Source organism: Salmo salar, chromosome ssa15, assembly GCF_905237065.1.
Source record: "Salmo salar chromosome ssa15, Ssal_v3.1, whole genome shotgun sequence".
NCBI lineage: Eukaryota > Metazoa > Chordata > Actinopteri > Salmoniformes > Salmonidae > Salmo > Salmo salar.
The window spans coordinates 81,095,177-81,167,265 of record NC_059456.1 but is presented as its reverse complement, the minus strand read 5'-3'; the positions used below and the strand labels follow the sequence as shown (position 1 = coordinate 81,167,265).

General features: G+C 42.2%; 1 protein-coding gene across 6 annotated transcripts; it reads left to right on the top strand.

The window, feature by feature from the left end:
- The first annotated feature begins 14,931 nt into the window (after positions 1-14,931).
- LOC106571997 (guanine nucleotide-binding protein G(I)/G(S)/G(T) subunit beta-1) lies at positions 14,932-67,665 on the top strand. 6 transcript variants are annotated; one of them, XM_014145674.2, is made up of 11 exons: positions 14,932-15,336; positions 48,534-48,640; positions 50,156-50,194; positions 50,644-50,750; positions 59,537-59,600; positions 59,847-60,009; positions 60,455-60,521; positions 60,751-60,952; positions 61,395-61,611; positions 62,854-62,969; positions 65,937-67,665. In XM_014145674.2, exons 2-10 carry the CDS (start codon positions 48,584-48,586, stop codon positions 62,958-62,960), a joined length of 1,023 nt encoding a protein of 340 aa, XP_014001149.1. In that variant the 5' UTR covers positions 14,932-15,336; positions 48,534-48,583; the 3' UTR covers positions 62,961-62,969; positions 65,937-67,665. The 6 variants fall into 6 exon arrangements, with proteins under 6 accessions (XP_014001149.1, XP_014001152.1, XP_014001153.1 ...); XM_014145677.2 differs by lacking the exon at positions 65,937-67,665 and adding an exon at positions 64,270-65,024; XM_014145675.2 differs by lacking the exon at positions 14,932-15,336 and adding an exon at positions 46,473-46,747.
- The last annotated feature ends 4,424 nt before the right edge of the window (positions 67,666-72,089 follow it).

Here is a 72,089-nt window from a genome sequence, read left to right as displayed (position 1 = left end):
CAAGCATCATGAAACTTCTAACACAAATTCATTTGACTTGGTGAAAATCATTTTTTGGGATTTAACTTGCTTATCACTTTTTCCATGTGGTTTCTTCCTTTACAGATTCCATGAAATGATGACCTCTTCCTAAATATTTGATCAAATTATACATTTTCTTTAAGGTTTCCTACAAATAAGGGTGGCTCAACTTACCTCACTCTCCCCTAGGTGCAACATAAGACAAAATAATTGCAAGTGTTTGGTGTCTCCAAGTGACCACACACCTCTCCAAAGTGTGCACAGTTCTTAAGTCATTTCAATGCAATTGTATGACTCAAAGAAGAGTCTTCAACTATATGATGATTTTTTTTAACTCTCCTAGCTATGCCATTGATGAACTAGAGCAAGAACACTGTTTGAAACTCAATGCTGCATCCCCACCATCACACAATTACTGTTGTTGTTTATGCAATCCAAAAACAGCCCATTGTAAATCGCAATCTGGTCAGGTGGGCATCATTTGAAAGTTTGTTCTATTGCCAACATGACTAGATAAATAAAGGTACGAGTGTAAAAGGTTACTAGTCTTGGATTCTTTCTCTCCCATCTCCTAATGGCCAGGGACACAGAACTACAGCGGTCTGAGTGTGTTCAATGTGATGCCCACAGAGGGCGCCATCACCCCAGGAAAGAGCCAGGACATCACTGTGACCTTCCTGTCAGACCACGAGAGCCTCCACTACTTGGTCAGACTGGCGGTGGAGCTCATGAACAAGGTGCCACAGAATCAAATCATCTAGCTCTCATTAAGACACACTGTGTCTGAAATGGCTCCCTATTAATTCCATATATAGTGCAATACTTTTCACCATAAGGCTTTGATCAAAATAAATAGGGAATATGGTGCCAATTTGGACACAACCAACACCTCCGCTTATTTTTTTTAATGTTTATAGTGCGCTGTTCAAATTAAACTTTATTTAAATCCCCCATCACCAACCCAGTGGCAGTCCTAAGAGATGATGCAGTCAGTGAGAGCGAGGCCTAAAAAGTACAGGCAATCTAACTTTACTGGGCCACTCATCTCCTCCCTTTAGGACAGCAGCAGTGCTAGGCCACAGTGCTCACGTACGCACACGCACAGCTGAATATAGAGCATGTTTTCAGTATGAACCAGTTTCCTGATAAAGGCTGTTATATTTGGTTGGCAATAAATGGGAAGGTCTTTAATGCAGGAGTTCAGTATAACTATGAAATTATTTACTGACGCAGGATGTTTCAGATGTAATCACTATCTCAGACTGTAAAGATACATTGACCCCTTTTCTGTCACTATGGATTGTATAAACAGAGCATGGGCTGCTCTAACACCCTGCCGCTCCTTCTCTCAGAGAACAGTGTGTGTCATGGTGCTGAAGGGTGCTGCTCGCTCTCACACTATTTACCTGTGTGGAGGAGACCCGCTGGCAGTGCCCACTGATGCCCTCCAACCTCCGGGGATTCTGAGCCAACAAATAAGTGAGTCTCTCTCTCTCTCTCGTCACTGTGAATCTGTTTAGCCTGTTCTCTTCTCCCTGTGTAGTAAACTGGGAGAAGCCCCCCCTGCCTGTGCTGCTCCTCACCCTCAGAGGGGTCTACAGAGAGGGGGCCGTGACCCCAGCGGTCTGAGAGCTGGATGTGGGCGGCATCCGCTCCACATCCCGTGGTGAAGAAGGTAGGCTAACGCAAATGGTCACAATAATACTTATACTAATGCTGAATCAAAATGTAAAGACAAGGTAGTTGACTTCTTCTGGAGACAACATCTTCATCCTCATCTTGAGATGAGACATGGCCAGGTTCACTGCTAGCTTCGCTGGTTACAGCAGCCTTACAAGCAGGTTGAAATCTGGTTGAAATAACATCATTACAAACAGGTTAAAATCTGGTTATAATAACATCAATACAAACAGCTTCAAATCTGGTTATAATAACATCAATACAAACAGCTTCAAATCTGCTTATAATAACATCATTAGGATGAGTACAGATTCATATGGAGATCCTAACATTGGAAAGAATAGGACCTCAGCCAAAGTGTGCACCACTCCCCCTTATTCACTCTCTCTCATGGATTAAAAAACAGTGGATTCTTGTGAGCATGGACTAGGGAGTTAGTTTCTACCATATTTCTTACAAAACTCCCATGCTTTGTATTCCATGAGATAGTGTGCAGTTACTCACCCTTCGGACCACATGACTACAACACGTCTTCCCCTCCCTCTCTTCTCTACTTCTGTGTTCACCTAACCTATGTTGTGACCTTTGCCCTCTACCATCCATGTGAAGAATGTGGAGTTCAGCTTGGAGCCGACCAGGGGCACGATGGATGCCGACCACGGACGCACCTGCACAATCTCTGTGATCTGGTCTCCCCCTAGTGGCCTTAAGACGCGACTGCCATCTAAAAGCCTCATCATGAATGCACCGTATTCATGGGGTTGAGCTTTGGGTTCAATTCAGTTCAAGTCATAAAAACAAACTAAATTATCCCAAGAGGAAAATGTGGTTGAAAGTTAATCAATTCATGAGTTGAATTGCCATTCATCTCCAGAATGGACAGATCTAGAATGGTGTGTGTCCGGTACTTTAAGTGTTTCTCAAGGTGGGCATATTTTTGTTCTAGCCCAGCCGCACTACCACACCAGGTTCAACATATGAACTCATCACCAAGCCCTTGATTAGTTGAATCAGGTGTGGTAATGTAAACGACCTCACGCTGCTTGCTTAGCGAGTACCACTTCCTCCTGATTCGGCTCATGCCTTGCTAGCAAACGTGAACGCCCTCCTGAAGTGTCGCTGGTGCAAGTAGGGAGACTTAAGGCTGAGGATTACGTTTCACACATCCCAATGTGCTACATTAGCTCTGGATTATAACAAAAATGTGCACACCCTAGTAGTCACACAGGAATGGATTGAAAATTACTGCTCTGTTGTGCAGCATGGGGAACATTGTCTATTACTAGGCAAGTCAGTTAAGAACAAATTCTTATTTTTAATGATGGCCTAGGAACAGTGGGTTAACTGCCTTCAGGGGCAGAACAACTGCTTTTTACCTTTTCAGCTCGGGGAATCGATCTTGCAACCTTTCGGTTACTAGTCTAACACTCTAACCACCAGGCTACCTGCCACCCCTAGTTTCCAGACACAGCAAGCTGTCAAGGTATTTGCCCCAGGCCCCACACAGTTGACTTTCTCTCCATGTGGAATCACAACACGTTTTCTTTTAACTTCCATTTTAAAGTTCTAGTTGCTGGGGGTTCGTTTGAATTTACAAAATGCTCCATTATTAAATTAAATAATAGTTTTGCTCCACAAAGTAATCCAACAATGTGTACGCCGCCATCTTGTCAATTTCAAATCTTCTCTCATTGATTGAGACAGGTGGGTGTGCCGCAAAGTGCCGCATGTCATGACACACCTTTCACAATCAATGAGAAGATTTTAAATAGACAAGATGGTGGCGTACACATTGTTGGATTACGTCATGGAGCAAAACATTTAATAACACACCATTTTCTAAATTGAAACGAACCCCCTGCAACTAGACATGGAAGTTTAGAAGAAATGTTTTCTTCCAAGTCAGGAATTTAGAAAGTATTGCCAAGTAAAGGTTGGTCAAAAATGTTCTGTGCTACGCTTAACATCAGTAACATCTATCAGCCAGCTGGAACGGTAATAATGGCCTGACTAGCTGATATTTTTAAGAGCTGGGCAGGTCTGGGCAAGAGCAGAACATGATCCTTTCAGATAGATACACGCAGAAATGTCCAAATAAAAATATTAACTAAAATGAGCTCTGTTAGGTTGTTAAAGCAAAATTATGTAATCTGTCGTGGATTATCTGAATCTGATTACCCCACGACTAGTGACGTGCTGGTAGCAGCTTCAGAGGGATGCTACTTAACTCGTCCAGATTATAGGAAAAACACTCGCCCTCTGGATCTGGCACCATACAACATTTTCTGGAAGAACATTCAGGAGAGGTGTCAGTGCTGCTGTGGGGTTGGGTTCAGAACCACAGAGAAGAGCAAGAGAGAAGGGCGATTCCACGCCAGCGTGGTCCAAAAATACTTTTGGTATTGTTCTGCCAATTCCAACATACAAATGTAATTGGAGGAAGGATGTTTACATGCTTTTTATATTACCATTTTTTTTTTTTTTATCATGAAGGTGACAATTTTAGGCCCTTTTTGGAGCTATACATGCCTCCTGTAAGACCCTATGTATCATGACACAAGGCAAGACCCAGATGCAGACACAGGAGGCAGATGGTTGGAGTGTTACAATATTTATTAATCCAATAGGGGAAGGCAAGAATGGTTGTGGACAGGCAAAAGGGTCAAAACCAGTTCAGAGTTCTAAAGGTACCAAAGGGCAGGCCAAATCAAGGTCAGGCCAGGCAGGATGATCAGGCAGGCGGGAAAGAAGTCCAGAGTCAGGCAGGGGTCAAAACCAGGAGGACTATCAAAAAGAGAATAGCAAAAGGAGTATTGGGGGGGGGGGGTGAAACGAGGACAGGTGAAACTGATCAGGGTGTGACACTATGATCTGTGAACCGTATGATACAGACAATATCTTGGTGTCATTATACTCCTTATATTGTTCTCTAAAATATGGAGTATGTCTACATTCTGAAATATAATATTTCACAAATGTATTCAATAAACATTAATCATTCAGAGGCTATCCCCATCAAAATCCGCCAGTTTAAGCTAGAGAGTTTTTTTTTTTTTTTGCATGGGCTGAATCTCAAACCACCACATCTACTTAGGTTGGCCTTATTGTTACTAGTATTTATTTTGGGGAAAAATATAGGCCTGTTTTTTTGGGAGAGGGAAAGGCGGTCTAAAATTAAATAAAATGATCTGTGTGACATTGCTACATAGCTTACAAGGATAGACCATTACATTTAAAAATGTAAACTGTTTCATGACAGTTTTTAGGAGTGCGCTCCATTAAAAAAGGACGCACCGGTAGCCTACAAGTTGGCCAAATGATGAGTAGACATTGGACGGGAAGCGCCGCAAAATAGCCTCAATTAGCCTTGTTACTTTAGCTGGCTATAGCTGGCTACTGTCGCTAGCTAACTTCTATGGCCGCAACAAGTTTGTCTAACTAGGGCAAGACGGTTTGGCTACTTTCTCTCTCTCCCTCTGTGTGTTGCACAGACTGTCACACACACCGGCCATTGCTCTTCTCATGCTCCTCCCCCACCCTTCTGCTGAAACTAGTAGAACACAGTGCAATTGTAAATCAAACATGTATTAGCACATGTATTTTGACTATCCGGATATCTGAAAAAAATATTGTGATATTATTCAAATACTGAAATCATTTCAAATGCCCATCCCTAGAATACTAATATTTTTAATGTTGAATAAAATAATGTGAATCATATTTCAGAATGTAGACATACTCCATATTTTAGAGCAGACTATAAGGAGTATAATGACACCAAGATGTCTGTATCATGTACAGTTCACGGATCATAGGGTCTTACAGGAGGCATGTAAGCTCTAAAAAGATCTGAAATGGCCACTTTCATCATGATTTTCAAAAGAAATGGCTTGTGATACGAATGTAAAAAGCGTGTCAAACATGCTTCTTCCCAATTGCCAGCAGCATACCACCCTGCATCCCACTGCTGGCTTGCTTCTGAAGCTAAGCATGGTTGGTCCTGGTCAGTTCCTGGATGGGAGACCAGATGCTGCTGGAAGTGGTGTTGGAGGGCCAGTAGGAAGCACTCTTTCCTCTGGTCTAAAAAATATCCCAATACCCAAGGGCAGTGATTGGGGACACTGCCCTGTGTAGGGTGCTGTCTTTCGGATGTGACTTTAAATGGGTGTCCTGACTCTGAGGTCATTAAAGATCCCATTGCACTTATTGTAAGTGTAGGGGTGCTAACCCTGGTGTCCTGGCTAAATTCCCAATCTGGCCCTCATATCATCCCCAGCTTACAATTGGCTCATTCATCCCCTCCTCTCCCCTGAAACTATTCCCCAGGTTGTTGCTGTAAATGAGAATATGTTCTCAGTCAACTTACCTGGTAAAAAGAAATTGGGAGAATTGCCAATCTGCGTAACCAAAAATATTTTCTGTCCACGCTGGTGTGGAATCGCCCAGGAGGCAGATCACTTACCTGTCCAGTGTGGCCTGGTACTTCTGCAGGAGAAAGGAGAACATTTTTAAACAGCAGTATAATGAAAGACAAATCAAAATAAATACACACAGTGCCTTCAGGAAGTATTCACACCCCTTGACCTTTTCCACATTTTGTTGTGTTACAGCCTGAATTTTAAATGGATTACATTTAGGTTGTGTATCACTTATCTACACACAGTACACTATAATGTCAAAGTGGAATTATGTGTTTAGAAATTTGTACTAATTAATTAAAAATGAAAAGCTGAAATGTCTTGAGTCAATAAGTATTCAACCCTTTGGTTATGGCAAGCCTAAATAATTTCAGGAGTAAAAATGTGCATAACAAGTCAGATAATAAGTTGCATGAACTAACTTGTGTGCAAAAACGGTGTTTAACAATACTTTTTTAATGACTACACAGTCTCTGTACCCAACACATACAATTATCTGTAAGGTCCTTCAGTCGATCAGTTAATTTCATGCACAGATTCAACCACAAAGACCAGGGAGGTTTTCCAATGCTTCGCAAAGAAAGGCACCTATTGGTAGATGGGTAAAAAAGCTTAATAGCAGACATTGAATATCCCTTTGAGCATGGTGAAGATATTAATTACACTTTGGATGGTGTATCAATACACCCAGTCAGTACAAAGATACAGGAGTCCTTCCTAACTCAGTTGCTGGAGAAGGAGGAAATCGCTCCGGGATTTTACCATGAGGCCAATGGTGATTTTAAACCAATTACAGAGTTAAATGGCTGTGATAGGTTAAACCTGAGGATGGATCAACAACGTTGTAGTTAAGCCATAATAGGACTGAGTGAAAAGAAGGAAGCCTGTACAGAATAAAAATATTCCAAAACATCCATCCTGTTTGTAATAAGGCACTAAAGTAATATTGCAAAAAAAAATTGGTAAATAAATCAACTTTCTGAATACAAAGCATTATGTTTGGGGCAAATCCAACACATCACGGAGTGCCACTCAAGCATTTTCAAGCATGGTGGTGGCTGCATCATGTTATAGGGATGCTTGGTATCGACTAGGACTAGGGATTTTTTAGTGATAAAAATAAAGAGGAATATAGCTAAGCAAAGGCAAAGTCCTAGAGGAAAACCTGGTTCAGACTGCTTTCCAACAGACACTGGGAGACAAATCCACCTTTCAGCAGAACAATAACCTAAAACGCAAGGCCAAATATACACTGGAGTTACTTACCAAGACGACATTAAATGTCGTGGCCTAGTTACAGTTTACATAAATCGGCTTGAAAATCTATGGCAAGACTTGAAAATGGCTATCTAACAATGATGAAAAACCAACTTGATAAATCTTGAAGAATGTTTAAAATTTTTAGTCATTTAGCAGACACTCTTATCCAGAGCGACTTACAGTAGTGAATGCATACATTTGATTTTCATTTCATGCATTTTTTGTTTTTTTTGTACTGGCCCCCCGTGGGAATCGAACCCAAAACCCTGGCGTTGTACACACCATGCTGGCGTTGCAAACACCATGCTCTACCAACTGAGCCACAGGGAAGGCCTGTTCAATCCAGGTTGGCAATGCTTTTATTAAGACACTACTCTTACGGTACTTTGATATGCTCTGCTGCTTTATCAAAGGGCTTTCTTACTGCATCCAAGAACCTCAACTTCTGCTTTAAGAGCTCCTGCGCAGTCTTGACTTCTTCCTGAAATTTAACAGCATAATGAAAAGAAGTTGAGGGGCACAGTAGTAGTGTGGATGGATACTTTACTGTCGAGGACCACTTTGGAAACAAGTGTTTTAATTAATGCGTTGAAGTGCCATCCTCTAGGGATCCAATGTACATTTCCTTGCATTATTCCCACCCCCAAAAATGTATTAAATTCAACAAGAACAAAAAAATTCACAAAAATAATATGCATACAAATATGTATTTTTGGTGCTATATTTGTTTGATTTACAATTACACAGAACCAAGAAAATACAAAACTTACAGGGTTAATGAAGGCGTTACATTGTGACATTGGATGACTAGGTGCCCAATCTGGGAGGCCTGGAGTAAATTATTCAGAATTCAAATGAATTTGTTTGGAGGCAGGTGATTCTCGTTTACTGTGCAATTTATCTCACCTGTGGGAAGTTGCAGGTTCCTACCTACAGGGTTAAAAATTGCCATTCAACTAGTTTTGAAAAGAGAAAGCAGAACATTCTGCTGTTGCATGGACCCCCCCCAGATTGGGCACCTAGCCATCCAATGTCACAAGGTACCACCTTCATTACCTTGTTTAGGAAGCTCATTGGATCCCACCCAGGGCGGGGTCAAATTGACTGTTTTTTTCTAAATGTTGTAGTCATAGTAGTAGGACCAATACTGTGTGTAGCCTACTAAAAGAAGAAAGCAAACTTTCACTCATTCATTCATTTACATTACAGTCATTGTGTGATATGCTACTGTAAAAGTGAAAAATGACACAGACTATTTCCCCCCTACTAATTACTAAACTTTTGACTGCTTTAATACACATAAGTACATTTTTCCCAATAATTTTGGTCCCCTGAAATGGGGGGACTATGTACAAAAAGTGCTGTAATTTCTAAACGGTTCACCCAATATGGATGAAAATACCCTGTCAGTCTGCACTTTAACCTCATAGTCATTGTATCATTTCAAATTCACACACAAGTTCTCAGAGGGTCTTTTTCCCTACTTTACTAATTACTCTTTTGATTTGCTGAAGGTGTTAGCTGTGAAAATCTCTGTCCGTGGGCTGTGCCATGTGAAGTTGTGTAACCTGTGAAGGTCTGTGTCTGAGTGTTGCTGCCTCTGTCTGAATCAGGGGTTAACATGATATAGATGGGTCAGTACAGGGAGACTCTGATGTCCTTCAGTTCAATACTCCGGTTGTTGTTAAAGGTTTTAAATAGTTAATTAACTGTACAGTGAACAAGACTGTATTCTTTGTTTATTAGTCCAGACAAGACCATATTTTTTTACTTTTGGAGTTGTTTGATGGTATAGAGAACCAAACTCTTTTTTTTACTTGTTTGACTAGAGACAACAGGATAATTGAATTGGTTAATTGTCCATACAACAGGACTGTACCATTTGATTGAAGGTACAGAGAACAAAACTATTATTTAATTGTTTGACTAGAGACAACAGGACAATTTAATTGGTTAAATATTACAATGAGTCATCCTCCTATATATCTGCCCACCAGCCTCTGGTACATTGTAATTGGTGTGTAGCCCTGCTCATACCTTCTCTAATTTAATTGTTCCATTACTACTACTGTAATACAAATGACCTAACTACACACCGAAAAAATTAAGTTATTCACTATTACAAGTGCAGATAATTCTTGATATAAAATGTCAAAGTATAATAGTAATAATTAATACACACATGAATTAGAAATGTGTTTTTTTGCATATCCCACTCTCCCTGAGACACCCTCGAGTGGGGTCCACAGCCACGGTCTGCCATTATCAACGGTGACCCTGGAGCAATTAGGGTTAAGTGCCTTGCTCAAGTGCCTTGCTCAACGGCACGTCAACAGATTTTTCACCTTGTCGGCTCAGGGATTCGATTACTGGTCCAACGCTTTAACCACTAGGCTACCTGCTGCCCAGTGAAGAGAACTTTACTAGCAACATGTTAAAACCAATACATACAGTAGCTCTCTGTAATAAGAAATCCATGTCACTTGTAAAACAACAAGGCTTTGACGACGAAATGAGCAGGATATACACTACATGACCAAAAGTATGTGGAACCCCTTCAAATTTGTGGATTTGGCTATTTCTGCCACACCCGTTGTTGACAGCTGTATAAAATCGAGCACACAGCCATGCAATCTCCATAGACAAACATTGGCAGTAGAATGGCCTGTACTGAAGAGCTCAGTGACTTTCAACTTGGGAACACCTTTCCAACAAGTCAGTTAGTCAAATTTCTGCCCTGTTAGAGTTTCCCCGGCCAACTGTAAGTGATGTTATTGTGAAGTGGAAACGTCTAAGAGCAACAACAGTCTGGGGCTGTTTTTCATGGTTTGGGCTAGGCCCCTTAGTTCCAGTGAAGGGAAATATTAACACTACAGCGTACAATGACATTCTAGACGATTCTGTGCTTCCAACTTTGTAGCAGGAATAATAGTCTGGGGCTGTTTCATGGTTTGAGCTAGGCCCCTTAGTTCCAGTGAAAGGAAATCTTAATGCTACAGCATACAATGACATTCTAGACAATTCTGTGCTTTCAACTTTGTGGCAACAGTTCAGGCTAGGCCCTTTCCTGTTTCAGCATGACAATTCCACCGTGCACAAAGAAAAGTCCATACAGAAATGGTTTGTCGAGATCGGTGTGGAAGAACTTGACTGGCCTGCACAAAGCCCTGACCTCAACCCCATCGAACACTTTTGGGATGAATTGGAATGCAGACTGCGAGCCAGGCTTAATTGCCCAACATCAGTGCCCGACCTCACTAATGCTCTTGTGGCTGAATGGAAGCAATTCCCCACAGCAATGTTCCAACAACAAATGGAAAGCCTTCCCAGAAGAGTGGAGACTGTTATAGCAGCAAAAGGGGGACCAACTCCATATTAATGCCCATTATTTTTGGAATGAGATGTTCAATGAGCAGGTGTCCACCTACTTTTGGCCATGTAGTGTATTATGTTCCTATTCATTAATTTAAAATTGATTTCTGTCGTTACATGCTTGACAGCGCTGCTACAAAAGAGAATATAAGGAATATGAGAATGAGGTGCTTAGTTTAAACATATGGTGAAGCTCTATATAGGAACAGCATATGTCAGTAATGCTGTGGTGGGCCAATAGCATCCATCCATTCTGTAAGATACATTAGTAAGCATTTATCAGAGATTGAAGCAGATTACACTAAATCAGATTAGTGCAGCCCATCCTGGCTATAAAAAGCAAGGTCATTATGAGCTTAATGTAATGTCACCCGTTTTATGAAATGTATGAGATCATATTTGTGTTGCCATTTCGGCTTTTTGTAATCTGATTTATTTTCCATTAAGTCCATTAATACTGCTACTTGCTTTCTATGATCAGTGGGGTGTGTGTATATGTGTGTGTGTGTGTGTGTGTGTGTGTGTGTGTGTGTGTGTGTGTGTGTGTGTGCGTGCGTGCGTGCGTGCGTGCGTGCGTGCGTGCGTGTGTGTGAGAGAGAGAATTTCCATGCATTTTTCTGAAATGTACATTGAAGATGTGAGGCCGGGATAACAAGACTGCCAATGACTAGAAGCAGTTACTGTCTTAAGCCACTGGGTGGAAACATTTCCCAGGTTTAGAGTCCACTAACATTTTATAGTAGACCTATTATGCTTTAAACGTCACAGATGAGTGACTTAATAAAGTGTAAAATAAAGGGAATTTCCCAGATGATAATGGCAAAACTGACACTGCATGACACATTACTTTGCTTTTTAATCAAAATAAAGTAATCTTTGATACATCTTTCTATAAACCTGTTTCCTAAACAATGGATATTACAGTGAGGCTTTCTCTTACAGCCTATAAGTCAAAGGCAAATGCAAGTCAGACAATCTTTGAAAAGGTTCCCTGGGGCATATGGCATTAGCTTCACAACACATTCATGCAGACAGTGTAGCCAGGGCAACTAAATCTCACCAGCACTCAGGTCTAGCTGAGATGGGCTGGGCTGTGCAGATGAGTCCCTCTGGAACCAGCCACCAACTTAACTCAGAGGTGTTGGCTGAAGAGATAGCAGTCTCTACATACACTCCACAAGGTGTATGTTTTACAGAGGTATCCACTCAAATGTATGCAGTACACACACACACACACACTCATAGTTTGGTGTAAATCTGTGACACTTTCTGTATTTTGAAAGTTCTATATATTGAAAACTTGATTGTTGACATGTAAAACATTTTGGGGCTGTATCAACATTGGACTAATTAAACAAATACCAAAATATACGTTTCAAAATACTTAAACAGGGTTGCATTTCAATAGAATAAACACTTCATTGACCCAATAACCCTCATAACACTGCTCAGATATAATGTCTCAGCCTTCAGTATTTATGCTGCAGTAGTTTATGTGTCGGGGGGCTAGGGTCAGTCTGTTACATCTGGAGTATTTCTCTTGTCTTATCCGGTGTCCTGTGTGTATTTAAATATGCTCTCTCTAATTCTCTCTTTCTCTCTTTCTGTCTTTCTCTCGGAGGACCTGAGCCCTAGGACCATGCCTCAGGACTACCTGGTATGATGACTCCTTGCTGTGCTGCTGCTCCAGTTTCAACTGTTCTGCCTGCGGCTATGGAACCCTGACCTGTTCACCGGACGTGCTTGTTGCACCCTCGACAACTACTATGATTATTATTATTTGACCATGCTGGTCATTTATGAACATTTTAACATCTTGACCATGTTCTGTTATAATATCCACCCTGCACAGCCAGAAGAGGACTGGCCACCCCTCATAGCCTGGTTCCTCTCTAGGTTTCTTCCTAGGTTTTTGGCCTTTCTAGGGAGTTTTTCCTAGGGAGTTTTTCCTAGCCACCGTGCTTCTTTCACATGCTTTGCTTGCTGTTTGGGGTTTTAGGCTGGGTTTCTGTACAGCACTTTGAGAATATCAGCTGATGTACGAAGGGCTATATATACAAAAATAAATTTGATATAATGACCTACAAATGGTCCAGGCTGACTGGGGTGTGCATCATGTTACCACTAGTGGCCCATATGATAGCAGAGAGGTCATTGTGCAGGTGTCATCTCTGTAAGCACATTGTACAGTATGCTGAACAGTGCCATAATTTCCTCTGGACTAGAGCTGTGTGTTGTCACTCAGTGCTTTCAGGCCTCAAAAGTGAGCAACACAGGAAATTGCAGAGATATGTAGACTCAGGTGACCTGGTAGAAGGTGTGTGCCTGCCAATATAGCACACACACACACATACACACACACAAACACTCTATAGTCCTGTAATATACCTACATACCTACACCCTGACAAAAATGAAAATAAGTCTGATGCATGGATAGGATGCATTTTATATTCTCAGAAGAGAGTTAGTGTAGTTTTACATGATTATCATGGATCTGTCTCGAGCTAATAGCAACATGTTATTTTATGATTTACTAGAATGAAGCATTTGCACAAATTCTCCTGTCTATACTTCACAGCAGATAAGGCCCATAGACTGGGTAGGGTAGTAGAGGATGTCTGGTTATACAGAAGTATCATTGATCCTAAAGGCCCAATGTAGATGTTTTTATTTCAATATAAAATCCTTTCTGGGTGACAATTAAGTACATTACTGTAATAGTTTTCCCTTAAAATTGTCAGAAAGTACCACAAAAGGTGAGGGACCTAATTGGAGGATCCTAATGGAAGGGTTATGTTACCTAAAAACTAGCTGTTATTGGCAGAGAGGTTTGAAACTCTCTTTGTTACTGATGTATTAACCTATACCGCCTGGTGAAGCCAATACTCCCCCCATGCAAAACCTGCTGATTAGAAGGTCCTGTGTAAATGCTATTTTCAACAAGCAACTATCAGGAACTAACATTGACCACATTTTTTCACACTTTTACAGTGTTAGTTGCATCAGCTGTTGTACAATATGTTAAGAAACACAGGAAAACATAATTTTGACTGCACTGGGCCTTTAATGAACTTAAGCTCCAGGAGAGAGGTTTGTTGATGCTGCTGTCTCCCCATCTGAGGGTCGCACTATGGGAGGGAAGAGGCTTTCTCTCTCTCCCCTGGGTAATGGACGAGGGGATATTGTGTTCCAGGTCTCTAAGTAACATCATCACTGAGCATCATCAGCCCTTCCTCTGAGCGCTATTACACACACTAGCTGCTGGTGATAATGATCTGCTGTCTCTGTGTAGACTGATATGTTCTTCTACAGAGTAGACAGAGATGGTATAGTCCCCTGACAATTTTAGCTTTTACTGGTAGTTCTGTTTTCTCTATTAAAGCTAGACCTTAATTGAAACAATAACAAAGTGGTCACCCCACCTTTGTTTTGGTAAAAAGCTGAGGGATGGGCCTGGAGAAAAGTAACCACTTTCAAATTCATAGACAGTGCTATGGATGCAAGGACTGACCATCCATGAAATCAAAATGATAGTTTTAATCATGTTTTGGGGCTATATACGGTTTGTTTACATTTACAATGTTTACAAACATTGGAGTAAAACAAGCTTATACTTTGGGTTCTGATGGGGTATGACAGTAAAACTAAGCACATGAGGCATTTGTAAGTTATATTCTTCAAGAATCAATGGGTATTTATCAATAATTTATAAGTCCAAACATAGTTGTAGCAACTAGCAACCGGTTATAGCATTTTTGGCCCATCGTGCCCAAATCATCCGAAAATATCTACAATTTATTGTGAAGCTCAACAAAGTCACTTATAGATGTTTTGAACATGATGCGTGGGAAAAAAATACTAATATCGGTCCCATGACTTGAATGTGATTTGTGCAACAAATGCTAAGACGTTAGCATGTGGAAACAGTGCCAGGGAAACCCAAGCATAGTGTTGTCATACATTGTCCACAGACTGCTTACGGGTTAAGGAAACCAATATGTCAATTTGTAATATGGGTGAACTATCCCTTTAATGTTAACACCCATTCATGGGAGTACAAACTAAAATCACATGAAAAGCCAATATTTTGGTTTTCTATTACGCTAGCTAACAGCCAAATGACCAAGGCCCAGATTTTTTAAGCGACGACGACCCTTTGCCGTGCGTTATGACGCACCCGTAACGTGGGGTTTCCTAGAGCTTAGAGCAGGGTTACCGCGCCCATCGCTGCTGTTTGATGGCAGTAGGAAGAGTTTGAGATATTACTTGTGTGAATAAGTAGTGAATAGGGGAACGACGGTGGGAAAGACAAGGACAGAAGATTGGAAAGAGGTTGTTGTGAGTTAGAAGACCGTCCCTAGACTCAAACGCATTGTTGTTCCACAAAGCAGTTGGTAGGGTTAACATTGCCTCATCTTTGTGCTGGTGTGTCTCCCCTTGGCGGATCGAAAGCTGGGTTCGGGGAGTGCCGCTCCTCGATAGCTTGCTAGCTCTAGTCTGTGTGCTAGTAGGCGGAGAGGAGTCGATCTTCGCTGTTTCCAGTCAATGCGATATAAACAACGGATACCCTCGACTGAAAACGGGTAAGTTATGATTTTGGACGGAGGGTTGACAACTTATTTTAAAGTTGTAAGTTAGCCTGCTAACATTGGTTTACGGTGGCTAACTAGCTAGGAAGCCAGGCGAAAGGGGTTAACTAAATTGGGTTGAGTGACTCGCTGGTTGAATCTGCCTTTACTGCGACGGAGGTGGGGGTAGGTACCTAACTAAATAGTTGATCGACACCTAACTAAATAGTTGATCGACAATAAACTCACTTTAAATTATTCGATGTGGAACTATTTTGAGTTGTGGTCGTAGTTACTCACAGTATATAACAGTAACTTTATGCAAACGTTTAAAACAATTTATAGTGTGGGTTAGTTATTTACCGTGGCTGGGGTTTAACTTTAGATGTTTTACAATACTGTACATTGAGTGGGCTAGCAAGCTAACAAACGTTAGCTACCTTACTAGCAACTAAATTTAAACTTCAAAACTAGTGGTAGCTAGTACTAGTTGCTAAGATCGATCGATAGCTAGTTAACGATAGGTAGCTACTGTCAACATCTGAATTTCTGAGTTGCACTGCCTGTCACTCATCTAACTAACGTTAGCAAAATAGCAAACGTACTGTAGCCAGCTAATGAAATGGTGTGAGTGGATTCAGTCTACTGTAAATTTGATTTTGAAAAGATGAATATGTTGGTTGACCGACATTCCATAGATAGCTAGCTATTTACAGTAGCTAACTAGTAAATTGGCAATAGCAAGTTATCTTAAATGCTTGTTAAAAACTACTGTACCAAGTGGCAGAGATGCTGATGCATAACGTTCTGATATATCTGACTTTGTATTTTTGCAAGGATTAAGTGATACGGTTATCCCATAGAGGATTTGTTTTTAATTTAGTACAAGTCAGTGAGACTACAAATGTCTGGTACACCAACGCTGGAGCCGACAGCTAGCTTCTACGATCCCCACTTGTTCGTAGTCCATACCTGACATAGACACTATAGCAAGCCATAACGTTACAGCCTACGTTTGCTGGTTAGCAAGACAGTGGGTGTTTGCCTGCCAAGAGTAGCCAACCAAGATGTAACGTTAGCTAGTTGCTGCTGGGACATTCGTTTTGTGTCCAGCCTAACACTGTCGTCTAGCTAGCTAACGTTAGTTATGTAGAAAGTGTTGCTAGTAGGCAGTAGTCTGGTTAGCCAGCTTGCTACTTTGTTCGTGTACGGTGCATTTAATTTGTCTTAATTTGAGCCTCAACGTTTAATGATATAGAGATGTAGTAAACTAACGTTAATTGGATTTCGACAATCTGTTCACCCTTGCCATGTGTCTATTAGCTAGTGTACAAGTGGTTACACCTAAATAGTAATGCCGCTCCAGTGTGAATATTTAATGGAATAAACTAGAGGAAATGAGTAACGTTCACTTAAAATGAGGAAGCACCTAATCTTGTTAGTTTCTAACTATATAAATAAAAATGTAGGGAGGAGACATCTTATGCAAACATTTTAACGCGCGGGACTTTCAGTTCCATTGAATCAGACACTGTAGCACAATGTTGAGAACGAGTAGTAACAATGTTGCCATTATCGAACTCTGGGTGAAAGAAAAATCGTAGATTTGTTACATTTAGAAAACAATATAGGACGGCTGTAGTTTCGGTTTTCCCCTGTAGTTATTTGCTAGCGTTAAACATTTTCCTTCTTTCAAAAGGGCTATTTGTAATTCTTGCTTCACAAAGATGAATTCATTTTGCAAGTCCGCCACCCCCCTCCATGAATGAATGGGTTCCTGTATTCAGGGCCCAGGCAGCTGCAACGAACAAGATGGCGTTCAAAGCCTTTTTACACACCGCTTTTTTTACCCAGACTGAAAGACAGCAGCCCAGCATCGGATGTATTCAGGCTTACCATAATAGATATTGGGAATGTTTCTTAATATACAGAGTTGTTAGTAAATATACGACTTTATAATGTATGAATAAATTATTCAAATGATATTAAAGTGAAACCGGTGTAAATAGTGTGGGGTGTGGGACATCTTGAATTTTAGCCAGTGAGCTTCTACATTCAGAAATATTCTGTCTACGTGTATAAATATGTAATAGCACTCTCGATTTAACTGTTCTTCATATGAATGAGATTTATTTAATGTTTTAACACTATGTATTTGAGTCAGTATTCTTCCAATACAACTGTATGTTTCTTTTTGATGTACGGTATTAGTCTAGTGTGTAGTGTATGTATATATGTATATATGTATATATATGTATATATGTATGTGTGTGTGTATATATATATATATATATATATATATGTATGTGTGTATATGTACATATGTATGCGTGTATATGTATATACATGTGTGTGTATACATACAGTTGAAGTTGGAAGTTTACATACACCTTAGCCAAATACATTTAAACTCAGTTTTTCACAATTCCTGACATTTATTTGTAGTAAAAATGCCCTGTCTTAGGTCAGTTAGGATCACCACTTTATTTTAAGAATGTGAAATGCCAGAATAATAGAGTGATTTATTTCAGCGTTTATTTCTTTCATCACATTCCCAGTGGGTCAGAAGTTTACATACACTCAATTAGTATTTGGTAGCATTGCCTTTAAATTGTTTAACTTGGGTCAAACATTTTGGGTAGCTTCCACAAGCTTCCCACAATAAGTTTGGGGAATTTTGGCCCATTCCTCCTGACAGAGCTGGTGTAACTGAGTCAGGTTTGTAGGCCTCCTTGCTCGCACACACTTTTTCAGTTCTGCCCACAAATTTTCTTCAGGATTGAGGTCAGGGCTTTGTGATGGCCACTCCAATACCTTGACTTTGTTGTCCTTAAGCCATTTTGCCACAACTTTGGAAGTATGCTTGTGGTCAATGTCCATTTGAACAAAGTGGGGGTCAAAATCAAAAGTAACAGTCCGTATCTGGTGTGGCCACCAGCTGCATTAAGTATTGCAGTGCATCTCCTCCTCATGGACTGCACCAGATTTGCCAGTTCTTGCTGTGAGATGTTACCCCACTCTTCCACCAAGGCACCTGCAAGTTCCTGCACATTTCTGGGGGGAATGGCCCTAGCCCTCACCCTCCGATCCAACAGGTCCCAGACGTGCTCAAAGGGATTGAGTTCCGGGCTCTTCGCTGGCCATGGCAGAACACTGACATTCCGGTCTTGCAGGAAATCACGCACAGAACGAGCAGTATGGCTGGTGCCGTTGTCATGCTGGAGGGTCATGTCAGGATGAGCCTGCAGGAAGGGTACCACATAAGGGAGGAGGATGTCTTCCCTGTAACGCACAGAGTTGAGATTGCATGCAATGACAACAAGCTCAGCCTGATGATGCTGTGACACACCGCCCCAGACCATGACGGACCCTCCACCTCCAAATCGATCCCGCTCCAGAGTACAGGCCTCGGTGTAATGGTGTAACGCTCATTTCTTTAACAATAAACGTGAGTCTGGCCATCACTCTTGAGACAAAACTGCGAATCATCAGTGAAGAGCACTTTTTGCCACACCTGTCTGGTCCAACGACGGTGGGTTTGTGCGACATTGTTACCGGCGAGGTCTGGTGAGGACCTGCCTTACAACAGGCCTACAAGCCCACAGTCAAGACTCTCTCAGCCTATTGCGGACAGTCTGAGCACTGATGAAGGGATTGTTTGTTCCTGGTATAACTCGGGCAGTTGTTGTTGCCATCCTGTACCTGTCCCGCAGGTGTGATGTTTGGATGTACCAATCCTGTGCAGGTGTTGTTACATGTGGTCTGCCACTGCGAGGACGCTCAGCTGTCCGTCCCGTCTCCCTGTAGCGCTGTCTTAGGCGTCTCACAGTACGGACATTGCAGTTTATTGCCCTGGCCACATCTGCAATCCTCATGCCTCCTTGCAGCATGCCTAAGGCACGTTCACACAGATGATCGGGGACCCTGGGCATCTTTCTTTTGGTGTTTTTCAGAGTCAGTAGAAAGGCCTCTTTAGTGTCCTAAGTTTTCATAACTGTGACCTTAATTGCCTACCGTCTCTAAGCTGTTAGTGTCTTAACGACCGTTCCACAGGTGCATGTTCATTCATTGTTTATGGTTCATTGAACAAGCATGGGAAACCGTGTTTAAACCCTTTACAATGAAGATCTGTGAAGTTATTTTGATTTTTACAAATTATCTTTGAAAGACAGGGTTCTGAAAAAGGGATGTTTCTTTTTTTGCTGAGTTTGTCTGTGTGTGTACCAGTCAAGTTTATACTCGCCTACTCATTCAAAGGTTTTTCTTTACTTTTACTATTTTCTACATTGTAGTGAAGGCATCACCTGTGAATTTACACATGGAATCATGTAGTAACCAAAAAAGTGTTAAGCAAATCAAAATATATTTTAGATTTGAGGTTCTTCAAAGTAGTCACCCTTGATGACAGCTTTGTTTTGCATTCTCTCAACCAGCTTCACCTGGAATGCTTTTCCAACAGTCTTGTAGGAGTTCCCACAAATGCTGAGCACTTGTTGGCCTCTTTTCCTTCACTGCGGTCCAACACATCCCAAACCTTCCCAATTGGGTTAAGGTCGGGTGATTGTGGAGGCCAGGTCATCTGATGCAGCACTCATCACTCTTCAAAACTCTTCTTGGTCAAATAGCCCTTACACAGCCTGGAGGTGTGTTGGGCCATTGTCCTTTTGAAAAACAAATTATAGACCCACTAAGCACAAACCATAGGGGATGGCTTATTGCTGCAGAATGCTGTGGTAGCCGTGCTGGTTAAGTGTGCCTTGAATTCTAAATAAATCACAGACAGTGTCACCAGCAAAGCCCTGAATACAGAAAATGAATGGCGAGTTAGTTTCTGGACACAGTAGACCCCTCTTCCTCATCACTCCATTTGAGGATATGTGTCTCAGTAATGATTTAAGTTACAATAAATCATAGATTTTCGTACATATTTGCCAACTTTGTTGTTCAGGGACCTTTTTATATCTATCATATGTTTTGATAAAAATGTTATCCAAATGAAAAGTGAAGGCTTGCTGTATCTGTGAACTTTAAATATCAGTGTACTGGGTCTGCTCCTTTACCATTGTCACATTTTGATTATAGGCTAGTCCTACATGTCCTTTCTAGACTTAAATAAGTGAATGTGACTTGGAGCAAAGCAAGTACTGTGAATGAGAGGGGCATTGCAAGGATTTGTGGACACTGTGAAATATCATATTGCTTGTAAGAGAGATACATTGGCCCACTTCTGCCATAACTTAAGTTATTCATTTACTGAACGTGGTTTTGATTTTCATTTGTTTTGATGCACTTGAACAACAATTAGTGAATTCTCCCCACCTGCCTATACCTACAGGGTACTGGCCATCAAGCAGACTGAAGCCTTTGGGTCCTTTATTAATATGTATTCACTTCTATGTCTGTGCCAGGAGAGTGAGTGACTTAACCAGCACTTGCCCCCCCCTCCCCCCCAGCTGACGCTACTGATAGCTATGTTAAGGAAAATTGTACTTTCTATGCCTGTTATATGTGGTTGTCCCATCTAGCTTTCTTAAAATGAACACATTAACTATAAGTTGCTCTGGATAAGAGCATCTGCTAAATAACTAAAATGTGACTTTCACTTAGTCCCGAAATAGAAGTCACCTAATTTCTCAGTCTTACTCACAGAATGCTGAGCGCCACTGTGGTTTCTCTCATCTTGGAAGTGTGATTGAGTCTAATCAGTGACTACAGTATTCAGGCCTCCAGGCTCTCTGATCTCATAGCTCTCATCTCATAGTTGCTTACAGGTCAGAACACCACACACCTCCAGTAGAACATCGGGAGATGCTTTGCACACATCTACACACTACATCCCCCTTCTGTGTCATTTCATGTAAGCTGTTCTCAAAAAGACTTTCACTCATCTAAATGTGCATATTTCATTTTGTGCGACTGCGACCCCACTGTAACCTTACATGATCCACTGCCTCATGTTGACTTCTGGCAGGAACCAGGAGGGTGAACAGGGAGCACATCAACAGTTGAAGTCGTAAGTTTACATGCACTTAGGTTGGAGCCATTAAAACTCATTTCTCAACCACTCCACACATTTCTTGTTAACAAACTATAGTTTTGGCAAGTCGGTTAGGACATCTACGTTGTGCATGACACAATTAGTTTTTCCAACAATTGTTTACAGACAGATTATTTCACTTATAACTCACTGTGTCACAATTGCAGTGGGTCAGAAGTTTACATACACTATGTTGACTGTGCCTTTAAACAGCTTGGAAAATTCCAGAAAATGATGTCATGGCTTTAGAAGCTTCTGATAGGCTAATTGACATAATTTGATTCAATTGGAGGTGTACCTGTGGATGTATATTTCAAGGCCTACCTTCAAACTCAGTGCCTCTTTGCTTGACATCATGGGAAAATCAAAAGAAATCAGCCAAGACCTCAGAAAAAAAATTGTGGACCTCCACAAGTCTGGTTCTTCCTTGGGAGCAATTTCCAAATGCCTGAAGTTACCACATTCATCTGTACAAACAATAGTATGCAAGTATAAACACCATGGGACCACGCAGCTGTCATACCGCTCAGGAAGGAGACGAAAAGTGCAAATCAATCCCAGAACAACAGCAAAGGACCTTGTGAAGATGCTGGAGGAAACGGGTACAAAAGTATCTGTATCCACAGTAAAAGAAGTCCAATATCGACAACCTGAAAGGCCGCTCAGCAAGGAAGAAGCCAGACTACGGTTTGCAACTGCACACAGGGACAAAGATCGTACTTTTTGGAGAAATGTCCTCTGGTTTGATGGAACAAAAATACGACTGTTTGGTCATAATGACCATCGTTATGTTTGGAGGAGAAGTGGGAGGCTTGCAAGCTGAAGAACACCATACCAACCGTGAAGCACGGGGGTGGCAGCATCATGTTGTGGGGGTGCTTTGCTGCAGGAGGGACTGGTGCACTTCACAAAATAGATGGCATCATGAGGGAGGAAAGTTATGTGGATATATTGAAGCAACATCTCAAGACATCAGTCAGGAAGTTAAAGCTTGGTCGCAAATGGGTCTTCCAAATGGACAATGACCACAAGCATACTTCCAAAGTTGGGGCAAAATGGCTTAAGTACGACAACAGTCAAAGTTTTGGAGTGGCCATCACAAAGCCTTGACCTCAATCCTATAGAAAATTTGTGGGCAGAACTGAAAAAGCGTGTGTGTGAGCAAGGAGGCCTACAAACCTGACTCAGTTACACCAGCTCTGTCAGGAGGAATGGGCCAAAATTCCCCCAACTTATTGTGGGAAGCTTGTGGAGGGCTACCCAAAACGTTTGACCCAAGTTAAACAATTTAAAGGCAATGCTACCAAATACTAATTGAGTGTATGTAAACTTCTGACCCACTGGGAATGTGTCGAAAGAAATAAAAGCTGAAATAAATCATTCTCTCTGCTATTATTCTGACATTTCACATTCTTAAAATAAAGTGGTGATCCTAACTGACTTAAAACAGGGAATTTTTTATTAGGATTAAATGTCAGGAATTGTGAAACTGAGTTTAAATGTATTTGGCTAAGGTGTATGTAAACTTCCGACTTTAACTCTATACATATAGTGCCTTACATGAAGACTTCAGTTGGTGTCTATCAGACTAGTGGAGTTGACACGTTAGTTGTTTGACTGTCATACCAACGTTTGCCTTGACAATCAGGACGCGAAAGCAGACTCCGAATGTGTCTAAGTGACCTTTCCCCCACTGGCTTGACTTGTTCATCTTAGACTGAGAGATGACATGACATGATGAGCATGATCACTACCAGGGGATGAGCTGAATTATCTGCCCTTTGGGTAACCAGAGGGGAGTATTTGTTTTGTTTTAAACAGATTTTCATCCCACTGGATTTTTATGTGAGCGTAGGGATTAAAATCTTACCGTCTGTGGATTTCAGCTTTTAGGATTACAAGGTTTTGTCAACGATAGTGCTGATTTTCCTATGATCCTGCTTTTAGCCATATGGAATTTCTTACTATCACAATAGCAGTACCGCCCTGTTATCATGACTGGTGCTGCCACAGCCAGACTAGATGGGATTATCTATAAGTGAATTGCTGGTTAGTTTCTGACTAGTGATGGGGGAGAAAATCGATACAATTACATATTGGGATATGTTGGTTGTGCCAAAATGCCAGAATTTTTCCTTAAATAGCTTGTTCTCCTTTTTTAAATGGACGGCCAATATGTTTTCAGCACTTATTTCCATGACTGATCAAAAATTGTTTTCTCTCTTGTCCCTCTGCGGCAGACCTATATAGTGATCAATATGTTTGGAACATTGAATTGCAGTATCAAATCACAATTCCTATTGAATCGTGATGAATATAAAATCGCAATTCGTATCGGCACACGTATCGTGAGGTCCCTGGCAATTTCATCCCTATTTTTTTTTTTTTTTTACTGACCTACACCCTTTGTTTTACCATAGACGTGTTTATTTAGGATATTCTGCTTCACATAACTATATTGCACTTTTGTACAAGTTTCCACATTGTGACATTTTGTCTGACTCTAATAATGATGACACTGATTAAGTTAAAAGGAAAACCATACAAAACTTGCTATGGTATGTTCGCAATAAGAATATTCGTACTGGGGCAATATTTAACTTGGCAGCCCAGCACTTGGGGCTGAGAAACACTAACAGGCATTAACATCCCTCGGTAAGACGAACACCAGTCATGAGCAAAAGTTTCCTGTCACAATATTCTCTCCTGTTGTCTGTCTGTCCTCCATGTTCCTTACTCCATCATTTTAGCACACATTTGGGTCAGATCACTCAGCAGCCGTTTGACTGCTAATATTAACCTCCCTTACTTCAACGGCTGTACAGTCGGAACCAAGTCATTCCAATAGATTTCCCAGACAAGTTCCATTTCCTTGCTTGTCCCGCCCTTACCCCTTCCTCAACCTCACCTGTAGTGCAGGCTGATAGCTCGTCTTTACTTTAGGGTTCAAAGATGAGCTGTCATCCCTGTTTTACCAAATCTGACCCGTTTCCACCCGTGCTTAAGATTCTGAGATTCTATGCTGTCCATTCTCTCTCTCAAGCACCATCCACTCTGCTACACTCACTCCCTCCTGCTATTCCCCCAATGGGTCACGGCATGGCTGACATGGCAGCCACAGCAGCAGTGCCCTTCCATGGGGCTTGGCTATTTCCGATGCAGCCCTACTTTTTTATTTATTTTTGAAACCCAGGTGCCAGTTGAATAGTGACTGGGCACTAGAGCACTGGCCAACCCAACCTCCTCTGCTCTCTCTGGGCTGAGGGAAGGGTGGGATGTTGAAGCCTAGCCTGGGCCTGACCCCCTGAGGTCGAAGTATATTTGAACACAAACAAGCACATCTTCACCATCACTGGGTTATTTTAAGTATTGGCTGCATGTGACTGGCCACTCTTCTTCTCTGCTGCCCCCCCTTTCTCCTCGCTCTCAGCTGTGTGACCAGGCCAGTGGTGGTGGGGGTTGTGCCGAGGGATGGACAACCTGGTTATTCTGGGCATCCCAGGTTTGTGTTAGCTGTCGGCTTCATAATCTGCATTTCTTTCCTGTGTTTTACCTGAGGACAAACATGTCCATTGTCAGTACATCATCTCTGTTCCATTGTTAGTTGTCCCAATGTGTGGGAGAAAGCCAAGTAAATACAAGCCACACAGTTTCGGTTAGCTGTATACCAGGAGAGCTGTGTTGTGGTAACCATTCTGTTCACCAGCTAGTTTGAATGAAGGTCCGCACAGTGTGGCCCTGGCTTTTTCAGGGATGACTGCACAGCTGAGGGCCCCACTATGTTTTGAATAGTCAAAGTGAGTGGCGACAGGGCAGTTAGTGAGCCCTTTACTCCTGTGTCATCGGTCGTTCCACTGCTCTGGAGTCCTGTCAACCTAAAACAGCACTTTGCATGGGGAACCTCAGGGCTCTGCTTCTCTGAAGAAAAGCCTATTGCTTTCTATTTACATTCAGCCCCATAGATTTGACTGCCTGCTGGAAAATGTGACCAAACCAGAACTCTGACAGGAAGGCAGTGAGTTTTTATACGTCAGAAAAAGAGACTGAGTCGCCGGACTAAAAAGGTCTGGCTGACTGTCATGTGACACTTCACACGTGTTCCTCTCTTTTTGGTATTTGGGAGAGGGAGCAGGGGGAGGGGTAAATATATTAAAGGAGTGTATTTTGTTTTTTAAACAGTCATGCTTTTGGCTTTGGGCAAGCTTGACTCATGTTTTTTCTGTGCCTTCATTTTTCCGCAATGAAAAAGCTAGTTGTGCAAATGTCACAAGCACAAATGGGAAAATAAATGGCGTGGCATTTGGAGTAAGTCTGCCAGCATGGGCACTATCCTGTGGAACCTGTTTGGCTCAAGCCTCGTGCTCGGGGGTGTTGCTGCGAGGAGGGGGGAGGCAGAGGGTGGGCTTACCAGGCTGCCGTGCAGATGGGTGCCTGGGAATTTAGGTGCTAGAGGACCGGTGAAGGGTTACGGACACCCCCAATAGCTCTGTTTCTCTTAATGACTCTGTTCTGTTTGGAGTGGTAAAGTTCAGAAAGCTCCACTTTACTATGGCATTCCAGGCCTGATAGTGATTTGGACATCTGTGTGTTAATCTCAGTATTGTGGTTGTATACAAGTATGGCCACCTGTGAGAAATTAGAAAAAATAAAGATACCCCTCTGTGGTTATGCCATGCTTGTGGGAGTTTTGTATTGTTTTCACTGTTTATTGTGGCTGGTAGTCTGGACACCTGTACAGCACAGAACATACCTGCCATTTCCACCCAGCCCAGCCTCCTTCCTACAAGCTTGAAGCATCATGAAATGTTTCATGAGTCAATCAATTAAATTTCCCATCAATGTGGTGTCTATCATCAGGCGATCTCTACAGAATGCACTAATCACCCACGAGCACCCGTCTTTACAGAAATGGGACCATTTACCCAAATTCCATATTCTTCTGTGCACTGTTTCTTTACAAGCGAGAGGAAAGTGGAATGCATTTTTTTTTTAATGGAGCTTAGCACAGGTTAGCATTCATAACTGAACATCATTGTACCCCATTGCCTTTGCAATTTAGGCTATATAGGCTATACAATTTCAAAAGCCTTAGTATATTAAAAGTTAAGCTTAATGGAAATAACACAAACCTTGTTAACTGACTCTGAGGACTCTGAGGATGGCCAGCTTTTCTATGCATGTGCCTCGTGTAAGAAAAGTGTGCATAAATGTACTGTATGTGTGCTGTCGTATGTTGGGCCTGCGTGGCCATGGATTTAAGTGTAGTGCTCCTTTTTTAATTAATTCTTTCATTGAATTGCGCCAGCGTGTTTCTTCCCCACATCCATTCTGAAGTCAGCCCCATGGTTCGACAGCAGAGGGTTCTTGTTTACCGAAGCCACGTTTCTAACCGTAGTGGGGGTCGTCGTCCCAGTTGTCGAGGAAATGCAAGGGACTTCGCTAGTTGCCATATGCATGTAGCCCCTGGGCGTGTAGCTGCTGAGCAGGAACTGCTTTTGTGTAGACAGAATATATAGTATATGGAGTCCTGATGCTAGTGTCCTCTGAGAGTGGGGCCTTTTATGATGGCCAACCCATCCCGTCTATCCCCATCAGCCCTGAGGTCCTGACTTCAATGGGACTCACATCATCATAATAATAATAATAATACATTGAAAGGATACTTCTGTGTTGGGCCTTTTTGTCAATGTGTACACAAGCTCAAGTATTGTGTGTGTGACCATCTTTGTCATTTTCTCAATTGTATGTCTAGTCAGCTCTGACAGAACAGCATAAAGAGTCTCTAGGTCAATTAAGTGAATAAGCAAAAACAATTGTATGTGGTTCGAGCAGTCACAAAAAATGTGTTCGCAATTAGTGAGGCTACCGTCATTGGTAAGAGTACTGTTACATATGCCTAGTAGATATTGCAGAGGCACACAGCAAGACTAACAATACAAATACTGCTGCAAGTCTGAATATATGGATTTATACAAGGAATTACCAGATCAGAGGAACCCTATCCCAATCAAAAGCGTTTCACGTTATGTATTCTAGCCCCAGGATTTTGGATCCAAGTCTGCTTTGCTCTATTTTCGATGGTGGGAAAGTAGGCTAGTGGGTACTCATTTCAGTTCATTGATACTTTCCTATAGGTTTTGGAATTCACCCATTCCTGACATGGGCCAGTTGTAGTCAGGTGGTCTCTATTCCCCAGTCCCACAGTGTAAAATTGTCATGGTTATAAGAGGCTGCCTCGTGAAAACATGCCAATGTCTGTGCTGTGGTGTCGGGCTGTGCTGTGGTGTAGGTCTATGCTGTGGTGTGTGCGTGCGTGCCATATTCTGGGTTGTTTGCGGCTCTGTCTGGGATCATGGTGAATAGCGGGCAGTGGTCCCTCCCAGTCATGGCAGTGTCTGGCTGTCTGATTGAATTTGTATGTTCTACAATAACCGTTTGCTCTCTTTTGCTTTCTCTCTCTCTTTCTATCTCTCTCTCTCTCTCTCCCTCCAGTGTTTTCCGATAGCACTGGCAGTCGGCTATACAGCGGATTATACTCATTTTCAGCTGGGTACTTTTTCCACTTAATTTAACTAGGCTACTTATCATTTAGGTAGTCAGAAAAGTCAGCCGAGCCCCCTCCTGCTAGAATGAACGATATGCATCTTCTAGCGATCTATTCATAGGATAGACTTACAGTTAGGAAGTGAGGGATGACAGGGAAACGCTGGTTTGACAGTCTGTCTGTCCCGCCTCTCGGTACCTTGGTGTGTACGCTGTGGTTGCAGTCTAATTTCTTTGCACAGAGGGACAGGGCATGAATTGGCACGTCCCATATAATGGCGTAACGATGAGTCAATCTTGTTTGCCTATTTGTTTTCTGGCACAGTCATTTATTTTCTTTAGCGCGCAGGGTCTGACATTAACGGTGCCCCGGACCGGTGGGCCAACTAAACCTGTGGCCGGTGGATCCCGTAACTTTTCAGCGCATTTTGGCATTCCAGTTCAACATTTACCTGCTCTGTCGCAGTCTACGGTTGGAAACTACATGTAAATGTTATGCTGTTTGTATTTATTTTAGGGAAAGTGATTTACAAAAGTTAACCTTCTATAGTGAACATGCCAGCAATATGCTGGCTACTGTTGATGGTCTGCAAAAAGAACCTACAAAAATACACCTAGCATTTGTCTTGGCTAGCCTACATGTCTCTCTTTTGGAATATTCCTTAAAGGGGCAGCGTCCTATTTTCAAATCTTTTCAATTACATACTTACGAAATAAAAATGAATGCAATTTATACAATGTAATTCCAAAGAATATAGTAATACTTGCATTGCTAAATTATATTACACAGCTTTTTAACACATATAATAACCAAATGCAGCCTATTAATAGCTGAGTATAGAGTGAAAGCATGCCAACCTATAGGCCCTGCATGACCGTAATCATTTAAGAACTACACCATCTCCAGGCCAGTAGAAATTCTGTTCGGGCCAGAAGATTTTTGGCCAACTGGCCTGATCGGGCCAGTGAGAAAACAAGTTAATGTTGGTCCCTTGCGTATTTCATATGCAGCCACGGAGTGGTGGTGCAGAGACTTTACTGTGCTTTGATTGACGAACAGCAAGCTTGACTAGTTTTACAAAAGGTGTGGAATTGACTGAATAAAGTCGATCTCATATCCTTGCCTAGTTATGTCCATGATATCGCATCAGGACCAGTAAACTAAAAATCTGGTTTGTATTTTCAATATGAAGTCAATCAGGAGTTGCCAGACAGTGATGTTAAAATGAGTGACATCACTCGATGAAGATGGTGAATCCTCATCACTGCAGGAACAATGGGTAGGCTAGTGGAGAGCGCCAACACTCTGGTCCAAATAAAAGAAAATGGATTGAAGTGTTTTCTTTTTTTGGGGGGGGGGGTGATAATACTTCTATGGTATTGATATGGGTCACAGATGTCAAACAAATCAAATCACATTTTATTGGTCACATACACATGGTTAGCAGATGTCATTGCGATTTGTAACGAAATGCTTGTGCTTCTAGTTCCAACAGTGCAGCAATATCTAACAAGTAGTCTAACAATTCCACAACAACTACCTGATACATACAAATCTAAGTAAAGTGATGGACTAAGAAAATGTACATATAAATATATGGATGGGCCATGACCGACCAGCATAGACAAGATGCAATGGATGGCATAAAATACAGTATATACATCTGGAATGAGTGGTGCAAGATATGTAAACATCATTATTAAAGTGACATTAATGAAGTGACTAGTGATCCATTTGTTAGTGGCCAATGATTTCAAGTCTACAGTCGTGGCCAAAAGTTTTGAGAATGACACATTAATTTCCACAAAGTTTGCTGCTTCAGTGTCTTTTAGATATTTTGTCAGATATTACTATGGAATACTGAAGTATAATTACAAGCATTTCATAAGTATCAAAGGCTTTTATTGACAATTACATGAAGTTGATGCAAAGAGTCAATATTTGCAGTGTTGACCCTTCTTTTTCAAGACCTCCACAATCCGCCCTGGCATGCTGTCAATTAACTTCTGGGCCACATCCTGACTGATGGTAGCCCATTCTCGCATAATCAATGCTTGGAGTTTGTCAGAATTTGTGGGTTTTTATTTGTCCACCCGCCTCTTGAGGATTGACCACAAGTTCTCAATGGGATTAACCTCTCTAGGCTAGGCGGGACGAATTCGTCCCACCTACGTAACAGCCACTGCTATCCTGTGGCGCGATTTTCAAAACCTTAAAAATCCTATTACTTCAATTTCTCAAACGTATGACTATTTTACAGCCATTTAAAGATAAGACTCTCGTTAATCTAACCACACTGTCCGATTTCAAAAAGGCTTTACAACGAAAGCAAAACATTAGATTATGTCAGCAGAGTACCAAGCCAGAAATAATCAGACACCCATTTTTCAAGCCAGCATATAATGTCACCAAAACCCAGAAGACAGCTAAATGCAGCACTCACCTTTGATGATCTTCATCAGATGACAACCCTAGGACATTATGTTATACAATACATGCATGTTTTGTTCAATCAAGTTCATATTTATATCAAAAACCAGCTTTTTACATTAGCATGTGACGTTCAGAACTAGCATACCCCCCGCAAACTTCCGGGGAATTCGCTAACATTTTACTAAATTACTCACGATAAACGTTCACAAAAAGCATAACAATTATTTTAAGAATTATAGATACAGACCTCCTCTATGCACTCGATATGTCCGATTTTAAAGCTTTTTGGTGAAAGCACATTTTGCAATATTCTAAGTACATAGCCCAGGCATCACGGGCTCGCTATTTAGACACCCGGCAAGTTTAGCACTCACCATAATCATATTTACTATTATAAAAATTTCATTACCTTTTGTTGTCTTCGTCAGAATACACACCCAGGACAGCTACTTCAATAACAAATGTTGGTTTGGTCCAAAATAATCCATCGTTATATCCGAATAGCGGCGTTTTGTTCGATGCGTTCCAGACACTATCCGAAATAGTAAAGAAGTGTCACGCGCTTGGCGCAATTCGTGACAATAAAATTCTAAGTATTCCATGACCGTACTTCGAAGCATGTCAACCGCTGTTTAAAATCAATTTTTACGACATTTTTCTCGTAGAAAAGCGATAATATTCCGACAGGGAATCTCCTTTTCGGCAAACAGAGGAAAAAATCCCAAAGGCGGGGCGGTCGGGGTCACGCGCATAAGCTAGTGTCTCTTGATGGGCCACTTGAGAAAGGCGATAATGTGTTTCAGCCTGGGGCTGGAATGACGACATTCTGTTTTTTCCCGGGCTCTGAGCGCCTATGGACGACGTGGGAAGTGTCACCTTAGAGCAGAGATCCTTAGTAAATGATAGAGATGGAAAAGAAGTTCAACAAATGGTCAGACAGGCCACTTCCTGTAAAGGAATCTCTCAGGTTTTGACCTGCCATTTGAGTTCTGTTATACTCACAGACACCATTCAAACAGTTTTAGAAAATTTAGGGTGTTTTCTATCCATATGTAATAAGTATATGCATATTCTAGTTACTGAGTAGGAGTGGTAACCAGATTAAATCGGGTATGTTTTTTATCCAGCCGTGTCAATGCTGCCCCCTAGCCCTAACAGGTTAAGGTCTGGGGAGTTTCCTGGCCATGGACCCAAAATATCAATGTTTTGTTCCCCGAGCCACTTTTGCTTTATGGCAAGGTGCTCCATCATGCTGGAAAAGGCATTGTTCGTCACCAAACTGTTCCTGGATGGTTGGGAGAAGTTGCTCTCTGAGGATGTGTTGGTACCATTCTTTATTCATGGCTGTGTTCTTAGGCAAAATTGTGAGTGAGCCCACTCCCTTGGCTGAGAAGCAACCCCACACATGAATGGTCTCAGGATGCTTTACTGTTGGCATGACACAGGACTGATGGTAGCGCTCACCTTGTCGTCTCCGGACAAGCTTTTTTCCAGATGCCCCAAACAATCGGAAAGGGGATTCATCAGAGAAAATGACTTTACCGCAGTCCAATCCCTGTACCCTTTTCAGAATATCAGTCTGTCCCTGGTGTTTTTCCTGGAGAGAAGTGGCTTCTTTGCTGCCCTTCTTGACACCAGGCCATCCTCCAAAAGTCTTTGCCTCACTGTGCGTGCAGATGCACTCACACCTGCCTGCTGCCATTCCTGAGCAAGCTCTGTACTGGTGGTGCCCCGATCCCGCAGCTGAATCATCTTTAGGAGACGGTCCTGGAGCTTGCTGGACTTTCTTGGGCGCCCTGAAGCCTGCTTCACAACAATTGAACCGCTCTCCTTGAAGTTTTGATCCGATAAATGGTTGATTTAGGTGCAATCTTACTGGCAGCAATATCCTTGCCTGTGAAGCCCTTTTTGTGCAAAGAAATGATGACGGCACGTGTTTCCTTGCAGGTAACCATGGTTGACAGAGGAAGAACAATGATTCCAAGCACCACCCTCCTTTTGAAGCTTCCAGTCTGTTATTCGAACTAAGTCAGCATGACAGAGTGATCTCCAGCCTTGTCCTCGTCAACACTCCACCTGTGTTAACGAGAGAATCACTGACATGATATCATCTGGTCCTTTTGTGGCAGGGCTGAAATGCAGTGGAAATGTTTTTGGGGGATTCAGTTCATTTGCATGGCAAAGAGGGACTTTGCAATTAATTGTAATTCATCTGATCACTCTTCATAATGTTCTGGAGTATATGCAAATTGCCATCATACAAACTGAGGCAGCTGACTTTGACAATTAATATTTGTGTAATTCTCAAACATTTTGGCCACGACTGTATGTAGCCTCTGTCTTAGTGATGGCTGTTTAACAGTCTGGTCTTGAGATAGAAGCTATTTTTCAGTCTCTCGGTCCAAGCTTTGATGCTATATATGGATCTAGGTCTACTGATTTTAATCAAAGCGTTGACTATGGAGTAGTCAACTGCTGCTTTCTGTGTCGCAAAGCCCATGTTTAACACCTGCTTCATTCTTCAGGCATACCTTTTAAAAAGGAAGCTTGACACATGTGGACTCTTCCATGATTCGGCCCATTGCAGTAAATTTTTGTACAACAGCAGATGAAACTAACACTGTAAAAGTGTGAAAAATGATCAGTGTTACTTACTGAGGGTTGCGATTTGGTTGGCTATTCCATGAGCTTGTGGAAACACTTTCTGTCTCTTGTGCTCACTCGCTCGCTCTCTTTTCCTTAATGCTACTGCTGGACTCCATTTGGCAAAGAGAGGGCCTGAGAGACGGAGTGTGTGCTTGAGTGAGTGTGGCCGAGGCTTTTAAGAAATGGCTGGGAGTGATTCCTGCCTTTCCCCATCAGCCCCCTTGTCCTGGACCTTTTTGTGACCTTGTGTTTAAGCTCCCTTCACATGCATGACTTCCTCACAGCACTTAGCCCCCTGTTCAGACACTGGCCGCATACTGTCCAGCTGCCCGTCCACTCTGCACCCAGTAGGCCTTCATCCCAGTGACGGGGCAGGCCTTTAGAAAGCCACCCCATATACCCCCATAAGGGGGGGGGGGCTGCTCCTTAAGGTGAGTCAGTAGAAGGGGTAGGATTGTCTCAGTGCTGGAGGAGAGGTGGAGAATAAAGGGGAGAACTGGTGGGGGTATTCACATCACAGCAACCTGGAACTCCATTTGAGAAGCAAACCAGTGGGGAAGGGTGAGTATGGAAGCCCAGTTCAGGTTTGTGCTACAGTATGGAGAAGAGCGATAGCTTTTGTTTGGCTGTTCCTCCATATTTTCAGTTCCCTGTCCTCATGAAAGACTGATGTCCACCCAGAATGTGTTTGGTTTCCTTTTGATTCTTGACTTTTTGTGCTCGGTACTGTCCAAGTAGCCAGGGGTTTATGGAAGTAGGCTAGTGGAATGAAGGAAGAATGTGGTTTGTCTCATGTAGCTAGTTAACCACAGATTTGTTTCAAAATGTTATGTACTGTAATCTAGGTTACGAACTATGATGTTGGACAAACAGGTTTGGAAGGTGTTTGTTTTCATGAGACAGTTATTCTTATTGAGATTTGCTCACGGGTTTTTCTCCATATTTCTCAGATTTTCTCTCCCCTGCTATTCATAAACTAGCTTATTTGATTTGAATGGCTTTGAATTTCTGGTTTGTATGGTAATAACACATTGGTACATATCTGGTACTTCTTCAATCTGGTAGTTCAATCGAAAAATAACTTCAAATCACATTTTATTTGTCACATACTTTATCAACAACAGGTGTAGGCTTACTGAAGGGGCCTACACATGCAACAATGCAGAGAAATAATAACACAAGGAATAAATACACAATTTGTAACGGTAACTTGGCTATATACACAGGGTACCTAGTCGGTGCAGGGGTACAAGGTAATTGAGGTAGATATGCACATATACAGTGCATTCGGAAAGTATTCAGGCCCCTTAATTTTTTTCCACATATTGTTACATTACAGCCTTATTCTAAAATTGATGTCGTTCCCCCCCCCCCATCCATCTACACACTACCACATGACAAAGCAGAAACATGTTTTTAGATTATTTTTTTTTGCAAATGTTTACAAAAACCCTGGAAATATCACAATTGCATAAGTATTCAGACCCTTTACACAGTACTTTGAAGCACCTTTGACAGTGATTACAGCCTTGAGTCTTCTTGGGTATGACTACAAGCTTAGCACACCTGTATTTGGGGAGTTTCTCCCATTTCTTCTCTGCATATCCTCTCAATCTATGTCAGGTTGGATGGGAAGCATTGCTGCACAGCTGTTTTCAGGTCTCTCCAGAGATTTTCGATCGGGTTCAAGTCCGGGCTCTGGCTGGGCCACTCAAGGACATTCAGAGAAGCCACCCCTGCATTGTCTTGGCTGTGTGCTAAGGGTCGTTGACCTGTTGGAAGGTGAACCTTCACCCCAGTCTGAGGTACTGAGTGCTCTGGAGCAGGTTTTCATTAATGACATCTCTGTACTTTGATCTGCTCATCTTTCCACCGATCCTGACTTGTCTCCCTGTCCCTGCCACTGAAAAACCTGCCCACAGCATGATGCTGCCACCACCATACTTCAGCGTAGGGATAATGCCAGGTTTCCTCCAGACGTGACGCTTGGCATTCAGGTCAGAGTTCAATCTTTCATCAGACCAGAGAATCTAGTTTCTCATGCGCTGAGAGTCTTTAGGTGCCTTTTGGCAAACTCCAAGCGGGCTGTCATATGCTTTTTTACTTAGGAGTGGCTTCCGTCATGTGCCACTCTACCATAAAGGCCTAATTGGAGTGCTGCAGAGGAGGTTGTCCTTCTGGAAGGTTCTCCCATTTCCACAGAGGAACTCTATAGCTCTGTCAGAGTGACCATCGGGTCCCTGGTCACCTCCCTGAACAAGGCCCTTCTCCCCCCCGATTGCTCAGTTTGGCCGAGCGGCCAGCTCTAGGAGGATTCTTGGTGGTTCTAAACTTCTTCCATTTATGAATGATGGAGGACACTGTGTTCTTGGGGACCTTCAATACTGGAGATATTTTTGGGTATCCTTCCACAGATCTATGCCTCGACACAGTCATGTCTCGGAGCTCTACGGACAATTCCTTCAATCTCATGGCTTGGTTTTTGCTCTGACATGCACTTTCAACTGTGGGACCTTATATAGACAGGTGTGTGCCTTTCCAAATCATGTTCAATCAATTGAATTTACCACAGGTGGACTCCAATGAATTTGTAGAAACATCTGAAAGATGATCAATGAAAATAGGATGCACTTGAGCTCAATTTTGAGTCTCATGGCAAAGGATCTGAATACTTATGTAAATAAGGTATTTTTGTTTTTTATTTCTAGTACATTTGCAACAAAAATCTAAAACCTGTATTCACTTTGTCATTATCGCTTTTAGAATAAGGCTGTAATGTAACAAGATGTGGTAAGTCATGGGGTCTGAATACTTTCCGAAGGCACTGTAGGTAAGGGTAGAGTGACTAGACAACAGGATACATAATAAGCAGTATCAGCAGTGTATGTGATAAGTCAAAAGTGTTGGTGCAAAAGGGGGTCAATGCAGATGGTCTATGTAGCTATTTGGTTAACTATTTGTCAGTCTTATGGCTTGGGGGTAGAACCTGTTCAGGGTCCTTTTGGTTCCAGACATGGTCCACCACTTGCCGTGCAGTAGCAGAGAGAAGTCTGTGACTTAGGTGGCTGAAGTCTTTGACAATTGTTAGGGCCTTCCTGGTATAGAGATCCTGGATGGCAGGTAGCTCAGCCCCAGTGATTTACTTGGCTGTATGCACTACCTTCTGTAGCGCTTTGCGGTCGGATGCCAAGTAGTTACCATACCAAGAGGTGACTCAGCCAGTCAAGGAGCTCGCAATTGTGCAGCTGCAGAACTTTTTGGGGATCTGAGGGCCAATATTAAATATTTTCTAGTGTACTTACTGTGATGATTATTTCAGGTCACACTGAGCTAGTGTTGAATGATTTGTTTTGAGTATGGAATAGGCTAAATATGGAATAATCTGACGGAGGACTAGTGTGTCCATCTACGTGTGCTGCAGCTGCCTCAGCTGAGCTCACCACCCACAGCACCTCTTGCTGCTCAGGCAAACAGTAGCCTCTGTGGCTTGGGGCTGTGGCACACAACAGAACAGGGACTGAGCATCTGACCATGGTCAAACACGGGAGTTTTGCTTGCAGACCGGTCAGATGGTATTTGTCACCTGTCTGGTGTATTACCCGAAGGGAGAGGGCGATTGAAAGAGATTGTTTTGGGAGGATGCGCTGTCGCCACTTCCGCTGGGTGTTTCAACAGAGGGAGAGAGACAAGCAGCAAAGGAAACACCCTTTGAGAGGAAACGCCCGTTCAGAGGCTCCGCTCTGCACTTCCTGGTGTAGAGGGAGTGTGCTGACATACACCGAATAAATGGCTGAAGTACTGACATGCAGACTGTCTCACTGTGTAACATCATGGAAGGAAGATCTATCCACTACTCCTCTCGCTTTTAGAAATGAGCAAATCTGGTCACGAGGTAAATAGCGCCCAGGGAATAGTAATGCGACAGTGTGAAGTCTAAGATCAGCCAGGCAGGAAGGAGTAACGCCACATCATGTAGGGGATGAGTGGGGCAGCTGGGAAGGGGTCTTTAATTATTAAGACCAACCCCCTCCTCCTCCTCACCCCCATGCTGCTTCAACAGGGCCTCATGGTTAATACTTAATATATGGCACAGTTTGGTGAGAGGCAGGATTTAACTGTCACACAGTGACCAAATCTCAGCCTTGCAGACAGTTCAACATTAAGATTTCCGACACCACACTTTTTCTGTTGTCAAATGCTGCCCCAATTTCACACCAATGTGGCTGACGGTACCATTAGATTAGGTGTGTAGATTGATAGTCAGGGAAGTCATCATTATGTCATAAAATATATGGTTGTTTTGTCAGAGCCTCATGTGAAGTGTCTATAGTATCAAGCATACCACCGTCAACGTTTTCAGAGACATTTCCTAGATTTAGAGAACATGAGTTTTCTGATCTGTATCATAGCCCTTATTGCTGTTAGGGTTGTGTTAATTACAGTTACCTTTTAACAGTGATCGTTTTTTAATCTTTATTTTTTTTCACCCAAAAGTGTGCTTCCACACGATCTCTTTTAAGCACCACGCACTCTTTCTTTAGATGACAGCTGAAACTTAATTTGTAGGTAACCAGTTATGCTGAAGTTAGCAAGCTAACCTAAAACAAGACTGTTTAGAATTAATTATAACATTTTATTTAACCTTTTTATTTAACTATGAATGCCATGGCTGAATGCCTAGATTGAGCAACTCATTTCCCACAATGATTTTATTCAGAACATAACTTCCATTCCATTTAGCTACTGTTTCTGTTGTAGTTCTCAGGTCAAAAGATTAAAGCAAAGGATCCCAATTCTAGTACAGTAGCAGCTTGTGACTAGTAGGGCTGTGACAATTATGGAATTTTGGGTAACTATTGTCATGCAAATTGACTTGGATATTGACATAATGTTTTGAGCATGTAAAGCATGATAATGCATCTTTGAAAATCACCTATGATATACCTAATAAATATAGCACAGGTTTGGTGATTTCTCCCGTCTCAAAGGAAGCTTCTCCTGACAATGCCCTTCTGCTTGTAAAATGATTACTAACTTCATCCAATTAATGTAAAAATGAAGAACTGCAATTGAGTAAATGGTCTTAGGGATGTAACGATTCACTGATATGCATCGGTCCCCGCTTCGCCCCAACCCGGGCTCGAACCAGGGACCCTTGCACACATCAACAACTGACACCCACGAAGCATCATTACCCATCGCGCCACAAAAGCCGGGGCCCTTGCAACGCAAGGGGAACAACTACTTCAGGTCTCAGAGCGAGTGACGTCACTGATTGAAACGCTATTAGCGCGCACCACCGCTAACTAACTAGCCATTTCACATCGGTTACATATGGTCAGAAAACAGATTTTAAAACATGTTTTTTTCGTCTTATTGTTTTATTCAGAAAATAACTTATCTGTTGTGACTGAGTTGATGCGTCCTCCAGTTCAGTAGCCTATCGAACTTTTATGCATGTAACTGCGTAGGAGTGTCATAACTGTGTGCACAGTGCGGGAGACATAGCTACTTGTGCCAACGAGAGGTAGGCTATTCGTACATCTGCGCGGCACAAACAGCGTTCAGATGCTTGTAAAATGGCTTCCGCAATGTCAAGTCACAGGCTTTTTTTAGTTGAGTTACAACCAACGTAACTCGCTGGGTCAATGTTACCAAGTGTGCTGTAGAATTAATTATTATTTTTTACGGAGTTGTGTAGCCCACCGGAATAGATGCAACTAGGGCTGTGGCGGTCACGAAATTTTGTCAGCCGGTGATTGTCAAGCAAATAACTGTCATTCTAACGGTAGTTGACCGTTAATTAACAAACACATTTAGCATCTCCCTGGCTTCCACGCAAAAAAGTTGAATAAATCCATGTAATATAGCCTTCACCTTCACAATAAATCCATTATTTTAGACGGGTCTAAAGAAACATGATATGAAGAAAATGTAGTCTATTTCAGAAGAAAATAATAGCATACTCTGAGTTGTCCTTTATGCTAGGTCCTGATGTGGCTATGCCAAATGGTTGTGGGCTACACTAGTTAATTTAGTATGAAGAATACTACTATATGCTTAATTTAGAGTTATTGATGTAACTTTAGTTGTTCTACAAACGTTGGCCTCTCCATCACATGATCGGGTCTTTCTCACAGGCTACAAGGGAAGACAGACACATCGGGGACGCAACTGCGCGTGTCCTTATTCAATTCCGAGGTGCATATTGAAAAACTGTCCACATTTAGTTTTCATCAGCCAACAAGATTAGTAGGCCAAACAAACAGCAAAAGCTCTAGCATATGTCAATCTACTATTCCCCCATAGTACAGAAGTCGACTTATTCTGTGCAAGAAATAAATATTCCAAACATAGTCTGGGACAGTTGTGGGGTGCAATAGATCCCAAATTAATACAACCACGAGCATAAAAAAAACATGTTTTACGCAATGTGGCTGAACGTTTATCTTAACTATTAGGCGAAGGTCGAGAGCCGCGCGTCCTCCGAAACATGCCCCAGCCAAACTGCACTGCTTCTTGACACAATGCCCGCTTAACCTGGAAGACAGCCACACCAATGTGTCAGATGAAACGCCGTACACCTGGCGATCGTGTCAACGTGCATGCGCCTGGCCCGCCACAGGATTCGCTAGTGCGCGATGGGACAAGGACATCCCGGCCGGGCCAAACCCTCCCCTAACCCGGATGACGCTGGGCCAATTGTGCGCTGCACCATGGGTCTCCCGGTCGCGACCGTCTGCGACACAGCCTGGACTCGAACGAGGATCTCTAGACCGCTGAGCCTCTAGGGAGGCCCATCTCGTGAAGTGTTTTGATATAGATTTTCTAATACATTTGCATTGATGTTTGAATGATTAGAGGGACAATCGAGTGCTGAGTACCAGGCAGTTAGCAAGTTTGGTAGGCTACCATTGACCAGCAGCAGCATCAGAGCTTGGAGAAGCCTAATTACCGTGACTATGACTGCATGGTCACATGGAATTTGACTGCCTTCATGACTCGTGACCCCCAGTGTGGCGGTAATATTTAGATTATTCCGGTTTACCATGAGAAATAGTTTTGGTAGTTTTGCTTTAAAAAGTCAGTGTATTTGGTCACTTTTACATGAACAGGATAATTTCATAAAGGACAGCAATAATTTTTGCTAGCTGCGCATGGTCGTATTCATAGGTCAGTGGGAGAAGCTCTCTGTAAAATTCAAAATGGTCTAATTTTGAGACTGGGTAAAATCCCCAAATGCATTGCATTAATTGGCTAAATGCCTTCTAATTTCTAACGATGAATATTGACATAGTAGCATACTAGCTCAAGTCATTTTTGTAGATTGAAGATGTTAAGTTAATCAGTGGGTGATGGTGATTTTTTTTTAAAGTGGGTGGACAAAAAGCATACATTGCCCCCACCCCTAATCTGATAGTGGGGTGGTAGATGCTCAGTCTGCCATATGGCTCAGCTCACGTGCCTACACACACACTGAGGGCCACTCTGGTTAGCAAAGTCATCTCCGACAGAGCCATCTCAGAGAGGCCCAGCGTCTGAGCTCCCATCAGCAGCAGATTCATTTAAAATAGAAAAAGGAATGTGTTCACACAACAACAAAACATTGGTGTATCGTATCCAGCCGAATCACATTAGGGGAACAAACTAATCAAACCGAATCGCACCGAACAAATGTATTGTTCCTGTATCGTCTCGGACCCATGTATCCAGATTCATATCGAATCGTTCATGAAAGGAGAGATGCACATTCCTACTATCTACTTGAAAATAAAGTTGAACCCCCGCCCTCCTCCTAAAAGGAATGTATTATGGCGATTTGTTTATTGTCCATAATTGACAGTTACACGATTATACAGTTATTGTCCCAGCAGTAGTGACTAGTTCATGTGGAAGAACATGGATAAGAAGTAGCCTAGGCTAAATCTAATTAATAGCTGTAGCTATTATATTTTACATGAACTTTCATATCAGACCTGGCAGATTTTTTTTATTTTATTTTTTATTTTATTTTCGTAGAATACGGATACCTACAACCCATGTAATGTGTTTTAAATTAACATATTTAATTAGGGTCAAATTTGAATGATTTATAAAATTGCCATTAATCATAATTCATTAGAGGAACCATGCAATTAACTCGATTTTATTTGTTTGACAGACCAATACGTTTCAAAACCTGAAATTTGAAACAATCGGGGATGATATAGTGATAAGCCCGTAGAAATCCTCGGCCAAGTCCACTCAACTTTTTATGACCACTTGGTTGACTCTCAGTTTAGTCTGTAATAAATGTATGTCAAGATGATAAACTTAAGAGTCAATAACCACAAGGCAAACGGAGTTTGTCAGGGTTGGTTTTGGGTTAACTGAATGGCCAGTGTGTGTGTGGCTATCAGACCTGGGTTAAAATACTGTTTAAAAATATCTCAATTACTTTCACATGGATTCGAATGAACTATTTGGAAATACACTTGGAACGTTTAACCCAGGTATTTGAAAATAGTATTTCGATATACAGTTGAAGTTGGAAGTTTACATACACCTTAGCCAAATACATTTAAACTCGGTTTTTCACAATTCCTGATATTTAATCCTAGTAAAAATTCCCTGTCTTAGGTCAGTTTCGGATCACTACTTTATTTTAAGAATATGAAATGTCAGAATAATAGTAGAGAGTTTGATTTATTTCAGCTTATATTTCTTTCTTCACATTGCCAGTGGGTCAGAAGTTTACATACACTCAATTAGTATTTGGTAGTATTGCCTAACTTGGGTCAAATGTTTCAGGTAGCCTTCCACAAGCTTCCCACAATAAGTTGGGGGAATTTTGGCCCGTTCCTCCTGACAGAGCTGGTGTAACTGAGTCAGGTTTGTAGGCCTCCTTGCTCGCACACGCTTTTTCAGTTCTGCCCACAAATTTTCTATAGGATTGAGGTCAGGGCTTTGTGATGGCCACTCCAATACCTTGACTTTGTTGTCCTGAAGCCATTTTGCCCCAACTTTGGAAGTATGCTTGTGGTCATTGTCCATTTGGAAGATCCATTTGCGACCAAGCTTTAACTTCCTGACTGATGTCTTGAGATGTTGCTTCAATATATCCACATCATTTTCCTCCCACATGATGCCATCTATTTTGTGAAGTGCACCAGTCCCTCCTGCAGCAAAGTATCCCCACAACATGATGCTGCCACCCCCGTGCGTCACGGTTGGGATGGTGTTCTTCGGCTTGCAAGCCTCCCCCTTTTTCCTCCAAACATAACAATGGTCATTATGGCCAAACAGTTCTATTTTTGTTTCATCAGACCAGAGGACATTTCTCCAAAAAGTACGATCTTTGTCCCCATGTGTGGTTGCAAACCGTAGTCTGGCTTTTTTATGGTGGTTTTGGAGCAGTGGCTTCTTCCTTGCTGAGCAGCCTTTCCAGGTTATGTCGATATAGGACTTGTTTACTGTGGATATAGACACTTTTGTACCCGTTTCCTCCAGCATCTTCACAAGGCCCTTTCCTGTTCTGGGATTGATTTGCACTTTTCGCACCAAAGTACGTTCATCTCTAGGAGACAGAATGCCTCTCATTCCTGAGCGGTATGATGGCTGCGTGGTCCCATGGTGTTTATACTTGCGTACTATTGTTTGTACATATGAACGTGGTACCTTCAGGCGTTCGGAAATTGCTCCCAAGGATGAACCAGACTTGTGGAGGTCTACAATTTATTTTCTGAGGTCTTGGCTGATTCCTTTTGATTTTCCCATGATGTCAAGCAAAGAGTCACTGAGTTTGAAGGTAGGCCTTGAAATACATCCACAGGTACACCTCCAATTGACGTCATGGATTTAGAAGCTTCTGATAGGCAAATTTACATAATTTTCTGGAATTTTCCAAGCTGTTTAAAGGCACAGTCAACTTAGTGTATGTAAACTTCTGACCCACTGAAGTTGTGATGCAGTGAGTTAAGTGAAATAATCTGTCTCTAAACAATTGTTGGATTAATTACTTGTCATGCACAACGTAGATGTCCTAACCAACTTGCCAAAACTATAGTTTGTTAGCAAGACATTTGTGGAGTGGTTGAAAAACAAGTTTTAATAACTCCAATCTAAGTGTATGTAAACTTCCGACTTCAACTGTAAGTGTGTAGTAGCACCAATCTCTCAGGCTGCAACCTTAAGAGGCTCCCAGCAGTAGCAGCAAGGTGACTGGGTCTGTGCGCCTGCTTCGCTGGGTTCTTAATGTTGTGAAGGTTACCACACCCTGTTCCCCTTCACCAAGGGGTTAATTAGCAGGTTTCCTCCCAATTGTCCTCTGCTTGTTAAATCTCATTAGGTTAATCTGGCTCTGTCCTCCCGCCGCCTCTCCTCCCTCTCCTCTATCCTCCTGTGCACCAGAACATCTCCCTAAATACCCATCCAGCCTTCCTCATGCCATGGGGAGGAGCTTCCCTTTTCTTTACACCACAACGACCCAATTATGATTCGGCAGTTATCTATACTAGACAAAAAATATAAACACAACGTGTTGGGCCCATGTTTCATGAGCTTCAGTAAAAGATCCCAGAAGTGTTCCATACGCACAAAGCATATTTCCCTCAAATTTTTGTACACATTTTCTTACATCCCTGTTAGTGAGCATTTCTCCTTTGCTAAGAATGCATCCACCTGACAGGTGTGGCATATCAAGAAGCTGATTAAACAGTATGATTATTATACAGGTGCACTTTGTGCTGGGGACAATAAAATGCCATTCTAAAATGTGCAGTTTTGTCACACAATGCCAAAACTGTTTTTAGGGAGTGTGCAATTGGCTTTCTGACTGCAGGTATGTCCACCAGGGAATTGAATGTACATTATTCTACCATAAGCCTCCTCCAAAGTTGTTTTAGAGAATTTGGTAATACATCCAACCGGCCTCACAACCGCAGACCACTTGTAACTATGCCAGCCCAGGACCTCCACATCCGGCTTCTTTATCTGCGGGATTGTCTGAGACCAGCCATCCGGACAGCTGATGAAACTGAGGAATATTTCTGTCTGTAATAAAGCCCTTTTGTTGGGAAAAACACATTTTGATTGGCTGGGCCTGGCTCCCCATTGGTTGGGCCTATGGCCTCCCAGTCCCACCCATGGCTGCACCCCCACCCAGTCATGAGAAATCCATAGGTTAGGGCCTAATGACTTTATTGAAATTGACTGATTTCCTTATATGAACTGTAACTCAGTAAAATCATTGAAATGGTCATTGAAATGTGTATATATTTTTGTTCAGTATATTTCCATTTTGAATCAAGCAGGTCTGTTTTAATGGTATTTTTATGTGAATAACGTTTGTGTACACATCGGGGGTAGGAGAAATTGGGTTCTGAGAGAAGTGATTTGACTGCTTTGTCTCAGAACCTATAATGTGATTGGAAAGGTGGCTTAGTAATGACTGTCTTATCCACTTTTATTCTGATCAAATCTATAGCTGTTATTGCATGTGAAGTAATTGCCACTGGATGCTTTTGAAAATGAAGGAATTCCTCAACAGTTTCTATGATTCGTTTATTAGGCTTCCCTATGCAGTACAATGTGGAATCATGGCTTGATAAGGTAGTAAATGCTGATTTGCTTCATAGGAAGAAGAAATGCCTTTAAAGTGCTGGTCCCCCCCTAATTTCACTTCCCTCTCCCTATGTCACTGCATTGTGCTTGATGGAGCCAATAGAACTGGCTGGAAAATGTGAAGTCTGCTTCCCTCCTCCACCACCTCTCTAAAAATAGCCGGCTGAGAGAGAAGGCAGCAGCATAGAGACACACTATCAGTGGGCCTGCCAGAGGTTTCAACACACTCCCACCACCAGAACAGAAAAAGGCCCTCTGAATCATACCTCTGCCGCCATCACAGAGCTCCCCCCACAAAGAAATATCACACTTACATCACCAATGTAGACTCCCCAAGCTGCCCCTAAATCCCACTTCTGCCACCATTTACAGAGCCCCCCTCCACTCATATTTCTGCCACCATGGTTGGTTTCAATGCCATCTGTTTGACCAATTTGGTTTGTATATATTCCATCTCAATTTGAACATATTAATGCCCCCTTTTTTTTCTTCATGTAACTGACTATTGTAATGGGATTTACAATCTTATTTAGTCACCACCAACATCCAATATGGCCCAATAAATAAATCTTAGCCATCCGTAAGATTATTCAAGGCACCCTGTAGTAGGGCTGGGCTGTATACCGTTTTTTTGCGATAAACCGGTATTGATGCACGGACCGGTTTGGGTTTTTACTTTACCTTCTATACCAGTATCTCAATGTTAGGTTTGTTAAATGTGATACGCAGTGTGTAACATCCATTTTTATAGTTTGCTTCGCTACTTGAGTTCTCTCACCACTCTATATGCCGCTTTCCACACAGATCTAGCCACGCCCCCTGTCACACAAGGAGCGCATTTGTAGTTTTTCAACCAGGAGACACTTGAGTTCAGTCTGCATGGTCAATGCATATGCAACGCTGTTGATGACGACGATGCCGTTGTCACCACCACTTAATATAAATCTGCTAGCATTCTAATTACACTATTAGCCTGTGTTTCTTACATCAGCAAACAGCTAGTTTGTCTTTTCTTAGCAAGTTGTTCCTAATTCTTGTTAGCCGCTGATTGTTAGCCGTTAATGCTAATCGCTAGCTAGCTAATACATGTACTGAATAAGCGCAAGCGTAATTAGCTATACAGCCTGATAATACCAGTGATTGTGTAGACCTAAATCAGCATGTTGTTTGTGCAACAGTGTCTTCTAAATTAGAGGTAAACGCAAAGCAAGCATATGTTAGCTACATGAAGTAGTTAAGAGAGAACATTCAATGTAGCCAAAGATTATAGGGTCCCCTAGGAAACACCTATCAACACAGTTTCTACCCTGTCACAATAACTCCTCCCTGGAATTTTCATTCGTTGTCATGTCAAACAACACTGTATTGAAAGTGCCCACTATTATATTCTAACTATATAATTAGAATAGACATTCTATTCCCATGATTCCAATAGTTAACCCAAGTATTTTGCTCTAAATCGCAAGTCGAATTGCAACATTTGGTTAAAAATAAGGCCCATATTGCTTGCCCATATCGTGTAGCCCTACGTGGCAGTGTGGAAATGATCTCAAATGCAGAAATTGATGAAAATGATTACTGTTTTTGGGTTGAAGTTGAATTGAACAGTATAAATCATAATAGAGAGAGACCCATTTGAAATCACTTAATGTATGTGTTGCTACCCTAGGGTCACGCACTACTCAAAGCAAATTTTGAACTTTTATTATTAAAAAACATAAAATACCGTCATTTAAAAAAAAAAAATACCGTGATATAATATTTTGGCCATATCGCCCAGCCCTACCCTGTAGTTTAGAATACTCACAGTACACCTTACTACTCACTTCCACTTTCTCTTGTAAGTGTATTTAGTTTAAATGACATACAGATCTGCCTGTACGGCTTTGGTTCTGGGAAAGGGCCACACACAGGTCATTCTAACTGGCTCTCGTCAGGGAGAAGACAAGGAGACTTTAGTAATATTATCATGACACATTTTTATCAACACGATTAGGGGGTTAAGTCTCATTGCTTAGAAGTAGACCCAGTTAGCCCGTGAGCCAATCAGGTGGCAGGTAGCTGCTGAGATGGCTCAGGTGTTTGAAGGATAAGGTACTTCATTCAGAAGGTCTCCAAGCTCTTAGGACACACGACCCATACAGAAAAGACAGAGAGAAAGGGAGGTAAGGAAAATAGACGGGATGGTTGAAATGTTTTGCAAAACTCGGAAACTGTTATAGTCTTCATACTTGGACTTAGGAATGTGGATATTTGTGTTTTTTTAACTGTGTTGTCAATGACAAAGGTGGATGTAATGGTTTCTCCCCAATGTTTGCACAAAACAGTTTAAAGAAATGCTTAGTTTTATATGCATTACCTATGTACATTGAAGATGTTAAGATCAATTTCTTCATTGGCTGAATTCCTTTATCCCTGTCTTGGTCAAACCTACAAATCGTAAAGCTGGAAGCCTGTTAATGTACTAACACAAAATACATTTTTCTTGTAAAAACCAATGGCAACTGGTTGACGATGACAATGGGTTATTTTTTGTTTGTGGAACCAGTTGGTACAACTGTAAGATGAGCATTGTTGCATAGTGATCGAAGGTAGCATCGGTGCTTAGCAGTCTCGATCAAACGTAGCCTTAGCCAATAATGATCTTCAACCAAGACAGTCAATATGCAGAACTTCCAACTTGTACTGTAGCATTTATCACTACACTAAGTAGCCTATACTTTGTTTGTGTTTCGTCTCCAGACAGTGAAAGTGTCAGGGCTAAACCCGTCCAACAGAGGATTGGGGTCAGCGGGATAGCCACTGCTTTTAGGATCATCAGCAGGTTTTGTCTTAACCGGATTTGGCTGGAGGAGCTGAATCAACTGTGTCCCAGGATTACAGGAATGACATTGGGAGGAGAATTCTGAGCCCACTGACCAGGGCCAGAGTGTCTGAGAGCTGAACTAGTGCTTGTCCTTGTCACCTGAGCACCTCTATGCTAGAAGTAGCTCACAGAACCCACCAGGCTTCTCTCTTTTCGCGCTCCAGCCCTCTCCGTTTGGCAAGCCAAAGGAGGGGTATGTTCTCAATGTTTTCGCAGACTCAATGGATTTCCGCCAATGGATTGCAATTTCGCCTCAGTTGTCCAGGAATGGCTACCGGCCGCCATATGTTTGCCTCGAGTTGGCCAGTCTATCGAGAGGGGATGGGATGGGGGATAGAGAAATTTTGCATCATTTTTGGAAATGGTGATCTTTAGCACAAACTAGCTGCAGAATCCTGTTGCTAGGTAACCGTTTCTTGCTGGCAAGGACACATCTTGGTTTCTCTAGGGTTGGGATTCTGGGTTGGGATTCTGTGATTCCCAGTGAGTTTGTGTGACTTTATGAATCTTTCGGGGGGATGATGTGTGATTCTGTGCAGGAATTGTCTTTACTGTGTATTTTACAGACGCTAGTGTATTTTACAGACGCTAGAGTCCAAATGCCGAATTTTCTTCTCAGCAGTTACGTTCTTGGACGTTACATGAAAATGTGATAGGAAACTGCTTAATTTTCTTCTCTTTCACAAAACAAAGGTATTAGCTTGAAAATCTAGTCTACTATTTAGAAATGGCATCTGACCATAACATGGTCTCTATGTCTGGAACATTCAACCCTAGTGCCCTGAGCTTGGCCTTGCTATTTTGGGAATTGCGTATTGAGCCCGTCTCAGGGATTTGGACGCTCACTTGTTAGGGACCCCGTAACAGCTGTTTATTTAGCTGCCTGTGTATACCAGACCTGGTTTCAGAGGGCGTTTGCTTGAGCCTGCCTGGAGTGCCAGATGGGCTGGGTTTGTACTTTTTAGGATTTTTATCAGATTGCAAATACTGTTTGAACCCTGATCTGGTAAGTAACACTAATTGCTAATAGGACAAACTGTGTGAACAGGGTGTTGAGCTTGTCTGTCCTCTTTCTCACACCTCAGATCAGCACGAGTCCCGGCGGCGGAGCGAAGCACCCCATTAGCAGAGGAAAATGAGCGAACTAGACCAGCTACGCCAGGAGGCCGAGCAGCTCAAGAACCAGATCAGAGTAAGTCTTCTACAATCGTCCTCTCCCTGATTTCTTCTCATAAATGCATTGTCTGTGCAGTTATTTTACATAGAGCCACTAGAGGGCACTACAATTCTCGCAGATGTACCTAAAGCCTAACACATACTTTGTTCTCAGTTGAACATTTACATTTTAGCACTTAAGAATTCTAAAATCAGCGTTATCTCCTCTTTTATCAAAATATAACATACTCATGCACCTGTTTTAGTCTCAGCCAATTCTCTTGTAACAAGCTAGCTATTTCTAGCTGCTGTGAAATCTCTGCAAGATGCTAGCTGGATAGCTAAAGTGAGGAAACATTTTTCAGTTGTGATAAGTTTAAACACCAAAAATAACACAATTGAGCTTGTGGTCTAGATTGAAATTGAATTGTTTTGGTATGTTCCAACGCATCTCATTTTAATAGTGTAGCCATGATCTGACAAATTAACAAAAAGTTGAACTCACAGGGCCTAGAGCCCCACCTTCCTTGCCTTTCTCCCCTTGCTATTGGGCCCCCCTTCTCTACTGAGTGATTACATCACTATGCATGTTTGATGCTGTAGTGTTTGGCTTTGCTCTTCACGGCCTGCCTTTTCCCTATCCCACATGATTCAAGGATACAGCAATATATGATTCAAGGATACAGCAATGCAAACACTGAGATTCAGAATGTGTCTAGTGGCATGTATGTATTGCTAGATTTTAATCGCTGTGTGCTCTGGGTAGATTTACAAACAGCGAGTTAGAGGAATGTGTAGTATGGTAAGGTGTGTATGTTAGGGAGATTTATCGAAGTGTTTGCTGGGTGTGGTGGTCTGTTGATGAGTGTTGCATAGGTGTGTGTCTGTAGGATAGATGTTTGTACGAGTATTTCTGCATCCTCAGTGTGTAGAGCCACATTAAACTGCTGTTCTATTTTTTTGTGTCTTAAGGACCATGTATTCACTGGGATATGTATAGCTTGACTGTTTAGTGTTACTGCTATGATTTTATAAACAGTTTGTCTAGATATGTTTAGCATGTGGATTTACACTGATGTCACTGCTGTTTTTGTGTCTGTTTTATATGGATTGAGCAACTATCACCTCAATGGCACAATTTTCTGACTGTTCACATCTTGATTTGAAAGGAAATATGCTTAAGGGCACTGGATTTCTGTGACATCGGCACATCTTTATGTTAGATAATGGTAAGGCCTTGGTTGGACCTGGACCTGCATGGGGATCCACACTTGTGGCCCAAGTAGTGAGCTACCAGATATTAAATGGGCAATGGGATCAGTCAACACCGAGCCCAAATAAGTGGGTTTAGAGAGGCAAGTGATGGTGTTTATCAAGTCAGTGGGAATGGTAATTTTATTCCTGTGATGGCTGAAATGATTGGCTCAACACTTTGATTCGTTGCGGTGGAATTCTTTGAGAAATTGTCACGTTATCAAAAACTTATGTGGGATAGAATAAGGACTTAGATCAGTGATAATGAAATGTAACTGTATTTTTTTGTTACTTCCAGGATGCCAGGAAAGCGTGTGCGGATGCTACCTTGTCTCAGGTAAGAGACCTTCACACCTTACCCCACAAATAGATCCCATAGGGTGCAGTTCAGAAATGAGGATGGAGGGGATGGGGAACCACTATAAAACCTTCCTCATTATTCAGGATACAGGTGAAGGGCCATGTTAAACCTGTTGTCAAAGCCTAGTAAAGGTTAAACTGGGATAGGTAAGCGAGATGCACTTGGGTTCAATGATTCCACGGCTCAAAGGCTGTCCTTAGATAGCAGCAGAGATAGCTCACTTGCTAGGCTCTTTGTCACCCAGCCAACAAACGCTGGAAGCAGCAGCACCCACTCTCTGTACTTCTATAAATGCAACATGGGGGCTGATGAAGGAAAGGCAATTGTTTCGCAGAAGAGAACCTAGTAAAGAGCATCCCCATTTCCCATGCAGATACACAGCCTATTTTGTCATGGTCATTGATTGTTCCCCCCCTTCCCTTCAGATCACAGCAAACATCGACCCAATTGGCCGAATTCAGATGCGCACTAGAAGGACACTGAGGGGGCATCTGGCTAAAATCTATGCCATGCACTGGGGCACTGACTCGAGGTAATCTTATTTAGCCACATTCTGTCCATTAACTAAATAATTCAACCCCTCTCCCTAAATCCAGGAAGTTGCCATAAAAAGATGCTAATTTTCCCCCCGATTTGTATCTTGTGTAGGTTCCCTTTATAGAGATTCCAAGATGACTCCCTCGCAATTTAAAACCTAAAAAAAACATTAACGAGTATAACTTTTATGTTGTGTGTTTGTGGACAAGTGTTTTTGTGTCGCTTGTGGTTTGTTGCATGTGTACTGCGTGTGTGGTTTGGTGGGGTATGCGGGTATGCGGGTAGATAAAATATTCAAAATTGAGTAGTCCATTGTTTAGTGGTGCGGCTGGCTGCTCTTCCCTGAGTGTCAGTCAGTGCTGGTGACTCCTGTGTTCCTGAGCTTAGGGGGCCTTCCCAGGAGCCCCCAGCCCAGCAGCTCTCATCTCAGCAACCTGCCAACTAATAACACTCCGCTCCATAGAGACACCACACACACGCACCACACTCACCCCAAACCAAATTGCTTTGTCATCTCACTTTGTTGCTCCGATTCATTTATATCAACCCACCCCCAATTAAAAGAGACCATTCTTTAAGGGTGAGCTCACAATGATGCAACAGAAAATTATTACAATTATTATTCCCTCACCTTCATCCATAAAGTCATATTACTGTGTATTATTGTCTTTGTTTTGGGGGGGGTTGAAGAATCTAATTAGTCTACCTGTAGTGAAGTGCAGTCGACCAGAGATAAGGAAGAATGGAGATATGTAAGTATTGACCCAGAGTCAGGTGCTATTTCGGCCCAGGGACTCTGTCTCTCGCTCTGGTTTTTATCCAGGCAGTATCACATCCGGCCATGATTGGGAGTCCCTTAGGTTGGCGCACAATTGGCCCAGCGTCGTCTGGGTTTGGCCGGGGTGGGCCGCCATTGTAAATAAGAATTTGTTCTTAACTGACATGCCTAGTAAAATAAAGGAAAAAACATACATGCATACATACAGTTGAAGTCGGAAGTTTACATACACTTAGGTTGGAGTCGTTAACTCATTTTTCAACCACTTCACAAATCTCTTGTTCACAAACTATAGTTTTGGCAACTCGGTTAGGACATCTACTTTGTGCATGACACAAGTCATTTTTCCAACAATTGTTTTTTTCACTTATAATTAATTAACTGTATCACAATTCCAGTGGGTCAGAAGTTTACATACACTAAGTTGACTGTGCCTTTAAACAGCTTGGAGAATTCCAGAAAATGACGTCATGGCTTTAGAAGCTTCTGATAGGCTAATTCACATCATTTGATTCAATTGGAGGTGTTCCTGTGGATGTATTTCAAGGCCTACCTTCAAACTCAGTGCCTCTTTGCTTGACATCATGGGAAAATCAAAAGAAATCAGCCAAGACCTCAGAAAAACAATTGTAGACCTCCACAAGTCTGGTTCATCCTTGGGAGCAATTTCCAAATGCCTGAAGGTACCACGTTCATCTGTACAAACAATAGTACATCTGTACAAACAATAGTATAAACACAATGGGACCACGCAGCCGTCATACCGCTCAGGAAGGAGACGAGGTCGACCGATTATGATTTTTCAACACCGATACCGATTATTGGATGACCCCAAAAAAAAGCCGATACCGATCAATCGGCCGATTTTGTTTTTATTTATAATCTTTGTGATAATGACAATTACAACAATACTGAATGAACGCTTATTTTAACTTAATATAATACATCAATAAAATCAATTTAGCCTCAAATAAATAAACATGTTCAATTTGGTTTAAATAATGCAAAAACAAAGTGTTGGAGATGAAAGTAAAAGTGCAATATGTGCCATGTAAGAAAGCTAACATTTAAGTTCCTTGCTCAGAACATGAGAACATATGAAAGCTGGTGGTTCCTTTTAACATGAGTCTTCAATATTCCCAGGTAAGAAGTTTTAGGTTGTAGTTATTATAGGACTATTTCTCTCTATACGATTTGTATTTCATATACCTTTGACTATTGGATGTTCTTATAGGCACTTTAGTATTGCCAGTGTAACAGTATAGCTTCCGTCCCTCTCCTTGCTCCTACCTGGGTTCGAACCAGGAACACATCGACAACAGCCACCCTCGAAGCAGCGTTACCCATGCAGAGCAAGAGGAACAACTACTCCAAGTCTCAGAGCGAGTGACATTTGAAACGCTATTAGCACGCACCCCGCTAACTAGCTAGCCAGTTCACATCGATTACACCAGCCTAATCTCGGGAGTTGGTAGGCTTGAAGTCATAAACAGCGCAATGCTTGAAGCATTGCGAAGAGCTGCTGGCAAAACGTACGAAAGTGCTGTTTGAATGAATGCTTACGAGCCTGCTGGTGCCTACCATCGCTCAGTCAGACTGCTCTATCAAATCATAGACTTAATTATAATGTAATAACACACAGAAATACGAGCCTTAGGTCATTAATATGGTCGAATCCGGAAACTATCATCACGAAAACAAAACGTTTTTCCTTTCAGTGAAATACGGAACCGTTCCGTATTTTATCTAACGGGTGGCATCCCTAAGTCTAAATATTCCTGTTACATTGCACAACCTTCAATGTTATGTCATAATTACGTAAAATTCTGGAAAATTAGTTCGCAACGAGCCAGGCGGCCCAAACTGCTGCATATACCCTGACTCTGTTGCAAGAGAAGTGACACAATTTTCCTAGTTAAAAGAAATTCATGTTAGCCGGCAATATGAACTAAATATGCAGGTTTAAAAATATATACTTGTGTATTGATTTTAAGAAAGGCATTGATGTTTATGGGTAGGTACACGTTGGAGCAATGACAGTCCTTTTTTTGCAAATGCGCACCGCATCGATTATATGCAACGCAGAACACGCTAGATAAACTAGTAATATCATCAACCATGTGTAGTTAACTAGTGATTATGATTGATTGTTTTTTTATAAGATAAGTTTAATGCTAGCTAGCAACTTACCTTGGCTTCTTGTTGCATTTGCGTAACAGGCAGGCTCCTCGTGGAGTGCAATGTAAGGCAGGTGGTTAGAGCGTTGGACTAGTTAACCGTAAGGTTGCAAGATTGAATCCCCGAGCTGACAAGGTAAAAGTCTGTCGTTCTGCCCCTGAACAAGGCAGTTAACCCACCGTTCCTAGGCAGTCATTGAAAATAAGAATGTGTTCTTAACTGACTTGCCTAGTTAAATAAAGAGGAGGAAAACATTTTTGGGGACAAATCGGTGTCCAAAAATACTGATGTCCGATTTGTTATGAAAACTTTAAATCGGCCCTAATTAATCGGTCGACCTCTAAAGGAGACGCATTCTGTCTCCTAGAGATGACCGTACTTTGGTGCGAAAAGTGCAAATCAATCCCAAAACAACAGCAAAGGACCTTGTGAAGATGCTGGAAGAAACAGGTACAAAAGTATCTATATCCACAGTAAAACTAGCCCTATATCTACATAACCTGAAAGGCCGCTCAGCAAGGAAGAAGCCACTGCTCCAAAACTGCCATAAAAAAAAAGACAGACTACGGTTTGCAACTGCACATGGGGACAAATATTCAACTTTTTGGATAAATGTCCTCTGGTCTGATGAAACAAAAATAGAACTGTTTGGCCGTGTAATTGCCATCGTTGTGTTTGGAGGAAAAAGGGGGAGGCTTGCAAGCCGAACACCATCCCAACCGTGAAGCATGGGGGTGGCAGCATCATGTTGTCGGGGTGCTTTGCTGCAGGAGGGACTGGTGCACTTCACAAAATTGATGGCATCATGAGGGAGGAAAATTATGTGGATATATTGAAGCAACATCTCAAGAAGACATCAGTAAGTAAAAGCTTGGCAAATGGGTCTTCCAAATGGACAATGACCCCAAGTGTACTTCCAAAGTTGTGGCAAAATGGCTTCAGGACAACAAAGTCAAGGTATTGGAGTGGCCATCACAAAGCCCTGATCTCAATCCTATAGAAAATTTGTGGGCAGAACTGAAAAGGCGTGTGCGAGCAAGGAGGCCTACAAACCTGACTCAGTTACACCAGCTCTGTCAGGAGGAATGGGCCAAAATTCACCCAACTTATTGTGGGAAGCTTGTGGAGGGCTACCCAAAACGTTTGACCCAAGTTAAACAATTTAAAGGCAATGCTACCAAATACTAATTGAGTGTTTGTAAACTTCTGACCCACTGGGAATGTGACGAAAGAAATAACAGCTGAAATAAATCATTCCCTCTACTATTATTCTGACATTTCATATGCTTAAAATAAAGTGGTGATCCTAACTGACTTAAAACAGGGAATTTTTTATTAGGATTAAATGTCAGGAATTGTGAAACTGAGTTTAAATGTATTTGGCTAAGGTGTATGTCATCTTCCGACTTCGTGTGTGAGAGAGAGATATAGATAGATATATCTCATACACACACACACTACCGTTCAAAAGTTTGGGGTCACTTAGAAATGTCCTTGTTTTTGAAAGAAAAGCACATTTTTCGTCCATTTAAAATAACATCAACTATCATCTCGATTAATCAGAAATACAGTGTAGACGTTGTAAATGACTAATCCAAGTTTATAAGGCTAACTGATCATTAGAAAACCCTTTTTCAATTATGTTAGCACAGCTGAAAACTATTGTGCTGATTTTAAAGAAGCAATAAAATAAAACTGGCCTTCAGACTAGTTGATTATCTGTCGCATCAGCATTTGTGGGTTCGATTACAGGCTCAAAATAGCCAGAAACAAAGACCTTTCTTCTGAAACTCGTCAGTCTATTCTTGTTCTGAGAAATTAAGGCTACTGTGCTTCACAGGTAGTAGTACTATCTTCACAGAACAGCTCAAACCCGCTCTAACCAGAATAGAGTGGGAGACCACAGTGCACAACTGAGCAAGACGACAAGTACATTAGTGTCTCTAGTTTGAGAAACAGACCCCTCACTAGTCCTTAACTGGCATCTTCATTAAATAGTACCCGCAAAACACCAGTCTGGCTTTTTCTTTGAAATTCTGCCTAGAAGGCCAGCATCCCGGAGTCACCTCTTCACTGTTGACATTGAGACTGGTGTTTTGCAGGTACTATTTAATGAAGCTGCCAGTTGAGGACTTGTGAGGCGTCTGTTTCTCAAACTAGACACTCTAATGTACTTTTCCCCTTGCTCAGTTGTGCACCGGGGCCTCCCACTCGTTCTATTCTGGTTAGAGCCAGTTTGCGCTGTTCTGTGAAGGGAGTAGTACACAGCGTTGTACAAGATCTTCAGTTTCTTGGCGATTTCTCAAATGGAGTAGTCTTCATTTTTCAGAACAAGAATAGACTGATAAGTTTCAGAAGCGAGTTCTTTGTTTCTGGCCCTTTTGAGGCTGTAATCGGACCTACAAATGCTAGTGCTCCAGATACTCAACTAGTCTAAAGAAGGCCAGTTTCATTGCTGCTTTAATCAGCGCAACAGTTTTCAGCTGTGCTAACATAATTGCAAAAGAGTTTTCTAATGATCAATTAGCCTTTTAAAATGATAAACTTGGATTAGCTAACACACCGTGCCATTGGAACACAGGAGTGATGGTTGCTGATAATTGGCCTAGTAGATATTCCCCCCCAAAATCTGCCGTTTCCAGCTACAATAGTCATTTACAACATTAACAATGTCTGCACTGTATTTTTTTTTTTTAAACAAGGACATTTCTAAGTGACACCCAAACTTTTGAACGGTAGTGTGTGTGTATGTACTGTTGAAGTTGGAAGTTTACATACACCTTAGCTAAATACATCTAAACTCGGTTTTTCACAATTCCTGCCATTTAATCCTAGTATAAATTCCTTCTCTTAGGTCAGTTAGGATCACCACTTTATTTTAAGAGTGTAAAATGTCAGAATAATAGTAGAGTGATTTATTTCAGCTTTTATTTCTTTCATCACATTCCCAGTGGGTCAGAAGTTTACATACACTCAATTAGTATTTGGTAGCATTGCCTTTAAATTGTTTAAATTGGGTCAAATGTTTTGGGTAGCCTTCCACAAGCTTCCCACAATAAGTAGGGTGAATTTTGGCCCATTCCTCCTGACAGAGCTGGTGTAACTGAGTCATGTTTGTAGGCCTCCTTGCTCGCACACGCTTTTTCAGTTCTGCCCACAAATTTTCAATAGGATTGAGGTCAGGGCTTTGTGATGGCCACTCCAATACCTTGACTTTGTTGTCTTTAAGCCATTTTGCCACAACTTTGGAAGTATGCTTGGGGTTGTTGTCCATTTGGAAGACCCATTTGCGACCAAGCTTTAACTTCGACTGATTTCTTGAGATGTTGCTTCAATATATCCACATACTTTTCCTCCCTCATGAACTGTTTGGCCATCTATTTTGTGAAGTGCACCAGTCCCTCCTGCAGCAAAGCACCCCCCCACGACATGATGCTGCCACCCCCATGCTTCACGGTTGGGATGGTGTTCTTCGGCTTGTAAGCCTCCCCCTTTTTCTTCCAAACATAACGATGGTCATTATGGCCAAACAGTTCTATTTTTATTTCATCAGACCAGAGGACATTTCTCCAAAAGGTGTGGTCTTTGTCCCCCATGTGCAGTTGCAAACTGTAGTCTGGCCTTTTTTATTGCGGTTTTGGAGCAGTGACTTCTTCCTTGCTGAGCGGCCTTTCAGGTTATGTCGGTATAGGATTCGTTTTACTGTGGATATAATACCTTTGTACCTGTTTCTTCCAGCATCTTCACAAGGTCCTTTGTTGTTGTTCTGGGATTGATTTGCACTTTTTGCACCAACATACTTTCATCTCTAGGAGACTGAACACGTCTCCTTCCTGAGCGGTATGATGGCTGCGGGGTCCCATGGTGTTTATACTTGCGTACTATTGTTTGTACAGATGAACGTGGTACCTTCAGGCGTTTGGAAATTGCTCCCAAGGAAGAACCAGACTTGTGGAGGTCTATACATTATTTATTTTTTTCTGAGGTCTTGGCTGATTTCTTTTTGATTTTCCCATGATGTCAAGCAAAGAGGCACTGAGTTTGAAGGTAGGCCTTGAATTACATCCACAGGTACACCTCCAATTGACTCAAATTATGTCAATTAGCCTATCAAAGCTTCTAAAGCCATGACATAATTTTCTGGAAGCGGTTTAAAGGCACAGTCAACTTAGTGTATGTAAACTTCTGACCCACTGGAATTGTGATGCAGTGAAATAGTCTGTCTAAACAATTGTTGGAAAAATTGGTGTCATGCACAGGGTAGATGTCCTAACCAACTTGCCAAAACTATAGTTTGTTAACAAGAAATTTGTGGAGTGGTTGAAAAACAAGTTTTAATGACTCCAATCTAAGTGTATGTGAACTTCCGACTTCAACTGTATAGTAATAATAATTATAGCGCACTTCCTGGTGGGTTTCCTTTTAATTGACCCAGAGCAGGGGTCTATTCATGAAGTGTCTCCGAGCAGGAGTGCAAGTCCTCAAGTCACTTGGAATGCCTCTGTTCACATTGAGGTGCAGTAGTCTAATGGAAAAGCAGAAGTAATCCAAATGCCAATGTGTAATCAGTAAATGTAAGTGAATAGAGCAGCGCTAAGCTAGTAGAAGAGCGCTAGTTAATTCCACTCCTGCTTTATTGCAGGCGTGTTTGGAAAGTCAGATAATGCGCTGCAATCTCTGCTAAGCATCTTACTCACTCTGGAGAAACTGAGTGGACAGTGACACACCGCCCGTGGTTCAAAGTAAACTTTCCACTAGAGCTTATTTTTTCAAAACCCACCCAAAGCAAAAATAAATCCATACAAGCGTGGTTTATTCATTATTTGAAAAATGTCCTATTCTTTTCCAAACGTGCTACTTTGACCCTCTTTTAAGGGTGCAACAGTTTAGCGTGCAGGAGTTGGAAGGCTATTGTACCTGAGGCAAACACCTAGCAAATCAAATTTATTTATATAGCCCTTCGTACATCAGCTGATATCTCAAAGTGCAGTACAGAAACCCAGCCTAAAACCCCAAACAGCAAGCAATGCATGTGAAAGAAGCACGGTGGCTAGGAAAAACTCCCTGGGAAAAACTCCCTAGAAAGGCCAAAAACCTAAGAAGAAACCTAGAGAGGAACCAGGCTATGAGGGGTGGCCAGTCCTCTTCTGGCTGATGAAACACCTAGCAGTGTTTCATCAGCCTCAACCAACAGCAGATGATTTCAAACCACAGAGACAGGAAGAATTGAATCACTGCCAGTGCTGAAGCTACCGCTTCTAACCCACTCTTACAGTTTTACACCCACTCTTACAGTTTTACACCCACCACACCCATAATTTAGGCTTACCTACCTTGTCCTTCCTATTATGCGTGACAGGGATGTTGGAGAGTAAAGAAGTAGGTGTGCGTGTTAGCGTGCGTGTGTTAGCATGTGTTTTTTGTTAGCATGTGTGATTTGCATACACTGAGTGGGTCTGAAGGGAGCCAATGTGCCCCAGCCAGCCATCTCTGACCATAAGGGCCTGGTTTCCGTGGCGACTCTGTTTGATTTGCGCAGATAGTGGTGAGATGCTCCCCAGCCATAAAGACCCCTGGAAACCACACCACCCCTAAAATGCAAAACATGGTTTCACCCTATGTTCATAGGGAAGCCGTCATGTGTCTGCGTGCCTGTGTTCTGCTTGATGACTTTGTTGTTATTATTAACAGTTCCAAACTTAACATGTTTTGTTTGGATTCGTGGTGTGTGGATATCAGTCATTCATGTGCCCTAATAATACTAGTGCTCTTAAGATTTCCTTTAATGTCACTGGTTTAATCATTGCTCTCCTTTTGCCCCGTAGGCTTTTAGTCAGTGCCTCCCAGGATGGTAAACTCATTATTTGGGACAGCTACACCACAAACAAGGTAAGGTTGACCTGTCCACATCTTTAAGAATCAAAAGGAAGCTCTCACATTTGAATGCATTTTTGTTCACATGTTTTTCTTTTACCTAAAGACATGAGGGCAACTAAACAAAAAAAGATTCTCCGCCATTTGTTGTTTCATGACTATGACATAGGATGTCCAGTATATGTGACATGTGATATAGGCTTCCCAGTATATGTGGTCCATGCTGGAATCAAACCAAGAGTTCCGGCCTGTCTCCCTCAGGTCCACGCCATCCCACTGCGCTCCTCCTGGGTGATGACGTGCGCCTACGCCCCCTCTGGGAACTACGTGGCCTGCGGAGGCCTAGACAACATCTGCTCCATCTACAACCTCAAGACCCGCGAGGGCAACGTGCGTGTCAGCCGTGAGCTGGCCGGACACACGGGTACGGTAGTCACCCCTAATAGGTACCACAGTGTGTATATACACACACACACACACACACACACACACACACACACACGGCCAGCTCACCTGTAACACATGATAGACAATGGTCAACATTCAGTTTGCAGGAGAGGTATTGTTTATGCACTAGATGTATTTTTTTTTTAACCAGTACCACTTATTTCAGTCTCATGACAGGACTTGTGTCTGTCTAGTTGCTGTGAAAAGGCACATTAGTGTTGTTGAGCTGGTTCTGTTGTACACATTCACTTCTTATAAACTATTTGTACCCTTCAGGGTCAGGCCTATAATGTACAAACTGTAATGTAGTTCAATTAGTTTCTCCTTCTGTCTTGAGACCATTTCCCCTGTGTGTTGTGACTGCTTCTCAATGCTGGCTGGCTGGCTGACTGACTTACTGTCTGTTCTCCTGTGGCATCCAGGTTACCTGTCCTGCTGTCGCTTCGTGGATGACAGCCAGATTGTCACCAGCTCTGGAGACACCACCTGGTGAGTGAGGGAACTGTGCCTCCCTGAGGAAGAATGGGTGGATGGATGGATACCCATCCCATGTTCACTGAGTGGATATGCCAGTTCTGCACTGTTGTGTTGATAACATTTTGAGAATACATGAAAAGGCAGATATCTGAATGCAAACCAGGAGTATGACAAAGCACTCACTCCAAACTCCCCTCAGATGTGTTCTCTTTTCTCCTCCCTCCCTCTCTCCGTCCCCCAGTGCTCTCTGGGACATTGAGACGGGCCAGCAGACGACCACGTTTGCCGGCCACACCGGTGACGTCATGAGCCTGTCGCTGGCGCCCGACACCCGGCTGTTTGTGTCCGGGGCATGTGACGCCTCCGCAAAGCTATGGGACGTCAGAGAAGGCATGTGCCGACAGACCTTCACCGGACACGAGTCGGACATTAATGCCATCTGCGTAAGTCAATCACACGACCCGACCGCCGTTCAACCTACTTAGCTACACCTCCATTCAAAGCAGAGCCACAAACTCCCACCTGTGATGCCAGTGTCTTTTGTCACCAGTGTTTCCGCTGCGGGCTGCCCACACCTGTGGTTGTCTTTTGCATTCAGACATACAGAGACTTCAAAACAGACACTGTTGTATACACACTAGGTTGTTAAATGTTATTGTGGACATATCTATTGTCCATAGGCAACTTTAGTATGCGTGGTCACTTGGTCAATACCAAGTGCTTTACATTATGAAAGGTATCCTCAATACCAATGTATAGCACCCACCTTGGTGATGCTGTGGCAGCCATTATGTACTAGCTCATACAAACACACCGCATGGAGAGCGTTGAGGAATTTATCAGACCAAACCTCACTGTCTCTCCCCCCTCTTTCCCTCCCTCCAGTTCTTCCCCAACGGCAACGCCTTTGCCACGGGATCGGACGACGCCACCTGCAGGCTGTTTGACCTGCGCGCTGACCAGGAGCTGATGGTCTATTCCCATGACAACATCATCTGCGGCATCACCTCGGTGGCTTTCTCCAAGAGTGGCCGCCTGCTGCTCGCCGGCTACGATGATTTCAACTGCAACGTGTGGGACAGCCTCAAGGCCGACCGTGCAGGTAAATGCCGGGCAAGTGTGACGGGGTTAAAAAGCAACCTAACCACAGGTCTAGAATCAGGTCACCGGATACCCCAATCCCATCCTTAATGGTTAGGGGGGAAAACACTAAACTGACGCTAGATCTAGAGCCAACTTCATCCTACTTTGAGGCGGCCATGATGACAAAAGTCGGGGGTACAGTGGCAGAGCCGTGGTCAAGCTACATTCTGACGGTTGTACACACCTATCAGGACCTCCAGGTTGTGGAACAGGGTGGAATGTAGCTAGTGCAGCCAGTGCTGGTGAAAAGGGGTGGGGTGTTGGAATGGACTAGATCTACTAGGTGTGGTTCTACTGTAGCAGGGATATTTTGACTCGGTACTGCTACCCCCCTGCATATAGCCTTAGAATTGTTCTTTTATTTTTGTTATTTTAAAATAGTTGTTAATTTAGTAAATATTTTCTTAACTGCATTGTTGGTTAAGGGCTTGTTGGTAAGCATTCCACGGTGTTTTATTCGGCCCATGTGACAACAACAAAAAAAGAGTCCCCGAGAGATATTGATTTGGAGCATCTCCGTATTACAGGAATGACTGGGGTGCTATAGGTATCAGATGACAGCAGGGTTACTTTAGTTGAGCACATCGGAGATACCGTCTGGGGCCACACAGGGGTCGGTGTTGTAGCCAGACTAGTTCCTCAAGTACAGCAGGGATACTGCAGACATACAGCAATTCTGGGTATAGAGCAGATTGAACTAGAGAATTCCAGATTCTCCACCTTTTTCCAGAATTGTGCACTTAGACTTCCCTTCATGGATTCAAAAGCATAAGACTGGTGTAAGCATTGGCTGGAGGGAGTTTTCACCATTGTTAAATCCATGACAGGGAGTGTGCAAGTGAAAGCTAGTTTGTACAGTAACAGGGTTTGTGGATGCAGCCCCTGCTGTTTCACCTGCTCCAGCAGCGGACGAGCTCCCACAGAGGCATGAATAGTTTAGTGCTTTTGACTGTGGTCTGGATCCAAGGAGAAAGCGATGGGCTAGATCTGACACGCACACGCACTTGTACTAGTAACATTTTCTAATAACTGATTTTTCCATTTATACAATGCAATAGAACTCATACACAGAATTAGACTAGCCAGGTCGTTCATGGAATTATCTTTTTAAGGGTCAAACTAAGTGAGCAGAGGAGATGGTGTGGTGTTGGCTGAGAGTGTTGTGATATGATCTCACGGTCTGACCCTGCTCTGTCCCTAGGTGTCCTGGCTGGACATGACAACCGTGTCAGCTGCTTGGGTGTGACCGATGATGGAATGGCCGTGGCAACAGGGTCCTGGGACAGCTTCCTCAAGATCTGGAACTAGATTCTGAAGGTAACTACACTTCACAGCTGCCCTCCCACCACAAGTATGCCTCACATGCTATGGCACTCTCCTCATCTCTCCCCATAAAGGACATTTAACTCCCGTTTAATTCACTTCACTTTACCTTAACCTTTTCTGAAGTTGTAGAATGTCAGTTTTAAGTCAAAAGCGCTGTTTTGCTCCAAATGTCTCTATTGAAGCTTAAAGTGTAATATGTGTATATTACTATGGTTGTACTCTGAATATCATTTTTCAACTGGAAAAGTTCTAAAATATCTGGAGGTGGAGTATAACTTCTGTTCATGTAAACATCTCAATATGCCTTACAATAACATGGACCCCGTAAATTAAGACATGAATGCATGATTGACTTGAATAGGAATGTAGTTGTACTTGCTCTATGTCCTGGGTGAAGAAATGTATTTTTCCCTCATTGTTTCATTATGCCCTATAGTTCCTCTACAGCTACATTGGTAACCAGAATGTGTTTACTCAGCTGAACACTGTGCAGATGCGCTATATGAAACTATAATTATACTGAGTGGAAATAGCCTATGGTTTCAATTGAGTTACTGTGTATTGTTATGTAATAACACCAAGTAAAGGTGCCATGTAGTTGCATGGGATCTGTGCCACTTCGTAAAGTGGGTTGTCCTATTGGGTTGAGCTGCCATGAGAATGCATTCTGTATCAGTTGATGGATAAAATTGGTTTCTCATGAGGGGACCATGTACCAGTGTAACTTGGATAAAGATTGATCTCATCATCCTTGCCTAATTGTATTTGAGTGGATGGAGTGTTGAGGTTGTGTAATAGACTTATATGCAAAATTATGTGTACAGCCCTTCAAACAAGTAGATTTGGCTATTTCAGCCTCACCCCAGTTGCTGACAGGTGTATAACATTGAGCACACAGCCATGCAATTTCCATAGACAAACATTGGCAGTAGAATGGCCTTACTGAAGAGCTCAGCTCCTAGAGTGACTAGGAGAAACAACGGCTCAGCTACACAAGTTCACAGAACGTGACCACCAAGCGCTGAACACCCCACCCTCCCCCACAATAAGGAGTATTGAACTTCTGGACTGGAAGACAAAGGGTATGGCTGACTTTGTGCCTTTATTTACTCAGGACACTCTTAAATCGTTCCAACAGATAAAAACTGAGTTTGATTCATCCAACAGATTTTAAGTACCTACAATTTAGACACTTCATAGAGGGTCAGAAGTCGATTTTTAAACTACATTTTCAAATGATTGAAGTTCGGAGAGGTTTAATCTCCGACTTGTATTCTATTTTATTGAACAGAAGTGCCTCATCCTATGACGCGTTGAGACATGTTTGGGAGAAAGACATTGGACATGCATTCGGTGAGGAAGAATGGGCTTCTATCTGCGAAAGGGTCTACCCCAAATGCACCTCGCATACAAGAACTACATTTCAAATGTTTTCATTGAACCTACTTTACACCTGTCCGCCTTCAAAGAATGTTTTCCAATGCATCACATTTATGTTTCAAATGTAAACAGGATACTGGCACCTTCATGCACATTTTTTGGTACTTTAGCAGAATCCAGTCTTATTGGAATGATATTCATTTATACATCCAGAACATCTTGGGTAGACAATTAGCTTTTTCACCGAATTTATTGTAACATTGTGTTTGACCCTGACTCTGAACATCTGTTCAATACACTTGTTTACTTAGCCAAAAAATGTATATAGTTATGGTCCACACCTGAAGTACCATCTGTGATAATGTGGCTTTCTCAAGCTTCTGCTATTCTACCCCTAGAGAAACTTACCTTTCATTTATACCAGAAGTCTGTTACATTTTGGAAAATCTAGTCTCCATTGTTGTCCTGCAGAAAACCTCCCATAAATGCCCCATGTTATCATTGTGAAGTAAAATTTTGTTCTCCATTTTATTACTGCTTTTGGTATAATGTTTTGCTGTATTCCTTTTGATTGTACTTAGTCTATGTGGTACGCTTAGTTTGGTTGTCTATGTAACCCATGTTAAAAGAAAATAACATTCTAATAAAAAGATAATTACAAACTGCTTCTGGAAGCAATGTCAGCACAAGAACTGTTCATCTGGAATGGGTTTCCATGGCCAAGCAGCCACACAAGCCTAAGATCACAATGAGCAATGCCAAGCATCGGCTGGAGTGGTGTAAAGCTTGCCGCCATTGGACTCAGGAGCAGTGGAAAAGTACCATCTGGCAGTCCGACGGATGAATCTGGGTTTGGCGGATTCCAGGTGAACGCTACCTGCCTAAGTGGTTTGGTAGAAGAGGAATAATGGTCTGGGGCTTTTTTTCATGGTTCCAGTGAAGGGAAATCTTAACGCTACAACACAATGACATTTTAGACGATTCTGTGCTTCCAACATTGTGGCAACAGTTTGGGGAAGGCCCTTTCCTATTTCAGCATGGCAATGCCCCCGTGCACAAAGCAAGGTCCATACAGAACATTGACTGCGAGCCAGGCCTGAACGCCCAACATCATTGCCCGACCTCACTAATGCTCTTGTGGCTGAATGAAAGCAAGTCCCCGCAGCAATGTTCCAACATCTAGTGGAAAGCCTTCCCAGAAGAGTGGAGGCTGTTATAGCAGCAAAGGGGGGGACCAACTCAATATTAATGCCCGTGATTTTGGAATAAGGTGTTCGACAAGCAGGTGTCCAGATAGTTTTGGTAATTTAGTGTAGCACTGGATATCATAGTCTCTAGTTTGAATGTCTGCTGCCATCTGGGGGTGAACATGGGAAGATCACTAAAATCAAGTCTAGCTCAGTCTTAACTTTGCTTGTTGGTTTGCGGCCATCCAGTTTGTAGCCCACCGTTGACCAATCAGTTTTGTTTGGTTCATTTTTAAGAGGTTAATTGTCTACAATGACTGTACACTTTTAGGAAGTACTTTTGTTGCAAATAACAATAATTGTATTTCTTTGTCCTGCTTTCTTTTTTCAGATGGCATCCGGACTCCAAAGTTGAGTGGAAGACCATTCCAACATAAAAATGTTCAATTTTCTTGCATATCCACTTTTCTGAAAATACCACTATACTGATTCCCAACACCCCAAAAAACTACCAAGGGCAAAAATGCTCTCTCCTTCTCATTTAAGAGCACAATTGTTTATCACTCAGCTAAAAAAAATGAGGAATTGTAGTGGTATGAAATGGAATGGGGAAGAAATTGTGCATTCCTCCTGGGACCATTTTCTGATATTGTGTTGAATGAAAATACATTCACCACCATGCAAATATCATACATCTTCAATACACAGGTTTGAGTGAAGGTCATTTACACCGATGATCTAACTCTTGATAGATTTTTGGCCAGCCATGTTTATTTTATTTTTCGGTCATGCTATTTTCCTCTTTTTTTATCCCCCCAGAACTAGATCAGTGGCCTCCTGTTGGTAAATTGAGGATCAAAAGCTTTCTTTTATCTCTTAGTCTTGATATATTTTAGAATCAAGTTTTGTAGGTTGGAAATAAAAATTACAAATGATCATGTCATTTTAATCCAGCTTTATCACATCAGGAAAAAAAGGCAAGAGAATTTAGCTTCAACGGGGAGTCCATGAGCCACCGACAGTGTCTGGCCATTCTGAATATTTAGTCCCAAGATACTTTACTCAGTTTTTGGGGGTTTTCTGTCTAGTCAAGAATTTTTGTTTGCACACAATTTTACTTTGCATATGCAGAATAATGTTTAAAGAAAAGTTAACTAACCAAGCACCTGCTGTTTGTGATAATGAATGCTAATTTTTAAACAAATCGAAACTTTTTTTTTTTTACCCATTCTCTTCACCTTTTTGTTTGGTGACAATGTAGAATATTGAAATGAAGAATCCCATCTTGTCACTTTATTTTATTTCCTTTTTCTGTTGACTGTGGTTGGGACTGGTGATGTGATTGGGTAGGGAGGCCTCCACTTATACCCCGGTTTCTTTCCGGAGTTTCAAGAGGAACCCATTCTGTGCTTGGAAATGCAGTTACTACTCTGAACGACATGTTGTATAAATCAATGTTTGAAAATAATGATATTGAAACTTTTTAAGTAAACAAAAGAGAAAAAAAAGTTTTCTGCCATGGGTGGGTTAACTCTTAGGATCGCATGCTGTAGAATTGCTTAAAAAGAGGTGCATATGGAACTAAGTCCTTCTGATGTTTTTCTTTTTAAGAAAATAACCTGTTAAATATATCATAATTACAATGGTATTTATATTGTTTTTGGCTAATCTGTGCATAAATAATTCAATTAAAATGTCAAAGCTATGCACTTGAGAGCAGCAAACACCATAACAAACAGTTACCTGGTCTTATATCCATACTTGGGAAGGATTCCTTGATTTAAAAGTAATGTAAACATTTAAACACATATGCACGTACAGACACAAATGGAACAAAGAAATGTTAATTTCTTCTGTAGCAAACAAATTCCAGTGACAAAAAAAATAAACATTTTGTAACACAGGTTTTTTTCTGTCCTTTAATAATAAAAAAGAAGGAACTTGCAGCATCTGAATGGCAGAATGTTCTGTACCCCTCTCCTTGTAAACAGAGACTCTTTCTTTAGCAGTAGTGGCATTTTTCCATTCTGTTTTCTCTGCGACATTCTGTACAAAATGTTCTGTAATTGTGCGTTAGGCGTGGAGTTGGCAATAAAAAATAAAAAAATATTACAAATGCATTTCCCTTTTTTTTCCTCTCTCCATGAAATAACTAGATCTCTACACCCCCACTGTTCCCTTAACCTTTTTTTATTTAATTTTAGACAGTGTACAACTGAAAGCTGGATGCAAGATAAAATGTATTGTTATTTAAGATATAATAAAAATGCAGTTTGAGATGTGTTGTGAGTATAATTATTTGAGAAAATATGCTAGTTGAAATGTTTAGCAATGTTAGTTATTGTAACTACAAATAAAGTGATTTCTTTTACACTTAAATAATTGTTGCTTTTTACGTTTACAATATTTGCATTAGTTATTTACTATAGCAAACACTTGTGCTGAACGATGTCTCCAGTGAAATATTGTTTAATGCACGAATGAAATGAATTGAATGCCACCCAATCACCCTAAAGTTGCTTCATCACATCTAAGCTCCTATTAACACCCTTTATAAATACATACACAGTAGATGCATTTGTAATAATCACACTGGTAGTATTATACACTATAAAAAAGCTCATGGTTCCCTATAAGCCAATGGCTCATAAGTGTTACCAAAACCACACTTGTCTTAATTTTCCTATCAACGACAGACTGTGACAACTCAGAGAGAGTAATGGGGATGGCATGCATTTCAAATATATATATATATAAATAAAGAGGACTAATTATTGGAGTTCCGTAGCCTGTCTAGTTTGGAAAAACTGATTTCTACAACTTCTACCTGAGCTTAGTTATCACCTATTTATTTATTTCACCTTTATTTAACCAGGTAGGCTAGTTGAGAACAAGTTCTCATTTCCAACTGCGACCTGGCCAAGATAAAGAAAAGCACTGCGACACAAACAACAGCACTGAGTTACACATGGAATAAACAAACATACAGTCAATAACACAATAGAAAAGGTCTATATATACAGTGTGTGCAAATGAGGTAAGATAAGGGAGGTAAGGCAATAAATAGCAGTCAAGCAATAAAACACTGGTGTGATAAATGTACAGAAGATGAATGTGCAAGTAGAGATACTGGGGTGCAAAGGAGCAAAATAAAATAAATAACAGTATGGGGATCAGGTAGTTGGATGGGCTATTTACAGATGCAGTGAGCTGCTCTGACAGCTGGTGCTTAAAGTTAGTGAGGGAGATATGAGTCTCCAGCTTCAGTGATGTTTGCAATTCGTTCCAGTCATTGGCAGCAGAGAACTGGAAGGAAAGGCGGCCAAAGGTGGAATTGGCTTTGGGGGTGACCAGTGAAATATACCTGCTGGAGCACGTGCTATGGGTGGGTGCTGCTATGGTGACCAGTGAGCTAAGGCGGAGCTTTACCTAGCAAAGACTTATAGATGACCTGAAGCCAGTGGATTTGGCGACAAATATGAAGCGAGGGCCAGCCAACGAGAGAATATAGGTTGCAGTGGTGGGTATAATATGGGGCTTTGGTTACAAAACTAATGGCACTGTGATAGACTGCATCCAATTTGCTGAGTAGAGTGTTGGAGGCTATTTTGTAAATTACATCGCCAAAGTCAAGAATTGGCAGGATAGTCAGTTTTACAAGGGTATGTTTGGCAGCATGAGTGAAGGATGCTTTGTTGCGAAATAGGAAGCAGATTCTAGATGTCATTTTGGATTGGAGATGCTTAATGTGAGACTGGAAGGAGAGTTTACAATCTAACCAGACACCTAGGTATTTATAGTTGTCAGAACTGTCCCGAGTAGTGATGCTGGACGGGCATGCAGGTGCGGGCAGCGATCGGTTGAAGAGCATGCATTTAGTTTTACTTGCATTTAAGAGCAGTTGGAGGCCACGGAAGGAGAGTTGTATGGCATTGAAGCTCATCTGGAGGTCAGTTAACATAGTGTCCAAAGAAAGGCCAGAAGTATACAGAATGGTATCGTCTGTGTAGAGGTGGATCAGAGAATCACCAGTAGCAAGAGAAACATCATTGATGTATACAGAGAAGAGAGTTGGCCCGAGAATTGAACCCTGTGGCACCCCCATTGAGACTGCCAGAGGACCGGACAACAGGCCCTCCGATTTGACACACTGAACTCTGTCTGAGAAGTAGTTGGTGAACCAGGCGAGGCAGTCATTTGAGAAACCAAGGCTGTTGAGTCTGCCGATAAGAATGTGGTGATTGACAGAGTCGAAAGCCTTGGCCAGGTCGATGAATACAGCAGCACAGTATTTTCTCTTATCGATGGCGGTTATGATATTGTTTAGGACCTTTAGCGTGGCTGAGGTGCACCCATGACCAGCACTGAAACCAAATTGCATAGCAGAGAAGGTACAGTGGGATTGGAAATGGTCGGTGATCTGTTTGTTAACTTGGCTTTCGAAGACCTTAGAAAGGCAGGGTAGGATAGATATAGGTCTGTAGCAGTTTGGGTCTAGAGTGTCTCCCCCTTTGAAGAGGGGGATGACCGCGGCAGCTTTCCAATCTTTGGGGATCTCAGACAATACGAAAGAGAAGTTGAACAGGCTAGTAATAGGGGTTGCAACAATTTCGGTGGATAATTTTAAAAAGAGATGGTCCAGATTGTCTAGCCCGGCTGATTTGTTGGGGTCCAGATTTTGCAGCTCTTTCAGAACATCAGCTATCTGGATTTGGGTGAAGGAGAAATGGGTGAGGCTTGGGCAAGTTGCTGTGGGGAGTGCAGGGCTGTTGACCGGGGTAGGGGTAGCTAGGTGGAAAGCATGGCCAGCCGTAGAAAAATGCTTATTGAAATTCTCAATTATCGTGGATTTATCGGTGGTGACAGTGTTTCCTAGCCTCAGTGCAGTGGGCAGCTGGGAGGAGGTGTTCTTCTTCTCCATGGACATTACAGTGTCCCAGAACTTTCTGGACTTTGTGCTACAGGATGCAAATTTCTGTTTGAAAAAGCTAGCCTTTGCTTTCCTAACTGCCTGGGTATATTGGTTCCTAACTTCCCTGAAAAGTTGCATATCACAGGGGCTATTCGATGCTAATGCAGTACACCACATGATGTTTTTGTGCTGGTCAAGGGCAGTCAAGTCTGGAGTGAACCAAGGGCTATATCTGTTCCTGGTTCTACATTTTTTGAACGGGGCATGCTTATTTAAGATGGTGAGGAAAGCACTTTTAAAGAATAACCAGTGATCCTCTACTGACAGAATGAGGTCAATATCCTTCCAGGATACCCAGGGAAGGTCGATTAGAAAGGCCTGCTCGCTTAAGTGTTTTAGGGAGCGTTTGACAGTGATGAGGGGTGGTCGTTTGACCGCAGACCCATTATGGACGCAGGCAATGAGGAAGTGATCGCTGAGATCCTGGTTGAAGGCAGCAGAGGTGTATTTGGAGGGCAGATTGGTTAGGATGATATCTATAAGGGTGCCTGTGTTTACGGATTTGGGGTTGTACCTGGTAGGTTCATTGATCATTTGTGTGAGATTGAGGGCATCAAGTTTAGATTGTAGGATGGCCGGGGTGTTAAGCATGTCCCAGTTTAGAACACCTAACAGCACGAGCTCTGAAGATAGATGGGGGGCAATCAATTCACATATGGTGTCCAGGGCACAGCTGGGGGCAGTAGGTGGTCTATAGCAAGCGGCAAAGTAGAAGCTCAAATTGTTTGGGCACAGACCTGGATAGTAAGACAGAACTCTGCTGGCTATCTCTGCAGTAGATTGCAACTCTGCACCCTTTGGCAGTTCTATCTTGTCAGAAAATCTTATAGTTATGGATGGAAATTTCAGGGTTTTTGGTGGCCTTCCTAAGCCAGGATTCAGACACGGCTAGGATATCCGGGTTGGCATAGTGTGCTAAAGCAGTGAATAAAACAAACTTAGAGAGGAGGCGTTTAATGTTAACATGGATGAAACCAAGGCTTTTATGGTTACAGAAGTCAACAAATGAGAGCGCCTGGGGAATGGGAGTGGAACTAGGCACTGCAGGGCCTGGAGTAACCTCTATATCACCAGAGGAACAGAGTAGGAGTATGATAAGGGTACGGCTAAAGGCTATAAGAACTGGTCGTCTAGTATGTTCGGAACAGAGAGTAAATGGAGCAGGTTTCTGGGCGTGGTAGAATAGATTCAAGGCATAATGTACAAAGGTATGGTAGGATGTGAATACAGTGGAGGTAAACCTAGGCATTGAGTGACGATGAGAGAGGTATTGACTCTAGAGACACCATTTAAACCAGGTGAGGTCACCGCGCGTGTGGGTGGTGGAACAAAAGGGTTAGCTAAGGCATATTGAGCAGGGCTGGAGGCGCTACAGTGAAATAAGACAATAATCACTAACCAAAACAGCAATGAACAAGGCATATTGACATTAGGGAGAGGCATGCGTAGCCAAGTGATCATAGGGTCCAGTGAGTAGCTAGGCGGGCTGGAGACACGGCGATTCAGACAGCTAGCGGGCCGAGGCTAGCAGAAGGGCCTTAGAGGGACGTCGCGACGGAAGAAGTCTGTTGT

Coding starts and splice junctions, on each gene's coding strand:
- LOC106571997 (XM_014145674.2), top strand. CDS start 48,584: ATGAGCGAACTAGACCAGCTACGCCAGGAGGCCGAGCAGCTCAAGAAC. Junction 48,641..50,155: donor AGCTCAAGAACCAGATCAGA/GTAAGTCTTCTA, acceptor TGTTACTTCCAG/GATGCCAGGAAAGCGTGTGC. Junction 60,010..60,454: donor TGAGCTGGCCGGACACACGG/GTACGGTAGTCA, acceptor TGTGGCATCCAG/GTTACCTGTCCTGCTGTCGC.